Here is a 67,547-nt window from a genome sequence, read left to right on the forward strand (position 1 = left end):
TTGTTGTTGTTTCAGTCTACACGTGGCTCTAAGCTCTGCCATGAACGGGCATTAACGGTCTTAAAAAACATTTAATGCCCATTCTCCCTTCATCCATTTTCCCTCTCCCACTGCCTCCTCATACCAACACCCCTCCATAGACTCATAGAATGCTTTAGTTTGGAAGGAACCTTAAAGATCACCTTGTTCCACCCCCCTGCCCTGGGCAGGGACACCTCCCCCCAGCCCAGGTTGCTCCCAGCCCCGTCCAACCTCGCCTTGAACACCTCCAGGGATGGGGCAGCCACAGCTTCTCCGGGCAACCTGCGCCCAGGCTCACTGCCCTCACAGTCAACAATTTCTTCCCGTTATCTAATCTAAACCTCATCTCTTCCATCTTCTCCCGCATCTCACTGTACACCCTCCTCCACCCTGGCCTCCTCTTTTCCATGCCTGTTTACTCTCCAGCCATCAAAACCTCCATACTCGGTTAACTCTCATTTTCCGCACCCTGTTGGGTTAATGGCAGTCCTCCAGGCTGGCCAAAAATGGTCAGGCTGCTGAGCACACACCTCCCAAACCTTCATCCCTTGCTGGTAGACCCCTCCCAGCAACCCCCCATCCTCCCCAAGAGCCGCAGGGCCCTCAAGCTATGCACAAGGTCTTTAATTAAACACCCATCACGCATCCCTTCTTGAAGCCTTCCTCCAGTCCTACCAACACAGGACATTTCCCCCTTTGCAGGAATTTAAATCCAGGTGTTGAACTTGCAATTTGTCACTGGTAATCCCTCTCTTTTAATTTGCTTGAATTTAGATTAAGGCAATAGCGTTAAAAAAATATTACGGTTCATTTAGTTAAAACCATCTCCGAGCCTTTATTTCCAGGGGGAAATTAATCTTCATCCTTCTATTTCACGAGGCTCAAGAGCACAATAGCGCAGCCGAAAATAGCAGCTCCCACGGAAGAACATTTCCATGTATTAGGCGGAAAGACAGCTGTATTTTTAAACCCCATTTTGACAATCCCATTGGCACATGTTTCTTTAGCAACTTTTTAAAAAAAAAAAAAAACAAAAAACCAACAAACTCTCCAAGGTGATATTAGTCATATTCCCTCACACTCTGTGGCTTATTTTCCTTTATGGAAAGGTCCGACCTTCGGCTGCTGGGCTTTAAAACTACTCGAAACGTGACGTTGCCAGGGTCGGTAAGTCTCAGTTTTGACCTATTCGCATCCAGCTGGAGCTCTCGTGGAAAAGCACATCTCCTTCTATGATGCTTCACTGGTTTTATTCAAAGAAATCACATTTGCCCCCAGAAACCTCCCTGAAGAGCCAAAGAAAGGCCGGAGATATGGAGGAAGCTTTCAGTGAGGACAGCGATCTCCTGAAAGAGCGTAACTCAAAGAATCTTCCCGGGTTGGAAGCACCAAAGATCCACTATTGTAAACAATAATATATTAACGAATATCTAGAAGAGAGAATCTGGGCATTGCCGCCCCGGGGAGGTACCGGAGGCTCCCGCCCCCCCACCTCGGGGACAGCGGTGCTGGGGGAACCGGGGCTGGGTGAGGGCCAGGCCGGCCCCGAAGCCCCAGCGCTGGGAGAAGGGAGGGGGCCCAGGCCCGGCGCCTCACCGTGACAGGGCCGCGGCCCGGCCCCGAGACGCTGCCCCGCCGCCCCGCTCCCCTCAGCCCAGCCCCAGGATCTGACGGACACCAGTGCAAGAAATCGGGCCGGCTTCAGCCACCCCCGCCGCGGCGGAAGCCCCGAACCGCCCCTGCCCCCACCCCCCGGCCCCGCTCACCCGTCGACGCCATTTTCTCGCCTTCCTCCTCCGCGCTCCCAACGTCCGGCCGCCGCCGCCGCCCCGCACTGCGCATGCGCCGCCCGGCCCCGGCGGGCCGTACCACAATGGCGGCGGGGGGGGGAAGGGGGCGGACCGACGGGTGGCCGCGCACCGGCACCTCGCCCCGCTCCGCCCCTCCGCCGGTCCCCGTCCTCCGAGAAGAACCGCAGCCTCCCCGCGCCGAGGCGGTCGCCGCTCGGGAGGGCGGTTCTCCCGCGGCGCGGGGTGATACTGACCCCCCCCGCCGCGCAGCGCGATGGTACGGTCCGAGGCCGTTAGGGACCGTCGCGCAAGAGCCGTTCGGAGCGGGGGGCGGAGCGGGGGGGTGGGGCTTCTGCGGCGTGATGTCATCGCCTGGCGTCATGCCGTGCGCGGGGTCGCTCCTGACGTCACGCGCCAGCAAATGGCGCCGGGGGCTTCACATGACGGCGGTGCTCGAGGGCCGGCGGTGCGCCGCGTGTGGTGCGGCGGCCTGACGTCACGCTGCAGCAAGTGTCAGCGCGAGCTGCGCGTGACGTCACCAGGGTGACGTGTCCCCACGTCACATGCGAGGGGCGCGGCGGGCCAGGCCGGGTGTCCTGCGGGGTCCCCCGCGCTGTGCCTGGCGTTACACGCTGCCCGTGCGGTGTGAGCGTGATGGAGTGACATCACGGGTGACAGCGTGTGTGACGTCACCCCGCCACGCTGCCACCCCGCGTGTGTGCCCCCAGCCGGCGTCACCCCACCCGGCCCGCACCCCGGGGGGCTGCGGAGGGTCCTGCAGTACCTGCGTGGCACGGGGGTGTGTGGGTGTGGGGGTGTGTGTGTGTGTGTGTGTGTGTCCCAGGGGTGGTGTGACATAGATGGGTGTCCCACGGGTGACATGACGTGGGTGGGTGTCCCACGGGTGGCACAGTGTGTGTGGGTGTCCCATGGGTGGCCTGAAATAGGTAGATGTCCCAAGGGTGGTGTGACATGGGCAGGTGTCCCATGGCTGGTGTGACACAGGTGGGTGTCCCATGGCTGGTGTGACGTGGGTGGGTGTCCCACGGGTGGTGTGACATAGGTGGGTGTCCCACGGGTGGCACAGTGTGCGTGGGTGTCCCATGGGTGTCCCAACAAGGGTGGGCATCCCATGGGTGGTGTGGCGCTGGTGGGTGTCCCGTGGGTGATATGGCATGGGTGGGTGTCCCAAGGGTGGTGTGGCACTGGTGGGTGTCCCATTGGTGGGGTAGAGTGGGTGGTGTGGCATATGGGGGTGTCTCATGGGTGACGTGATGTGGGTGGGCATCCTAAGGGTGGTGTGGCACAGGTAGGTGTCCTATGGATTGAGTGACATAAGTGGGTGTCCCATGGGTGTCCCATGGGTGGAACAGTGTGTGTGGGTGTCCCACTGGTGGCATAGAGTGTGTGGGTGTCCCAAGGGTGGTGTGGCATAGATGGGTGTCCCAAGGGTGGTGTGGCACAGGCTGTGTGGTGTCCCTTGGGTGGCAGGACATAGGTGGATGTCCCATGGGTGGCACGGCATGGGCAGGTGTCCCATGGGTGGCACGGCACAGCCACGTGGCCTCTGGGTCCCCTCCAGGTCACCACAGCCCACCTCCCCGTGGCCCCACCCCGGTGGCAACCCCATGGGAGCCCACCACCGTCCCCAGGATGGCCCCGGTCGGGACGCTGAGGGACACCGCAGGACATGGGGTCGGGAGGCGTTTAATGACCTCGAGGGTCCCAAAGCAGTGGGACAAAGCGCGCGGTGCAGTGGGGTCCCCATCCGCTGAGTGGGGGGTCCCCACCGCTGTGCCCCCCCCACCCCCGAGAGCCCCTTTCCCAGCGCCGGGGTGGCTGTGGGGACTTGGGGGGGACCGGTGGTGGGGGGGGGCAATGAAGCACCCCCAGAGCTGCACATAGAGATGGGGGGTAGAAATGGGGGGGGGGGGGGGGGGGGGCAGAGATGGCCCCCCCCAGCGATGGGGGGCAAAGCGGGGGTGGGGGAGGGGGCCGGTGCCGTGCCACCGGCTAGCACCAAGTGCCCTGTGGGGCCACGGGGACATTGGGGGGGGGGAACGGTGACCCCCATATTGCCCCCCCCCCCCACCCCGGGGCGATGCTCCTGCCCGTACCGGCACGGCGGTGGGCGCAGGGGGGTGGTGATGGGTGGGGGTGACATCCCCCCCCCCCCCCCGTTCTCCCACAGGGTCCCTCACTGCTTGCCGGGGGGCCACTGGCGGGGGGCCACGATGCGGTAGGGGGGGTGGCCGCTGCCACGCTTGCCGCGGGGGGGGCGGGTGCCACAGTGCCGGGGGGGGCACTGCCCGAGCCGGGCTCCGGTTCTGCGGGGAGGAAAGGAGAGAAGCATCAGGTGAGGGGTACCAGACCACCCCCCCACCCCAAAAAAAAAAAAAACAAACCACCCAAAACCAGTCACCCCAGCACAGGGTGTTGTGGGTGGGGGTCTGCTGCCCCACAGAAATGGGGTTCGTTGCCCCCCCCACCGGCAGCATCGAGCCCCACGGCTCCGGCTGTCCCCAGGGACCCCCATGGTGGGTGGGGGACTGGGTTGGGGGGGGGGGGGGGGAACACACAAGGGACATGAGCCCCCCCCCCCCCCCCATCCCCCCGGCACCCCTGCCTGGCACCCCCGGCTGGCACCCCGCGAGCCGGGGTCCCCCCTGCAGGAAAGCGCAGCTGGAAAGTGGAGGCGGAAGGGGAGGAAAAGGAGGGGGGGAGGGGGGGAGGAGCACCCGCCAACCCCCCAGCTGGGCACCCTGGCATGGGGGGGGGTCTCCCTTGGGCCAAGGAGGGGGCCAGGGGCTGGCTCCATCCAGGAGGAGCTCCAGGAGCTCCCCAGGTTGAAGGGTTCCTCCAAGGCTTCCCTTCATCCTTGGAGAGCTCCAGGAGCTGCCTTGGTCCAAGGAGGTCCATGGTCTCCTTTGGTCCCAGAAGGGCTCCAGGAGTTCCCTTGGTTCAAGAGCAGCTCCATGGTCTCCCTCCATCCAAGAGGAACTTCATGGTCTTCCTTGGTCCAAGGAGGTCTCCAAGGTTTCCCTTGGCCCAAAAGGGTCTCCATGGTCATCTCTCTGAATGCAAGAGGGTCTCCATGGTCTCCATTGGCCCTGGGGAGGCTGCAGGGGCTTCCTTGGCCCAAGAGGGTCTCTGTGGGTCTCCCTTGGTTTGAGAAGGGCTCCATGGTCTCCCTTGATGCTTGGGGAGTTCTAGGGTTTCCCTTGGCCCAAGAGGGTCTCCATGAGTCTCCCTTGGTTTGAGAAGGGCTCCATGGTCTCCCTTGATACTTGGATAGCTCCATGGTTTCCCTTGGCCCAAGAGGGTCTCCATAATCTCCCTTGGTTTGAGAAGGGCTCCATGGAATCCCTCGGTGCTTGGGGAGCTCTAGGGTTTCCCTTGCAGCATGAGGGTCTCCGTGGTCTCCCTCAGCCCTGGGGGGCTGCAGGGGCTCCCTTGGTTTGAGAAGGGCTCCATGGACTCCCTTGATACTTGGATAGCTCCATGGTTTCCCTTAGCCCAAAAGGGTCTCCATAATCTCCCTTGGTTTGAGAAGGGCTCCATGGTCTCCCTTGATGCTTGGGGAGCTCTAGAGTTTCTCTTGGTCCAAAAGGGTCTCCATGGTTGTCTCTCTCAATCCAAGAGGGGCTCTACAGTCTCCCTTGGTTCGAGAGGAACTCCCTTGGTGTCAGGAGCTTCAGGGTTTCTCTTGATCCAAGAGGGTCTCCATGATCTCCCTTGGTCCTGGGGACCTGCTCCCAGGGCTTCCAGCTCCCTGTGCTCCATGCCCGCTCCCAGGGGAGGCCGCCGCGCGCCCAGCTCATGCGGGGAGGGGAAGAGGGAAGGTGGCACGGTTACCTGGCCAGATGATGGCTTCCAGCAAGGTGACCCTTCTAGCCAGGACCTCCAGCCGGGCCTGCTGCCGCAGGAGGGTTTGGAAGCTACTGGCCTGGGGGAGAGTGAGAGAGCAGAGCAGAGCGCGCGTTCGCCCCGCGGCGGGCATGGCATGGCGTGGGTGGCACGGCGTGGGTGGCAATAGCGCGGCGTGGGTGGCATAGCATGGGTGCAGCCCCGGCGGGGTCGGGGGGGGGGAGGGTTGGTGCCGGTGCGATGGGTGGGGGGTGCCAGATGTCCCAGGAGGGTGCTCCTCCCGGTCTCGGAGGGGTGCCAGGGGGTCCCTCCATCCCCTGGGACAAGGGTCCACGTCCCCAGCAGTGCCCCCATGGGGACACAACTGTCCCCTGCGGGTCCCATGCCAGAGGGGTGCTCCCCTCGCCCACCCCCCCCCAGCGCACCAAATCCCTGTGCGTGTCCCCGGACATGGGGGGGGGACGACGGGACACATGTCCCCAACCTGCCTGGGGGACAAGCCACCAGCTTGTCCCCAAGATGGAGACTGTCACGGGTGTCCCTGCCCGAGGTGGGCACCCTGGGCAGTGCCTGGGGGGTCCGGGGGGGGGTTCCGGGGGTGCCCCCAGCCACGGGGGCAGGTAAGGGGTGCCCCGGTGGCCCTCGCCCTACGAGCGGTCCCCAGTGCTGGCCATGATGCTGCAGTGGGGGTGATGATGTCACGCACGTCTGATGACATCACACTGCAGCTGGGGGGGGGGGGGGGGGCAGCACCTTGCCCCCCCCGTACCTGGACACCCCCCTCCCCCCCTCCATGGCAGAGGGGAGGGGACGTCTCTCCCTGCTGCTCCATGACATCAACGAGCCACCCTGACGTCATGGGGGGCTGGTGACCTGCCGGTGGGCATGGGGAGGGGGGGGGTGTCCCTGTCCCCTCCCGTCGCCCCGGGGTGGCCCCCCCCCCCCTACTCACCGTAGAGCCCAATCATTGTTTCCAAGATTAAAACCCTCTCCGCTAAAATCTTCAGCGCCTCTCGGAGCTGGTGCAAACCCTCCCCCTGGGGAGAAGAGAGGGACGGAGGGGGTGAGGAGGAGGGGGAGAGGGGGGCAGACCCCCACATGGCCCTGGGCCACCTGCCCTGGAGGGGGGGGGACGGACACACAGAGGGGACACATGTACCACCCACCTCCCGGCACCCCCCGACTCACCGCACCGGCAGGGGAAGCAATGGGGGGACCCCATGGGGGTCCCCATCCTGGGGGTGGGATGAGGACGCTGGGGACCCCCAGGCCAGCGTTGGGGTCCTGGGGGTGGGGCGAGGACACTGGGCAGCACTGGGGACCCCCAACCAACGTTGGGGTCCTGGGGGTGGGATGAGGACGCTGGGGACCCCCAGGCCAGCGTTGGGGTCCTGGGGGTGGGGCGAGGACACTGGGCAGCACTGGGGACCCCCATGCTGTCACTGGGGTCCCAGGGACAATACGGGGCACTTGCCACCACCGGAGACCCCCATGCCACCGCTGGGGTGGTGGGGATGAACCATGGGCACCGCTGGGGACCTCCGTGCCACCATTGGTGTCCCAGGGACAAGACATTGAGGGGGATGGGGGGGAGCAGGGGAGGGGGCCCATCACCACCCCCCCGGCACCCGTGGGTGGCCGACCCCCATCGGTAGATGTGTCCCTGGTGCCACCTTCTCTGTCACTCACCCAAGTGCCCTTCTCGCCCGGCTCGCCCCTGGGACCCGGCTGGCCCTGAAACACAGAGAGGAGAGGGCCTGGCAGGGACAGGGGGGGGGACGGAGGGGGGGAACGGGGTGGGGGTGGGGGGGCTGCAGCCCGGGGGGGGTCCCGATCCAGCAACTTACCTGTGCCCCGTCCTGGCCGCGGCTGCCCGGGTGGCCCTGGGGACCCTGTGGGGTGAGGGGGGGGGTGGGAGGAGAGAGACCCCATCAGTACCCAGTTGGGGGGGACGGGGAGGGGGCACGGCTGGACCCTCCACCGTGGGAAATGCTGGCAGACACCCCCCCCACCCCCCCACCCCCCCAGCTGAGACCTGCCCAACTCATGTCACGCCACTGGGGACTCACCCTGTCTCCCTTCGCCCCGGGGGGGCCGGCGGCTCCTGGTGCCCCCGCTCTACCCTGCACAAGGACAAGGTGGGGGCCATCAGCCTGGGGATGGGGGGGGGGGGGGTGTCTGGGAGGGGGGGTGTGGGGGGGTCAGCCCACCCCGTGCCCCCCAATCCCAGTGTTCCCAGTACTTACGTCAGGTCCTGGGGGGCCGGGGGGGCCGATGGGACCTGGGGGGCCGGGGGGACCTACAAGGGGAGGGGGCACAGCTCAGCTCAGGCAGGGTGCTCCGCACTGGGGGGACCCACAAAATGCTCGGGGGGGGGGATAGGGAAGGGGTGGGGGGACACAGGGGACACTCACCCATCGGCCCCACAGGTCCGGGGGGTCCGACGGGACCCACGATGCCACCGGCAGCTTCGATGAAAGTGTTGGAGAGCAGCGGGTCTCCTGGGGGAGGACATGGGTGGTGGGGCAGGGACCAGACCCCCCCACCCCCGGGGGTCCCAGTACCGCCCAATTGGGCAGGATCTATCCACGCCGCCCCCAGCCTGGGCGGTGGTCCCCCAGTTCCCCCCCCCATAGCCCACTCCCCACGGCCAGAACCAGCACCGGGGGCAGGGATGCTCTGCCGTGGTTCCTCCCCCCCCCGGGGAGGTGACACCCCCACCCCCCCCGACCCTCCTTACTGGGTTCAGCTATGCGGGGTATCGCTGGCCCCACTGGGGCGGGAGGGCCCGGGGGGCCGGGGGGACCGGGTAACCCCTTCTCTCCGGGGAGCCCCCTGGCTCCATCCCGGCCGGGTGGTCCTGGGGGGCCGGGGGGACCTGCGGGGAGGAAGAGGAGGGTGAAGATTTGGGGGAGGGAGCATCCCTATTAAATTCCCGATGCCTGGAGATGCTCAGTGCTGGAGCCCTTCCGAACCCCCCCAAATCACTGCACAGACACCCCCCACCCCCCCAATCAATATCTGCCCGCCAGGAGGGGAGGGGGGGGCTCAACTGGGGCCCAGCTGGGACCCCCCCCTCCCCTCCCACCGCGGGTCCCCGTCCCCTGTCCCCCCTCCCCTTACCTGGTGGCCCCGTTGGACCCTTCGCCCCAGGAATGCCCGATGGTCCCCGTCCTCCCGCGTCTCCCTTGGGGCCGGGGGGGCCCCGCCAGCCGGGTGTCCCTGCGGCCGAGCAGCACCCTCAGGGGAGCACCCCCCGGGGACAGACCCTCGGTGGGTGCCCCCCACCCTACCCCAAAGCAAAGCACTGGATGGGGAAAAGGAAGGAGCGGGGGGGAGGGGAATTGGGGGGGGGGGGGGGGGGGGGGGGCAGCTGCCTGACTTACCGTCATCCCCGGGGCTCCCGCGGGCGGTGGGGGACCCCCAAAGCTGCCCGGTGTCCGGTCCCCTCCCCGGGGCGCTGCTTTTGGGTGCTGGGGAGTTGGGGGGTTCGGCCACCGTCAGCCGGGCTACCTAGCGAAGAGATGGGAGGGTTGGGTTCTGCAGTGGGGGGGGGACACCCCATAAAGCGACTCCCCCCCCCCCCTCCCTGGGCTTCTGTGTCCCTGGAGGGGTGGCGTGGTGGTATTTTGGGGGGGGGTCTCACCTGCGCCTCAAGGGTAGCGAGCCGGGCTGTCAGCTCCCCGACGCGGCTGCAGTTCAGGCACCCTGGGTGGGGGGGAAGCAGGGGGCACAGGCGGTTTGGGGGGGGGGGGGGACGGACACACGGACCACTCTTCACCCACGCTGATACAGCGTGTGGTGGCAAGGGAGTGGGGGGGGGGGACACCCACCTGAGAAAGCCGTGGGGCGCAGGGGGGGCCGGCGTGGGGCAGCGCTGGGGCGCCCAGCATCCCGCAGGGCGAGGAAGGTGTGAGCCTCTGCCGAAGGAAGGGGGGGGTGTCAGGAAGGGGGCACCCCCACTGGTGCGTTGCTGCTGGTGGGGGACCCCCCCCCCACCACCCAAAGGGGATGGGGCTGGGAAAGAAGTCGACTGCCCCTCGGCCCAAAATAGGGGCAGTTGGGGGAGGTGCAAGGGGCCCCGCTGCTTCTGCCCCATCCTCGCTGCTGGTGAGCTTCAGAGCCCCAAACCCACCCACGGCCCCAGGACAGATCCCCCCAGTCCCACCCGTGGGCCTGAACCAGACCCCCCCCCAAACCCACCCCTGACCACATGTCGGATCCCCCCCAAACCCACCCCATAACCCCAAGCTAGACACCCCGCAAACCCCTCCATGACCACCCAACAGAATCCCCCCCAACCCACCCCATAACCCTGAGCTAGACCCCCCCAAACCCACCCCTGACCACACACCAGATCCCCCCCAACCCACCCCATAACCCTGAGCTAGATCACCCCAAACCCACCCACATCAGATGTCCCCAACCCACCCCAAACCCCTCAGCCAGACCCCCCCAAACCCACCCATAATCATGTGGCAGATACCCCCCAACCCATCCCATCACCTTGAGCTAGACCCCTCCCAAACCCACCCCATAACCCTCAGCCAGAGCCCCCCAAACCCACCCCTGACCAGATCCCCCCAAACCACCCCATAACCACGAGCTAGACCCCCCAAACCCACCCACATCAGATGCCCCAACCCATCCCATAGCCCTCAGTCAGACCCCCCCAAACCCACCCCTGACCAGATCTCCCCCAAACCACCCCATCACCCCAAGATAGACCCCCAAACCCCCCCATGACCACACACCAGATCCCCCCCAAACTACCCTGTAATCCTGAGCTAGACCCCCACAAGCCACCCCATAACCCTCAGTCAGACCCCCCAAACCCTCCCATGACCATACACCACATCCCCCCCCTCCCCAAAACCTACCCATGGTCCTGAGCCAGACCCCCACAAACCCCCCCATAATCACATGCCAGATGCCCCCCAACCCACCCCATAACCCCGACCTAGACCCCTCCCAAACCACCCCATAACCCTCAGCCAGAGCCCCCCAAACCCACCCCTGACCAGATCCCCCCCAAACCACCCCATAACCCTGAGCTAGACCCCCCCAAACTCCCCCATGACCACACACCGGATCCCTTCAGCCAGACACCCAACCCCCCCCTCCCCCCCAAACCCTCCCCGGTCCTGAACCCCATCCCCCCAAACACCCCCATGGCCCCCACCCAGCTCCCCCCGGCGAGATCCCCCAGCTTGGGGGTGGCTTTGGGGTGGGGGGACGGGACACATTCTTGGAGACACTGCCCACATTGTGGGGTCCCAGCACCTCGTCCCCACCGTGGGAATCTGGGGACAGCAGCTCGGGGCCACCCGGGGTGGCAGGAAAGGGGTGTCTGGAGCAGAGCTGGTGGCATCGTACCCTCCCCCCTCCCTGCTCCCCCCCACGCTGTCACCCCACCCCGGGCACGGCCACCGCCATGCTGCAGGGGACAGCCAGCGCCGCCCTAAGTGGGCCCAGATGTGGGGCAGCTGGCCAAGCACGCACGGAGCAGGAGGAGGAGGAGGAGGAGGAAGACCCCCCCCCCACCCCGCCTCCCTCCCTGCCGCTGCCACCCAGCTGGCTCCGGAGCCCCTCGTGCCAGCCACTGTCCTGCACGCCCTCGGTGCCAACCCGCATGTCCCCAGGGTGTCCCCACCCCTGGGTGCCACCCTCTCGCTCTGCAGCCCCTGATCCCGCCGTGCCCCGCAGGGACGGTGACGGGCTGGGGGACAGCCAGGGTGCCGGGGGAGAGGGAGGGAGGAGGATGCGGGTGACATTGGGGACAAAGACACCCCACCCCCCCCCCCCGGGTAGGGAGGCAGGCTGGGGGCCAGCGGCGGAGGCGGCGGCGCCCGTCCCACCATGCATGGCACAGCCTCACACCCATTCATCCGCCCGCGCGCAGGCAGCTGCCCGTCCGCAGGCAGGCAGGCAGGCAGGCAGCCATCCCCTCGCGGGCACGGCCAGGCAGCCACCCACGTGGGAATGTCCGTCCGTCCGTCCATCCACCCACACCCCGTCTGTCTTTGCAGTTATTCACCCCTGGGCACAGCCGGTCAAGCATCCATCTGCCCACCCAGCCCTGCATCTACCCATCCAGCCCAACGCAGGGCCAGCCACCCGTCTGTCCGTCCGTCTGTCCACCCACCGGAATCCCTCTCCATCTATTCGTCCACCCATCCATCCGCATGCATGGACATCCACCCGCTTATCCACCCGCCCACCAACACGGGAACATCCATCTATCCACTTATCCATCCATCCGTGGACACAGCCATCCATCTGCCCACCCACAGGAACATCCATCCAGCCATCCACCCACCCACCCACCCACCAACACAGGAACATCCATCCATCCATCCATTTATCTATTCATCCATCCATGGACACAGCCATCCGTCCATTTACTCACAGGAACAGCCATCCATTCACTCACCCATCCATTGGCACATCCATCCACCTACCCACCCATCCACAGGAACATCTAGCCACCCACCTACAGGAACATCCATCCATTCATCCATCCATCCATCCACTCAACCATGGAACATCCATCCATCCATCCACCCACCCACAGAAGAACATCTATCCATCCATTCATCCAGCCCTCCATCCATCCACACAGAAGAACATCCATCCATTCATCCATCCACCCATCCATCCACACACCCACCCACAGAGGAACATCCATCCATCCCTTCATCTGTCCATCCATCCACACAGAAGAACATCTGTCCCTCCATCCATCCACACAGAAGAACATCCATCCATCCATCCATCTGTCCCTCCATCCGTCCACACAGAAGAACATCCATCCATCCATCCATCTGTCCCTCCATCCGTCCACACAGAAGAACATCCATCCATCCATCCCTCCATCTGTCCATCCCTCCATCTGTCCATCCCTCCATCTGTCCATCCATCCACCCACCCAGAGGAACATCCCTCCCTCCCTCCCTCCCTCCCTCCATCCCCAGAGGAACATCCATCCGTCCGTCCATCCAGAGGAACATCCCTCCCTCCCTCCATCCCCAGAGGAATATCCATCCCTCCATCCCTTCCTCCCACCCACACGTGGCTCCATCTCTCCATCCAGCCCTTCCCACCCCACCCATCCTTACCAGCGATGCCGATGGCTGGAGACCACAGCCTAGACACAACCCCTGGGTGCCACCGCCCCACCTCCACCATGGAGAGGACTAACAACCCAGCCCTGGGGCAGGATGAGGCCCCCTCCCACGGCCGTGCTGGCTCCTTACCCTCCTCGCAGTTGGCCCCGGCGTGCCCGGGGCAGCACCTCCACTCCAGCGCCGTCAGCGTCTTGTAGGTCACCCTGTAGATGGGCCTGATGATGGTGCGATAGCTGCTGGCGCAGAGCGGGACAACGCTGTCACATCCATCCCGGCTCTGGAACCCCAGGGAGGGGTGGCAGAAGAGCACCCATGGGTGCTAAGAGGGGGGTGGGGAAAGCCGGGTCCCTGCTTCCAGGGGACCTTGGTGGCATCTCTCACCTGCCCCCGCTGCAGGCCAGGGGCCAGCGGCAGCCCTGGAAGACCCGTTGGAGGAAGGTGCCATTCTGGACGTGGCATGACACCGTCCGTGTCACTGTGTAGGAGCACCAGTTGCTGGAAGGCAAACCGCCAGTGCCATCAGCCCTGCCCGGGGCAGGGGGGGGGGGGACACCCTGGGGCTGGCAGAGGTGACAGTGCCACCCGGGATGTCCCTCCCCTTCCCCAAGTCCTAGGGGTTCCCCTCCCCCGCAAATTGCCCTGGGAGATGCTTTTCGGGGTGCTGCCCCCCCCACCACCCCCCCCCAATCCCGGGCGGGGGCTGCCTTGGCACGCCATGGGGTGGGGGGGTGGGGGGAACTGGGGCCCCACATTCCTGCTGCATTCCCGGCTCGGCACGGCGCTGGCGCCGACTTGGCCTGGAGCGGGGCCCAGACACCCCCCCCCCCCCTCCTCCACCCCCCCCCCAACTCCGTGCGCCCCCAGCCCACCCCACACAAAGGCTCCTTTCTTTCGGGTGCCCGCCTGCCCCACGCCGGCTCTGCCCACCCCACCCCCCCCCCCCGCCTCAGTTTCCCCTTGCGGAGGAAGGAGGGGGAGACACCCCCCCCCCCCCCCCAAATGCCACAACGCCGTCCTCCACGGCGGCTCCCAACTCTGAGGTTGTACAATTTGGGTCAAAATCTGAGCGGTTTTGGGACCGCCGCGGCGTTGCGCAGCCCCCGCGAGCAGGGAGGAGGTGGGGGGACGAGCGGGCATCGGTGGGGGGGGGGACGACGACACAGATGGGGACACAATTGTCTGGGAGTTGGGGTGTGTGTGTGTGTGTGTGTGTGTGTGTGTGTCACAGCATGGTGGCACAGGGCCACGAAAGCGCCGAGCTCGCCGGGGGCGGCTGTCTCCACGCCGCGTCGAGGCGGGGAAGAACGGGGGGGGTGGGGGGGGGGGGCAACGACACCTCCGGTCCCCGTCGTCCCCCCCCTTACGCAGGGTGACAGCCTTCCTCCCCCCAACATCATCATCGTCACCCTCCTCGCTTCCCACCCTGGGTGGCCACCATGCTCCTGGGCACGGGCGCTGCGTCGGGGCGAGGACGCGGCGGCGGTGCCAAACGCCGGCGGGGACGGGGATGGGGATGGATGGGGACGGGTCCCGGCCCGTTTCGGCTCCCGCCCGGCGGACGTGGGGGAATGCCCTCCCGGGAAGCGGGGCGAGAACCGGCGGGCATCGGCGTGCGAGCGCTCGCGTGGCCCGGTATGACCCAGCTCACCCGCTGCTGGGCCACCACTCGTGCACCGAGCGGGTCAGGGCTCTGCCGCCGGCGGCGTACACGCACCCGGGGTCGAACCCACAGCGGGGTTGGCTCCGAATCCCACTCCCCCTTCCCAAAACCCGCCTGTTGGCTTCACGCCCCCCGCCTCCGCTTGGGCGTGTGGGACCCCACACCAACCAACTGGATGGGGTGGGATGGAGTGGGGGCTTGCGGGTGCCCCCACGGTGGCAAGTGGGTGCTGGGCTGGGGGGGGGGGATATTCCGGGGATGGGGTGGGTTGGGACACACACACACACACACACACACAGACACACACACACACAGACACGGCGGGGTGGTCCCAAGGCGCCGGGGGCTTCCTGGGTTTGGCCGGGAGGGGAAGGGGAAATGAGGCAGCATCTGCCCGTCGCCTCGTCGACCCGAGCGGAACCGGGAGGTCCCGGCAATCCGGTGCCGGAGACATGGCCAGAGCCAAAGATTTCCTGTAAACAACCCCCCCCCCCCCCCCAGCGCCACCCCGCCTGCCGCTCCGTCGGGACGGGACAGTGGGGACAAGGACCACGGACCCCCAAAATGGGCAGCGGGCTGCCCTGGCTCCCGCCGCCTGCCGGGGACAGGACGCTGAGGCCAGGGCCGGTGACCCCGCACCAGCCCCAGCAGTCCCAGTTTGTCCAGGCAGCCCCAGTAGCTCCAGCAGTCCCAGTATGCCCAGCTAGCCCCAGTAGTCCCAGCACCTTGCTACCCTGGTAGCCCTGATAACCCCAGCAGCGATGCTAGACCCAGAAAGTCCTGCTAGCCCCAGTAACCACCCAGTAAGCACCAGCAACTCTTGCTAGTCCCATTAACACCCAGCCCCAGTACATCCCGCTAGTCCCAGTAAGCCCCTGGTAACCACCAGTCCCAGTAAGTCTAACTAGCCCCAGTAAACCCCCTGATAACTCCCAGCCCTGATATGTCCTGCTGGCCCCAGTAGCCCCCAGGCCCGGAAAGACCAGCTAGCCCCAGCAACCCCTCCAGTAAGCCCCAGCAACCCCTCCAGTAAGCCCCAGCCCCAGTAAGTCCTGCTGGCCCCAGTAGCCCCCAGTAAGCCCCAGCCCGGGCAGCCCCGCAGACTTCCCAGTCCTGGTAGCCTCAGCAGCACGGACCGAGCAGCTCCTGCCCCGCACCCCCCGGTACCCACTGCCCCCCGGTACCCGCACCCCCCGGTACCCGCACCCCCCGGTACCCACTGCCCCCTGGTACCCGCACCCCCCGGTACCCGCACCCCCCGGTACCCGCATCCCCCCGGTACCCGCATCCCCCCGGTACCCGCATCCCCATCTCGCCGGTCCCCCCCGCTCTCCATGCCCGGTTCCCCCCGTTCCCGGACACCCCCCCCGGTACTTGTACTCCATCTCCCCGGTGTTCCACCCCCCCCCCCCCTCCCCCGGTGCCCCCGGTACCTGCGGGCGGCGGGCTGCAGCACGGCCGGGCTCCAGGAGGCGGCGGCGGGCGGCGGCAGCGGCGGCAGGAGCAGGCAGCAGAGGCAGAGGCAGAGCACCAGGGGTGCAGGCAGGAGCAGGCAGCGGCGGCAGGGCCCCGCCATGGGCTCGGTGCTGCCCGGGCACCGCCACCGGCACCGCCACCGGCAGCGAGCGGGGCGGCGGGAGGGGGAGGGGAGGAGGAGGAGGAGGAGGGATGAAGGAGGAGGAGGAGGGATGGAGGAGGAGGAGAGATGGAGGAGGAGGAGGAGGAGGGAACCCCCCCCCCGCCTTCCGCCCCGCCGGCGCGGGGGTCCCGCTGGCGGCACGGACATGGAGGGGGGGGGGCAATATTTGGGGGGGGGACACGACACACGGGCCCGGGGGGGGGGGCTCAGCTCAGGGAGGGGGCACGATGCGGGAGGGGTGGTGGTGGGGTCCCTCTCCGTGGCCCTCTGCGTGGGGTACACACGCGTGTGCCTCTGCGTGCATGGGCACACGCGTGTGTGTGCTGCTGTGTGTGCACGGGGACCCCCCAGTGTGCGTGTCCCTGTGTGTGGGGGGTGCACACGTGTGTGTGCATCCCTGTGCGTGCACATGTGTGTGCGTGGGTGGGTTCACACGTATGTGACCTTCTGAGTGCGCATATGTACACACGTGTGTGTGCATGGGGACACGCAGCTGTGTGGCTCTGTGCATGTGTACACACGTGTGTGTGCGTGGGGTCACACGTATGTGTGCGTGGGTTCACACATATGTGACCTTCTCTGTGTGCATGGGGACACACATCTGTGTGGCTCTGTGTGTGCACGTGTACACGTGCGTGTGTGATAGTTCACACATATGTGACCTTCTGAGTGCGCATGTGCACACACGTGTGTGTGCAAGGGTTCACACGTAGGTGTGCATGGGTTCACACATATGTGACAGTCTCTGTGTGCATGTGTACACATGTGTGTGTGCGTGGGGACACACATATGTGACCTTCTGGGTGCGCATGTGTACACACATGTGTGTGCAAGGGTACACACGTGCGTGTGCATGGCTTCACACATATGTGACCTTCTGTGTGTGCATGTGTACACACACGTGTGTACATGGGGACACACATATGTGACCTGTGTGTGCATGTGTACACATGTGTGTGTGCATGGGGACACACATCTGTGTGGCTCTGTGCATGTGTACACACGTGCGTGTGCATGGCTTCACACATATGTGACCTTCTGTGTGTGCATGTGTACACACACGTGTGTACATGGGGACACACATCTGAGTGGCTCTGTGTGCACGTGTGTGTGCATGGGGACACACGGCTCTGTGGCTCTGTGTGTGCATGTGTACACGTGTGTGTGTGGGTTCACACATATGTGACCTTCTGAGTGTGCATGTGTACATGTGTGTGTGTGCATGGGTTCACACATGTGTGACCTGTGTGTGCATGTGTACACACGTGTGTGTGCATGCGTTCACACATATGTGACCTTCTGCATGTGCATGGGTACACACGTGTGCGTGCATTACTGTGTGTGATTACACACGTGTGTGTGCATGGAGGTGTGCGTGGGGACACAGATGTGTGTGCACCTGCGTGTGCACGGGTCCACACACGTGTGCGCGCGCACATCCGTGTCTCCTCACGCCCACACCCGTGTGCCCATCCGTGTGTGACGTCCTGCAGGTCCGTGCGTGCGTCACTGTGCACACGCAGGTGTGTTTGTGTGTGGGCGTATGTGTATGTACACAACCCGGGGGGGGGTACTCATCCGCCTGTCCCCTTGTCCGTCTGTCTCCGGCTGTTCTTCCCGCTGCCTCTTCCATGCGTGTGTGCGCGTGTGTGGTCCCTGTGTCGGGGCGTGCAAGGAGGCCGTGGGTGTGCATGGCTGTGCGTGGGTGGTCCCTGCTGGGGGTGGGGGGGTGTCCTACAGCGTGTGACTGTCTGGCTGTGTCTGTGTGTCTGGGGACATGCGTGTCCGTCTGTCCCCCCCCCAGCACCCCGGGCCCCCCCCAACCCCTCTCTGTGGGGTGCGGGTGGGGGTCTCAGCACACCCCCCCCACACACTATGGGGGACGCAGCCATCCGGGTGGTCCCCGTCACCTTCATCCGCGTCCCTCCCCACGGAGACAGCGGGTGCCACCACCCTCGGGGGGGGGGAGAGAAGTGGGGAGCTGGCACAGCAGGGGGGGGTGGGGGGGGGTGCACCCCCAAAGCACGCACCCACACTTGGGGGGGGCACCCGTCACCCCGTCTCCCCCGGCTGGCAGCCACCCCCTTTGATGGTTAGAGCATGGGGGAGGTGTCCCCAAACCCCTTCCTGCCCCCCCCCAGGGCCACTGGCGTCCTGTCCCCCGGCGTGTCCTTGTCACCGGGTGCAGGACGTGCTGTTTACCCTCGTGGGTTCTCGGAGGAGCCGAAGGTCACCCACACTCCTCCTCAGACTAAACAAGGCTGGGGGGGGGGGGTCCGGTGGGGGCTCTTGACAGGGGGACAGGTAGGTGTCACAACGGGTGACACATGTCGTGTCCCCCCCTTCCATGCACAGTGGGGACAGGGTGTTCCCAGCCATCCCCAGGCTGTCCCCAGCCCAGAGGTGAGCACATGGGTCCAAGCCTTGTCCCCACCGCTCCCTTGAGTGACCCCCCCACCCGGCCCTGGGGGTCCCCCCACCCGTGCTCACCCCCTGCTTGGTGGCTTCGGTCCCTCCAGGGCTCCTCAGGTGTGTTTCAGCCCAGCTCCAGGTCCCTGTGCCATGTCCCTGTCCCCATCCCAGGTCCCCATGCCATCACCCAGCTCCAGGTCCCTGCCCCAGGTCTGTGTCCCCATATCATGGCCCAGCTCCAGGTCCCCATGTCGTGTCCCCATCCCTGGCTCCATGTCCCCATGCCATGTCCCATCTCCAAGTCCCTGCCCTGCCTCCACATCCCCATGCCACGTCCTGGTCCCTGGCTCCATGTCCCCATCCCATGTCCCCATCCCAGCTACATGTCCCCATCCCATGTACCCTCTCCAGGTCCCTGCCCTGGCTCCAGGTTCCTGTGCCACATCTCTGTCCCAGTTCCATGTCCCTATCCCATGTCCCATCTCCAGGTCCCTATCCCATGTCCCATCTCCAGGTCTCTGCCCTGGCTCCATGTCTCCATGCTAAGTCCCTGTCCCAGCTCCAGGTCTTCATCCCATGTCCCTGCCCTGGCTCCATGTCCCCATGCCACATCCTCACCCCAGCTCCGTGTCCCCATGCCATGTCCCCTCTCCAGGTCTCTGCCCCGGCTCCACATCCCTGTGCCATGTCCCTGTCCCAGCTCCAGGTCCCCATCCCATGTCCCCATCCTTGGCTCCACGTCCCCATGCCACGTCCTCACCCCAGATCCATGTCCCTATGCCATGTCCCCTCTACAGGTCTCTGCCCCAGCTCCATGTCCCTGTGCCATGTCCCTGTCCCAGCTCCATGTCCCCATGCCACGTCCCCATCCCTGGCTCCATTTTCCCACCCCATGTCCCCTCTCCAGGTCCCTGCCCTGACTCCCTGTCCCCGTGCCACATCCCTGTCCCAGCTCCAGGTCACCGAGCAGGGACCAGGGCTCAGGGCTGGTCTTAGATGGGGCTCCTGGGCAGGGGGAGGGCTGGGGGACACCCCCCCCACCCGGTGCCACCCCGGGCTACCAGGACTGGTGGCCGAGGCCACCAGGTGGCACTGCGAGGCCACCGTGGCTATCCCTGCCTGGCCCCCGGCCAGTCCCAGGGCCAGCCCCGGTCCCCGGCGGTCCCACCCGACCAGCCCCGCGGCCCGGGAGTGTCCCCTTCCCGGGGGACGATGCGGCCGGAGCCCGGGAGGAACAACTCCTCTGTCCCCAGATCTGTCCCAAATCTGTCCCTCCACGGGCACGGCCACAGTGGCAACCCCTCTGTCCCCAAATCTGCCCTTTCTGTGGTTACGGACAGAGTAAAAAACCCTCTACCCCAAATCTGTCCCCAAATCTGTTCCTCCACGGGGCATAGCCAGAGTGACAAGCTGCCTGTCCCCAGATCTGTCCCCAAATCTACCTCTCGGCAGGCAGAGCCACAAGTCCCGGGGCTGAGGGGACCGGTGATGGGGACGGACGGGACAGACACCGGGGTGTCCCTGTGGCTCAGGGCCTCCTGCCACCTCCTGTGCCTCAGTTTCCCCATGGGGTTGTGGGAACCACATGTCCTAAGGGGGACAAGGTGTCCCCATGACTAGGCTGGTCACCCCGGGGGGGGGGGACAGCCCCCCTTGGGGACACCCCACTCCACGTGTGTGTGTGTCCCTGTGCCCCAGGGCTGGGCCACCTGTGGGTGCCACTGCCCGGTCCTACGCTGGGGTGCCCAGTGTGGGTGCCCAGTCCCCTGTGCGCATCCCCAGTGTGGGTACCTGGCACCAGTGTGTGTCCCCAGTATGGGTACCCAGTCCCCCTGTGTGTCCCAACTGCATGTCCCCAGTCCCCCATGCGTGTCCCTGCTGTGGTGTGGGTGCCCAGTCCCAGTATGGGCCCCCAGTGGGGATGCCTGGTCCTCTTATGTGTCCCCAGTATGTGTCCCTGGTCCTCTATGCGTGTCCCCAGTGAAGATCCCTGGTCCCCTGGGTGTGTCCCCAGTATGTGAGCCCAGTGTGGATACCCGGCCCTGCTGTGGGTGCCCAGTGCCGGTACAGGTCCCCAGTGCGTGCGCCCAGTCCCCTGCATGTCCCCAGTGCGGATGGCCAGTCCCCCGTGTGTGTTTCTGGTGCAGATGCCCGGTCCCCAGTGCGTGTCCCCAGTATACGTGCCCAGTCCCGGTGCATGTCCCCAGTCCTGGTGTGTGTCCCCAGTGTGTGTCCCCAGTCTCAGTGGGTGTCCCCAGTGCACATCCCCCATCCCTGTGTGTGTCCCCGGGGCAGATGTCCGGTGCTGGTGGGTGTCCCCGGTCCCTGTGCGTGTCCCCGGTGCATATGTGTGCTCCCGGTGGGTGTCCCCAGTCCCTGTGGGTGTCCCCGGGGCAGATGCCCGGTCCCCAGCGTGTGTCCCCAGTCACGGTGGGTGTCCCTGGTGCATATGCATACTGCCGGTGGGTGCCCCCGGTGCGGGTTCCCGGTCCCGGTGCGTGTCCCTGGTTCCGGTGGGTGTCCCCGGTGCATATGCATACTGCCGGTGGGTGCCCCCGGTGCGGGTTCCCGGTCTCTGTGCGTGTCCCCGGTGCAGATGCCCGGTCCCCGGTGCGTGTCCCCGGTGCGGGTGCCCGCGCGGCCGTGCGCGCCGCCGCCGGTGCCCGTGGCTGCCTGGCGCTGGCGGAGCGCTGCCGCCGCCGCCGCCCGGCCCCGCTGTTCCCGGTGCGGCTGCGGGTCCCGCTGCGGCTGCCGGAGGTAACGGCGGCGGCGGGGAAGGAGGGAGGCGGGGGGGGGGGCGATACCGGGCGGCGGCCATGGCGGGGCGGGGGGTACCGGCTCCGGGGGATGGCTGGGGGGGAGGGGGGGGGCACCGTGCACCGGAGATGGGGGGGACACCGTGCAACGGGGGGGTTGCCGTACACCCCGGGGGTGGGGGGGGGGCCGTGCACCGGGGGTGCCGGGGGCTACCGTGCACCGGGGATATCGTGTGCCGGGGGCTGGGGGGCTGTTGTGTACCGGGGGGGGGGGGATACCGTGCACCGGGAGCGGGGCCTGGCCTTTCCACCCCCCCCCCCCCCCAAAAAAAAGCAGCCGGGGCCCAGTGGAGGGGGGGGGTCGGCACCGGGGGTCGCCCCCACAGCGCGGTCTTGGGGGAGGGAGGGGTGGGGGGGTTGGGGTCGGGGTTGGGGTGAGGGTCCCTCCGGCTGCGGCAGTGCTCGGGGTCACGGCGGGTGCTGGGCGAGCGCCGGGGTGCACACGCGTGTGGAGGTGTGAGGGTGCGCGTGTGCACACCTGTGTCGGTGCGTGTGTGTGTGTGTGCATCCCTGGGGGGGGGGGGTTGTTGTTGTTGTTGTGCTGCCGTAGATCCCTATGTCTGTCTGTCCGGCTGTCTCGGTCCCCCTGTCTGTGTCACCGGCTGTGTGTGTGCGTGCCAGCGCGTGTGCCCCTGCGTGCACCTCTGTGTCAGCGTGTCTGTGTGTGCCCGGCCGTGTCCCTGCCTCTGGCTGTGCATCAACCTCCCCCCCCACCCCCAACCCCTTCCCAAGCCCCTCGCCCACCCCCCTGGGGCTGGGGGTCACCGTGGGTGGGTGAGGAGCTGGGGGAGGGGGGCTATGGGGGGCCGGGGCGATCGCCCCGGGATCACCCCCAGCCCGATGCCTGCAGTGCAGATCATAAATCAGCGGCGGCTGGGAGCGGGCTTCGGGGGGCCGCGGGCTCCCTGCCACCCCCACCGCCTGGGCAGGGAGTCACGGAGCTCCTCGGCTTTGCAGGACCCCCACCTGCCCCCTCCGGGGGCCATAAGCAGGGTGGCCTGTCCCCCTCCCCTGTCCCCCTTGTCCCTGCTGTGACGTCGGAGGCCGGCAGCCGGCCGGGGCTGGCAAGCAGCCCACGCTGCCAGGGCTGCGGGCACAGCGGCCTCGCTGCCCGCCACCTCCGCAGGGTGATGGGGACGGTCCCCCCGCTGCCACCCGTGTGACGGTACCCAGGGGTGACCAGTGCCGTGGCCCTGTTTTGCAGGTGACACATCCCCCCCCACCTCATCTGCCACCGGTGACGTGCTGGGCAGCGGGGACAGCTTTGGCGGCACCGAGGACGTAGGCTGAGGACAAGAGGAGGAAGAGGAGGAGGGGGTGTCTTGGGGACAGCACCTTGGTTGTATGTCTTCAGCCGCCACCGGCCACCCTTGAGCCAACACAGCCTTGGAGGTGGGGGGGAGGGTGTCCCAGTGGCTTTTTGGAGCTTGAGCCTTGCCAAGCGCTGCGGGGAGGAGGAGGAAGGGCCGAGGAAGACGTGCCGGGTGATGGATGGCCCCAGCCCGGCGTGGCAGCCCCAGAAGAGCGGGACCGGGCGGCTTGGGGACCTCGGGGACCTGGCTGGCAGCGCCCGCCTCTGCAGAGCCCCGCAGCGTTTGCTCTGTTGAGCTCCGGAGCCCGCAGCCGGTGGGAGCCGGGAGGAGGATTCGGAGGGGTTCCGGGTGAGCCCCGCATCCCTGTGCCGGGGTATGGCACGGGGCTGAGTCGTCGTCCCCCCGGCATGGCGCGGCAGGGCTCGGGGGCCATGCTGGCCTCCGGTGGCCTGGGCTTCCCCCCCCAAAACCTGGCCCGCGTGGTGGTGTGGGAGTGGCTGAACGAGCACGGGCGCTGGCGGCCCTACTCGGCCGCCGTCTGCCACCACATCGAGAACGTGCTGAAGGAGGACGCCCGTGGCAGTGTGGTGCTGGGTCAGGTCGACGTCCAGCTGGCGCCCTACGTCATCGACCTCCAGTCCATGCACCAGTTCCGGCAGGACACAGGTAAGGGGCTGGCATTGAGCTGGGAACATCCATCCACCCATCCATCTGTCCATCCCTCCATCCTTCCATCCATCCGTCCATCAATCCATCCCTCCATCTCTCCATCCTTCCCTCCCTCCCTCCCTCCCTCCATCCTTCCATCTCTCCATCCTTCCATCTGTCCATCCCTCCATCTCCCCATCCTTCCATCCACCCCAGTGTGTATCTGTTTATCTGCCTGTTGTTCCATTCAACCGTCTGTCCAGCTGACCGTTCATCCGTGCATCTGTCTCACTGCTTATCTGTTTGTGTGTCATTCCATCCATCCATCCATCCACCCACCCACCCACCCACCCACCCATCCTTCCTTCTACGCACCCATTCTTCCCTCCATCTTTCCTTCCACCCATCCATCCTTCCATCCATCCATCCATCCATCCATCCATCCATCCATCCATCCACCCACCCCAGTGTGTATCTATTTGTCTGCCTGTTTTTCCATTCATCTGTCTGTCCAGCTGTCCATTTGTACATGCATCTCTCATGCATATCTGTTTGTCTGTCATTCCATCCATCCATCCATCCATCCATCCATCCATCCATCCATCCTCCATCCCTCCCAGTGTCTCTCCTTACTCGTCTGTCACTTCATTCCTGCACCCATCAATCCATCCATCCATCCACCCATCTGCCTGTCCATCTGTCCCTCCATCCCATTGCACACACCCTCCTCTCCGTCCATCTGTCCCTCACGTTCCTCCTCTTGTCCCCTCTCCCTTTTGGGCTTTGTCGTTCCCCCTGTGGACCCCACAAGGCTCCTCATGTCCTTTCCTTTCCCCCTCCCCACTTTCCCCCTCCGCCGTGGACCGCTGCCCTGGAGGGACACCTCCCGAAGTCCCTCCATCCCCCGTGGGGTCCTGTGGTGGATGGTGCACCCCACAGTCACGTTGGCCACCCATCTACCCCACAAAGCTGCTCCATTTGGGAAACGAAGAGGCCCCAGTTTGGGCACTGGGAGCTGCGGTGGGCACTGGGCTGATTGCAGCCATGCAGCGGTGGCGGTCGCTGCCTGCCTGTCTGCCGCCGGCACCGTGCTGCCGCACGCATCCAGGCCACGTGTCCTCGGGGGAAATCAAAGCCGGTCCCGCGCCGGCACCGAGCCCAGACCCCATTAAACGTGTCCCCGTCACGCTGTGACCCATTAAACCAGTGCGTGCCGGTCACCGATGCCACCCTTCCCGGTCACGCTCACGAGCGAGGGTGAACGACCTGGCATGCGGAGGTGGCTCCTGCGATGGGTTGGGGACCGAGATGGGGACCATGCCAGGGACCTGCCACCCTGCCTTGGCCATCGAGCCTGGCTCCAAATTGGTCTCCAGCCCGTCATGGGCTTGGCAAGGGGCAACTTGGCACCCGCAGCCCTGAGTCAACCTGGCTGCGGCCGCCACGGCCACGCTGACTCAGGGCTGCGGGTGCCATTGGGACACCCTGGCTGTCCCCATGCCAGCTCCTGCCAGCTTTGGCCAGGACCCATCCTCTGACAGCAGCCACCTGGCGTCACATCCCATGGCCATGGTGGGGACCACGTGCCCACGGTGTGGCTACAGCTGCGTTTAGGGGGTGGCGTGTCCCTGCCGGGAGCAAAACGTCTCTTCCCCGGGATGTCCCCGGGTGCCGCCGTCCCCGTGCCAGCAGGGCCTGGGGACAGAGTTGCTGAGAGAGGGGCTTTGCTGTCCCCAGAGGCTCGCAGCAGAGGTGGCACTGCAGGGGACACAGCCATCATCCTCAGCATTGTCACCTTTGCGTGTCCCATCCCTGTATCTGCCCCCAGCCATCATCTCTGCCCTCGGATGTGGCTCGGGGGCAGCCGGCTTTGGAGGCCATCAAACGTCTCTGGGGGTCCCGTGGTGCTTGGGGACAGGAGGGTCCCCTGTGCTGAGGGTGCTCCTGGTGCCCGCTATGGCACGGGGACACGGGGAAGGCAGGCAGGAGGCTGGGAGCGAAGGGGGGGGGGGCTTTGCTCGTGCCATGCCTGGGGACGGAGAAACCCGACCCAAAACGGCGACGGTGAGAAACGAGGTGACCCCGTTCCAAGCAGCGGGGACGCATGTCCCCTCCCTGTGGCCCTGGGGACGCTGGCTGGGCCCTGCGGCTCCGGCACAGCTGGCAGAGGGGACAGGAGCTGTGGGGTTGGGGACAGCTGGTGGCCCTCGGGGACTTAGAGGTGCCTGTGCCCGCAGGCACGGGCTGGGGTGTCCTCCCCTCGTCCCCCTCTGCTCTGCGGCAGAGGGATGTGGGATGCGGATGTGAGCGGGAAGCGGGATGTGGATGTGGATGGGCAACGGGATGTGGGAAGTAGATGTGGATGGGCAGCGGGATGCGGGATGTGGATGTAGATGTGAACGGGGTGTGGTTGCGGGATGTGGATGTGGATATGAGAGGGCAGCGGGATGTGGGATGTGGATGTGAGTGGGCAGCGGGATGTGGATGTGAGCAGGCAGTGGGATGCAGGATGTGGATGTCAATGAGCAGCGGGATGTGGGATGTGGATGTAGATATGAGCAGGGTGTGGCTGAGGGATGTGGATGGGCAGTGGGATGCGGGATGCAGATGTGAGCGGGCAGCGGGATGCGGGATATGGATGTAGATGTGAGCGGGGTGCGGTTGCAGGATGTGGATGGGCAGCGGGATATGGGATGTGGATGTGAACGGGCAGTGGGATGCGGGATGTGGATGTGATCAGGCAGCGGGATGCGGGATATGGATGTAGATGTGAGCGGGGTGTGGTTGCGGGATGTGGATGTGAACAGGCAGTGGGATGTGGGATGTGGGATGTGGGATGTGGGATGTGGGATGTGGGATGTGGGATGTGGATGTGAGTGGGCAGCGGGATGCGGGATGTGGATGTAGATGTAAGCGGGGTGTGGTTGCGGGATGTGGATGTGGATGTGAGAGGGCAGTGAGATGTGGGATGTGGATGTGAGCGGGATGCGGGATGCAGGATGTGGATGTGATCAGGCAGCGGGATGCGGGATGTGGATGTGAATGGGCAGCGGGATGCGGGATGTGGATGTGATCAGGCAGCGGGATGCGGGATATGGATGTAGATGTGAGCGGGGTGTGGTTGCGGGATGTGGATGTGAACAGGCAGTGGGATGTGGGATGTGGGATGTGGGATGTGGGATGTGGATGTGAGTGGGCAGCGGGATGCGGGATGTGGATGTAGATGTAAGCGGGGTGTGGCTGCAGGATGTGGATATGAGAGGGCAGCGGGATGCGGGATGTGGATGTGAGCGGGATGCGGGATGCAGCTGCAAGCGGGCAGTGGGACATGGGATGCAGTTGCAAGGACCAGCGGGTGCGGGACATGGATGCAAGCGGGATGCGGGATGCGGGCATGAGTGGGCAGCAGGATGGGGCCATGAACGCCAGGAAGCGGGCGTGGATGTGAACACAAGCGGGATGCAGGGCGGGGATGTGAGTGGGATGTGGAGATTGAGTGGGGAAGGGGCTGTGGACGTGAGCTGGCAGTGGGATTCGGGATGGGGGCAGGAGGAGCGGTTCTCCGCGGGCAGCCGGAGCGGGGCGAGCATCCTCCCTGCCTCCCTCCCGCGGGGCCGCCGGCAGAGCTGCCTCAGCACACGCCGGCAGCTGGGCCCAGGCTCTGCTGCCTGACGCGGCCGATGATTAATGACCCTTATTAGCGTCGTTAATCGGGCTGGGCAAACGATGCTGGCGAGGGGATAGAAAGGCATCGAGCTGCAGGACCACTGCCGGAGCCGCGGCTCGAGGAGGGGGCTGCGATGCCTCCCCCCACCGCAGAGCTTCCGATGCGGCTGTAGCATCCCACTCGGTCGCAAACAAGCAACGAGGGGACGGGATTTGGCCGTGCGCGGGGGACAACGCCTCTCTCCCATGACTGCCAGCACCGGCCGGAGCCGCGGCAGCTGTCAGGAAACCTCTCATGACCGGGAAATGCTCCTCTCCCCCCGGGAATGGCGGGGGGGACCCCGGCCAGGGAGGGTGGAGATGAGCCTGGACCAGAGGGGATGGAAAAAGGTGCTGAGGGCTGAACAGCATCGCCTTTCCCGTGGCGGCTGGGGCCGTGAGCCTGACCGCCGGCAGCCCGGCCGGTGGCCAAGCCGCCACCGCTAATGGAGGGTTGTTGAGCCTCACGAGTCCCCGGGGAGGCGCAGCCCCGCAGACACGCCGATCGATCCCTCCGTCGCGCGCCGCGGCTGCCGCTGCTGCGCGGAGGGGAGGCGGGCGCCTCCTCTTGGGGTTGCGGTGGCCGTCACCCCTCCCGCACCCCGGGAGTGCTTTGCGGAGGGTGAGAGCGGCTTCTCAAGCCCCAGAGCGCCTCTGCATCCCCGTCCCTGCGGGGCGCTGGGGACCGCGCAAGCGCACGCGTGTGCAGGTAGGGCTCCCTCCGCCGGCACCCCGGGGTGCTGGAACCCCGCGGGGGCTCACCCCCTCCCCCCCTCACTGTCTCCCCAGGGACCATGCGCCCCGTACGGAGGAATTTCTACGATCCCTCCTCGGCCCCGGGGAAAGGCATCGTGTGGGAGTGGGAGAACGACAACAACTCTTGGACGCCCTACGACATGGACATCTGCATCACCATCCAGAACGCCTACGAGAAGCAGCACCCCTGGCTGGACCTCTCCTCCCTGGGCTTCTGCTACCTCATCTACTTCAGCAGCATGTCCCAAATGAACCGGCAAACCCAACGCAAGCGCCGGCTCCGGCGTCGCATGGACCTGGCGTATCCCCTCACCATGGGCTCCATCCCCAAATCGCAGTCGTGGCCGGTGGGCGCCAACACGGGGACACCCTGCTCTTGCCCGCAGTGCCTCTTGGTCAACAGCACCCGCGCCGCCTCCAACGCCATCCTGGCGTCCCAACGCCGCAAGCTCTACCCGGGTGCCGTCCGTCAGAGCAGCACCTTCGCCGGGGCGGCTCTGTGGCCGGCGGGGACGGGGACGGCGGCGGTGGCGGGTGGCACGGCCAAAGGCGAGGGGTTGCGGGTTCCCGGCGGGGCGTTTGCCCCCGGTCAGAGTGTGCCCGGCGCGGCACCGCTGCCTGGGCTCAACAACCTCAACCGGCCCGGCACGCAGCGGGGGACCGGACTGGGTGCCCGTGCCACCGTCCCCCCGGGGTAAGCTGGCTGGAGGGGGGCAGCCCGGGGAAGGGGACGGCTGCGGTGTCACCGAGGCCGTGGGGATACCAGGCGAGGTGGGCGCAGGGCTGGGCACACAGAGCCGGGGGAAAGGGCAGATGGAGGTGCCTTGTCCCCTGCTGTCACCTTGCACAAGTAGCCCTGACCCCTTCTGGTGGTGTGTCACCTCACCCTGGGGACACAGTGGCAGGAGGGACACAGCCCCAGCAGCCGGCTCGTCCTGGATGGTCCCCTGGATCCCTGCCCCGGCAGAGGGGCTGTGGTGATTTGTGCAGCGTGCCGTGCCGTGCCGTGCCATGCCGTGCCACGCTGTGCCATGCCGTGCCATGCTGTGCCGTGCCACGCTGTGCCGTGCCGGCTGGAGGAGGTGGAGTGCCTGGTCCCAGGTGACTTGTGTCCTCGCTGGCCAGCACGTATGACCTGGCTCGTGGCCTGATGCCACCAGGCAGGTCTCTGGGGAGGACACGGTCATGGGGACCACACCTGTGTCCCCTACACGGACGGGAATAACTCACCACGGGGATGTGGGTGGGTGAGCAGACCCCCAGTGGGATGTCCCAGTGCCTGTCCCTGTCCCAGCACCCAAACCCCCATGGCCATACCCCTCGGTGGGTCGGCCTGGTGTCCCCTCAGGGTCCTTGGCCCCCGGCTGTCACCAGCCGAGGGACGGGCAGGGCAGCCATGGCCCCGAGCCCAACCTGAGGAGCGGGCTGTGACGGCACGGCTGGCAGCCAGCCGGCATGGGAAAGCCCCAGTTCTGCTCCGTCGGGTGGGAACTGACCCGGATCCTGCCCCGGGGTATTTGGGCAGAGGCCCCCAAGAGGGGAGCGAGCGCCCCAGGCTGCAGCGAGACATCCCAGGGGATGAAGGGAGAGCCGGTCCCATCCCTCCCAGCTCCCTGCCATGGGGGCAGGATCCATCCCTGGGCTGGGGGGTGTGGGGGGCGGCAGGTTTGCTGAGCCCCCCCCCCCGGGCAGGTTTCGGTGCGTTTCCTTCCCCTGCTGACGCTGCTTTCGCTTCCGTCTGCCGGGCGCTGGGCCAAGCAGTCCCTGTCCCCATCACTGTCCCCTGTCACCGTCCCGACAGGCAGGACCCATCCCGTGCAGCCCCATGGACAGGTAGGAGGGGGCCCTCCACCGCTGCCCCAAGCCTTGGCATGGGTAAGGGCAGTTTCGGGAGTGGGAGGAAAAACACCCGCAGCTCCGGCTCGTGTGGGGCTGAGCGCTGCCGAACTCATCACCGCGATGGTTGTGTGCAGGGGGGGGGCTTTGGGGATCGGGAAGGGGGATGACACCGCTGGCGGGGGCTGCCGGCCAGGCTGCCGAGCTGGGGCAGCGGGATGTGGATGTGAGCTGGCAGTGGGATTTGGGATGTGGCCAGGAGCGGGCAGCAGGGGTGAGCGGTTCTCCGTGGGCTGACGGAAGGGGGTGAGGGCAGGAGAGCACTGGTGCACTGTGCAGGGCTGCTCTGCTTTCTTGCTTATCCTCCATCCCAGTGCATGCCCCATTCCTTCCTTCCATCCATCCATCCGTCCATCCATCCCTCCATCCCTCCCTCCCTCCGTCCATCCCTTTCTCCCTCCATCTATCCATCCCTCCCTCCCTCCATCCACCCATCCCTCCCTCCCTCCATCCTTCCATCCCTCCATCTATCCATCCATCCCTCCATCCATCCATCCATCCATCCATCCCTCCATCCATGCATCCATCCATCCCTCCATCCATGCATCCATCCATCCATCCATCCATCCCTCCCTCCCTCCCTGCATCGCTCCATCCCACCATCCATCCCTTCCTTCCTCCCTCCATCTATCCATCCATCCATCCATCCATCCATCCCTCCCTCCCTGCATTGCTCCATCCCACCATCCATCCCTCCCTTCCTCCCTCCATCTATCCATCCATCCATCCATCCCTCCATCCATGCATCCATGCATCCATCCATCCATCCCTCCATCCCTCCCTCCCTGCATCGCTCCATCCCACCATCCATCCCTCCCTTCCTCTCTCCATCTGTCCATCCATCCATCCATCCATCCATCTATCCATCTATCCATCCATCCCTCCATCCATGCATCCATCCATCCATCCCTCCATCCCTCCCTCCCTGCATCGCTCCATCCCTCCCTTCCTCCCTCCCTCCATCTATCCATCCATCCATCCATCCATCCATCCATCTATCCATCCATCCATCCCTCCATCCCTCCCTGCATCCCTCCATCCCTCCACCCACCCACTTGCCCGGCCACACATCTGCCCATCCATCCCTTTCTCCCTCCCTCCCTCCCTCCGTCCACCCCACCCGTGGGCGCAGCTGCGTTCATACCAGTACACACCAGCACACAACCCCCCCCCTCCCACCCAGACCTGCCTGCGCTCCCAGCTGCGCACCCGGCCTTGCACACCTGGGTGCACACCCAGCGCCACGCACGCACGGGTGCGCACCCAGCCGTGGGTGCACACACGGGTGCGCACACACACACGGGAGGTGCCCCGGGTCAGGCAGGGAGGCACAGCGCTGTCACCCCTGGGGGTCTTGGTGCTGGTGGCCCCGGAGGGGTGAGGGTCCCCCTGGGGCATGGCGGCGGTGTCCAGGGTGATGGGTGAGATGGTGAGGTGTAGGGACGGTCCCCACGGGGGATGCGGGACACGGGGCATCGCCATCGGGACATCCCGATGAGGCACCCACCCTGGGGTCAAGGAGGAGGTGATGTCCCCAGCACCGTTGGGTCCCCAGGGATGGGCACGTGGCACTGGGTGACAGCCCCGTGAGACGGGAGGGTGACCCCCCAAGGCTGGCAAGGGGACACCCTGCCCTGCGTGCCACGGGGACACGGAGGGGACAGTGCCAGCCCGGCTGAACCCCTTCCCCTCTCCGCCTCCGTGCAGGGTGCCAGCCCTCCCGGTCAAGAACCTGAACGGCACCGGCCCCGTCCATCCCGCCCTCGCAGGTAAGGGGGGGTCCGGGTGTCACCGCGGGGTGACATCATGGGGCTGAGGGGTGGGAGGGACAGGGAATGGGGTTGGGGCACGGCCAGGTGGTGGGAAGGATGGACGGACATTGGGTGGATGGACAGACAGCACCTCTTCCCCGGCGCAGGGATGACGGGCATCCTCATGTGCGCCGCTGGGCTGCCCGTCTGCCTGACCCGCGCCCCCAAACCCATCCTGCACCCGCCGCCCGTCAGCAAGAGCGACATCAAACCCGTGCCCGGTGTCAACGGCATCTGCAGGAAAACCAAAAAGAAGCATCTCAAAAAGAGTAAGGAGCCGCCAACGTCCCTGCGCGTCCCCAGCCATGCCAGCCCCTGCCGGAGGGGAAACTGAGGCACCGGCGTTGCTGCTGCCCATGGGGGTGGGACCCCCAAGGGGTTTGCCCGAGGGTTTTGGGGTGACACACAGCTCCTCCGTGCCACGTGCTGTCCCTCCTCCCTCCTGGTGTTGTCCCCATCCTGGTGGCAGGGGTGACAGGAGGTTCAGGGCAGCGCCGGCACGCTCTGATGGCATCCTCCCCTCTGCCCGCCGCAGGCAAGACCCCCGAGGACGTGGTGCGCCGCTACATCCAGAAAGTGAAGAACCCCCCGGATGAGGTGAGTGGGCATCCCCGGGCACCACGGCTCGGCCCACGGGCTCACCCCGGGGCCGCTGGAGGCTCGCGGGGCGTGGGAAGGGGACGGGCAACTCCCCGTGGCGGGCAGAGAGCCGGGGATGACCTCCCCATCGCACCCGTCAACCCGTGCCCGGCAGGATTGCACCATCTGCATGGAGCGGTTGGTCACCTCCTCCGGCTACGAGGGCGTCCTCAGCCACAGGGGCATCAAGCCGGAGCTGGTGGGCAAGTTGGGCAAGTGTGGGCACATGTACCACCTCCTCTGTCTCCTGGCCATGTACAACAATGGCAACAAGGTGAGCTGGGACATCCCCCCCCCCCCACATCGGGGACATGGTCCCCGTGGTCACCCGTCCCCGCGGGTGGGTGCCGCGGGGTGGGGGCCATCCCTGACGCCCACCCGGGTGCCCACACAGGACGGCAGCCTGCAGTGCCCCACCTGTAAGGCCATCTATGGGGAGAAGACGGGCACGCAGCCCCCCGGGAAGATGGAGTTTCACCTCATCCCCCACTCCCTCCCGGGTTACACCGACTCCAAAACCATCCGGATCGTCTACGACATCCCCACCGGCATCCAGGTGAGGAACCTGCACCAGCCCCCCTCTGGGATCCCCGCTGGGTTGGGTGTCCCCACCCTGCGCCACCCACTCACCCCGTTGCCCTCCCACCCAAGGGCCCGGAGCACCCCAATCCCGGCAAGAAGTTCACGGCACGCGGCTTCCCTCGGCACTGCTACCTGCCCGACAACGAGAAGGGCAGGAAGGTGAGCGTCCCCCATGGCACTGGGTGGGATGGGATGGGATGAAAAATGAAGGGAAGGGAAAGGAAGGGATGGGATGGGATGGGATGGGATGGGATGGGATGGGATGGGATGGGATGGGATGGGATGGGATGGGATGGGATGGGATGGGATGGGATGGGATGGGAAGAGACGGGGTGGGGTGGGGTGGGATGGGATGGGATGAAAAACGAAGGGAAGGGAAAGGAAGGGATGGGATGGGATGGGAAGGGGATGGGAAGGGAAGGGAAGGGAAGGGAAGGGAAAGGGAAAGGGAAAGGGAAAGGGAAAGGGAAAGGGAAAGGGAAAGGGAAAGGGAAAGGGAAAGGGAAAGGGAAAGGGAAAGGGAAAGGGAAAGGGAAAGGGAAAGGGAAAGGGAAAGGGAAAGGGAAAGGGAAAGGGAAAGGGAAAGGGAAAAGGAAAGGGAAAGGATGGAACTGGATGGGATGGGAAGGGATCAGATGGGATAACATGATAGGATGGGATAACATGATAAAGGTGGGAGAGAATGGGAAGGAATGAGATAGAATGGGATGGGAAGGGATGAAGAGGATGCAGTAGTGCCGGGGTGGGGCTGGAATGTGCCAGAGTGAAGGGTGACACCATGCGGGCACTGTGCTGGGCCTGAATCCTGCACCCCGGGGTGCTGGGGGCCATGCCGGGTGGGAGGAGGGCTGGGGGTGCCGGGTGGGCAAGCAATGGCCGTGCCCACCCACCCACCGCAGGTGCTGAAGCTGCTGATCGTGGCTTGGGACCGGCGGCTCATCTTCACCATCGGCACCTCCAACACCACGGGGGAGTCGGACACGGTGGTGTGGAATGAGATCCACCACAAGACCGAGTTCGGCTCCAACCTGACGGGCCACGGCTATCCCGATCCCAACTACCTGGACAACGTCCTGGCCGAGCTGCTGGCCCAGGGCGTCTCCGAGGCCACCTTGAAGGACTGAGGCAAGGGTGAAGGGCTCCCCACTGCCCTCCTCGTCCCCGTGTCCCTGCCCGTGCCACCGCCGCCCGCGCCGCTTCGCTGCCGCCGCCGCAGCCCTGCCGGCTGGGCTCGTCCCTTCCTCCCTGGGCCACCCGCTGCCACCCGCCACGTGTCTTCGTGTCACCCCCCCGTGTCCCAGTTCGCCCCGGTCCTGTGGCGATAGCATCGTGGGCTGGTGCTTTTCTTTTTCTACCCGTGGCCTCTTTGCGCGTCAGCCGCCTGTGCCACCCGTGCCACCCGTGCCACCCGCCGCTGCCCCACGGAGCCGCGTACAGCCGGTGCTATGTGTACATCTCTGTGTTACAGAATACACCCCGCGCCAGGCCAGTGTCCCCACCGTGTCCCCACTCGGGTCGTGGCACCTCCCGCCCTCCCGGGGTGCTGGGTGGCATCAGTCGTGTGTTGTCCCCCCCCACAGGTGGGTTGCGGGGGGTCCCTGCGGGGATGCTGGGCTGGCAGGGGGAGCTTGGGGCACCCCCGTGGGCAGAGGAGAGGGGGGCACACCCCCCCCCGCACACGGGCACCCCCCGCGGGACACGGGACACGGGTGGGATGAAGCCCCACGGAGAGGGGGAAGGCGAAAGCAGAGGGAGGGGAGGTGGGTGTAGGGGACTACAACTCCCAGCAGGCACCGCGGCGAGGGCAGGCGGGGCTGGGCGCTGTTTGGGCGCAGGGCATGCTGGGAGATGTAGTTCAAGTTGCGGGGGCCGGGGCTGGGGGAGGAATGGGGGGCTCGGGGGGGCTCGGGGCGCCGTCCCGGCGGGCGAAGGCGTCGTGGGCGATGTCCAGGTCCCGCAGCACCGCCTGTAGCCGCCCCCCCACGGGGCCGTCTGCGCCCCCCGCCAGGGTCAGCGCCGCCCCCGGCACCCACTCGTGGCACCCCCCCCCCCCCCAGGAACCCCCCCCGGCACCCCCCCAAGAGGCATCACCCCCCCCCCCCCCTCCCCCCCCTCCCGTTATAGCTCCCGGCACCCATCCCCGGCACCCACCCCCCCAGCAACCCTCCCGACACCCCCCTAGCGGCATCCCACCCCCCCACCCCTCCCCCGCCGTGGGACACCCCCCCCCCCCCCCGGCGCCTATCCCCGGTACCCACCCCCAGCACCCACCCGTGATACCCGCGGCCAGCACCCGCCCGCGGACCACCACGCTCCATCCCACCATGCCCCCCATCAACCCACCACATCCCAGTTTGTCCCACCGCCCCATATCCATCCCCCCCACCCCCCGCTCGGGTCACCCCCCCCACCCCACCCACGGACACGGAGAGGCACTGCCGGGGGGTGCGTGTGCGTGGGGGGGTGTGTGTGGGGGGAATGGGGGGTGTGCGTGGGGATGGGGCGGGGGGGGCGTTTATGGGCGGCTGTGGGTGTATCCGTGGGGGTGTGCGTGGGTGCCTGCGGCTACGTGTGCCGGGGTGTACCCCCGGCTGTGCTGTGGGCACCCGTGGGGGGTGTCAACGGGTGCCGCGTGGGCGTGTGGCCCCGTGGCCCCGTGTCGCGTGTATTTGCTGTCCCCTGGTGGGGGGAACCAGCGCTCTCTGCGGGGACGGCGTGTGCGCCTACGTGCACGCGTGTGCAAGTGCCTGCATGCGTGTGCAAGCGTGTCTCGGCGTGTGCCCGCTGCCCCACGCAGGGGTCACCCCAGGGTGGAGGGTCCCCATCACCCACTCATCCCCTCCCCCGCCATACCCGTACCTGCCTGCCCTGGGCAGGGGGGCTCGGCCACCACGCCGCCCTCGGGACCCTCTGTCCCCGTCACCCTGCGGGAGAGGGACCCTCAGTGCGCTCCCCCCCTGCCCGCCAACACCCAGGGTCCCCTGGGACACCCGCACTGCAGTGCCAGTGTCCCCACCCCACCCCCCCCACCACCCCTGCACCCTCCCAAACCTCACCGCAGCCGGACCCCCGCTTGCCGGAGGTGCCCGTAGAGGGTCTGCGCCGCCGCCGCGGGGTCCAACGGGTCACTCCACTCGCCCACCGCCACGGTGCTGTGGGTCCGGCTGCACCCAGGCGCTGCCAACGACAGCGTGGTGGGGGACCCCCGCACCCCCTACCCAAGGGAAATCCCCCCACCCCCACCCCCCACCCTACGCTGCCCGCCGCCGGCCTTACCGGTGCGGGCAGGCTGCAGGCAGCAGGTCCAGCGGCCGGCGCGGAAGGTGCCCGGGTGGCAGGTGGGCAGCATGGCATCGTTGGCGCTGCTGGCCTGCCGCACCGCCCACAGCCACTGCCACAGCTCCTGGGCGCTCTGCGGGGACAGGGAGGGAGGGTGGCACCCCGACGGCCACCCATGGGCGCCCTGCGCTGGGCATCGCCGGCGGGGAGGAGGAGGAGGAGGAGGAGGAGGAGGGTGGAGGTGGGCATGGGCGATGCTGATGGGGTCCCTGGCAGGGGTGGGCACCGGGATGGTGGTGGGCACCAGGGACAAGTGACAGTTTGATGGCAAAGCTGCTCAGGTAGGACCTGGTGGAGAGATGGCACCACGGGAGGTGGGGTACCCCAGTGACCCCAGTGCACATAGGGCTGGGACCCCAGTGATCCCAGCACAGCCAGGGCTGGTACCCCAGAAATCCCAGAACAGGCGTGACTGGTTACCCCACTGATCCCAGTATCCCAGAGCCAGTACCCCAGTGACACCAGTACAAATATGGCTGCAAACCCCACTGATCCCAGAGCTGGTACTCCAGTAACACGAGTACAGATATTGTTGGAAACCCCACTGATCCCAGTATCCCAGAGCCAATATGCCAGTGACCCCAGTACAGACATGGCTGGATACACCACTGATCCTGGGCTGGTACCCCACTGATCCCAGTATCCCAGAGCTGCTACCCCAGTGACACCAGTACAGGTAAGGATGGAAACTGTACTGATCCCAGTACAGCCAGGGCTGGTACCCCAATTTTCCCAGTGCAGCCAGGGCCCAGATACCCCCTTGACACCAGTACAGCCAGGGCTTCCCAGTGTTCCCAGCACAGCTGATACCTGGGAATAGCTGGATTTGAGACCGGGGCCATTCCTGTTGTCCCCATGGGACCCGGGGCTGCCCCTTGGCTGGGTGATGGGGAGGGGCCTCCTGGGGCAATGGGGTGGGGGGTTCTTGGGGTGCCGGGGGTGGGGGGCACCCACCTTGCACTGGATGTAGGTGGTGTGGAGCTGCCCGGCGCCATCCTGCGCCACGATCTGCATGACGTGTGGGTGCTGGAAGGTGCCCTCGTCCACCCGCTCCACCGCCCTCATGCGCGGCACGGGGATGGAGCAGCGTACCTGGGGAACCCCGAAACACCGCAACTCACTGCACCCCCATCCTTTCCCCGCGTACCCGGCGTGGGGGTCACGGGCAGCACCCACCTGCCACTCGGGGGACTTGGAGTAGGTCAGGGCCTCGGTGCTGAGCCAGAAGTACCTCTTCTTGAAGGCGAAGCGGGGCAGCAGGGTGGGCCCCCCCGCCGTGCGGGTGTGCAGGTACCCCTCCTTTATGGTGGCCGACGGGTGGCAAAGTCCCCGTGGCACCAGCCCCTCACCCTCTGCGGCCGTGGCACAGCCGGGTGGGGAGGCAGCGGCGTCACTCCAAGTGCCACCGCCTTCCCCTAGCCCGAGGATGCTCATCCCGAGGATGCCCATCCCGAGGATGCTCATCCCCGGTAGCGCCCACGGGGCACCGAGCGTGTCCCCCTCCCCGCGGATGCTCCCGGGATGCAGGAGGGACAGCAGGGATGATGCCACCCCTCCATGTTGGGTGCTGCCCCCCGTGGTACCCGCTCACCCTCAGCGCTCTCCACCGCGACCAGGTTGTCCAGGAAGGCTTTGACGCGGGTGACGCTGGGCAGCAGGACGGCGTGCAGCGGGGCCATCCATGGCTCCTTGCCCTGCCCCAGCTGCAGCCCCAGGTTGCCGATGCTCTGTAGCGCCTGCCCCACGTAGGGAAGGGCTCACGCTGCCGTATCCCCCTTGGCATGGGACATCCTCCCCCCCCCCCTTCCCCCCCTGGCTGCTCCCCCAAACCTCAGGGGCATGGGAATTGGGGTGGAAAGTGGGGAAGCGGAGCAGCCTGGGGGGGTGATGGGACCCAACCGATGGCCCAAACCGGTTCCTGTGTTGTGCCCGACGCGTGGCCAGGTGACGGGCAGGGCTGGCCTGGAGCGGCACGGGAAGGAGCCAACCCGTGGCATGTGGCATGGGGGCAGGAATGGCTCTGCCCTCCTTGGGGTCCCCATCATTCCCTGGCGTCACTGTCCCTTCCCACGTTCCCCATCCCTCCCCAGGATTCCCATCCCTCCCCTGGGTCTCAATCCCTCCCCAGTGTCCCCATCCCCCCCGCAGGTTCCCCATCCCTCCCTGAGGTTCCCATCCCTCCCCAAGGTCTCCCTGACTTTCTAGGGTCCCCATCCCGCTCTGGCACCTCCATCCCCTATGGGTCCCCATCTCTCCACAGGGTCCGCATTTGTCCCTGAAGTCTCTGTCCTTTCTGGGGTCCCTCTCTGGAGTCCCCATCCCTCCCTGGACTCCCCATCCCTCCTTGAGACCCGTGTCCCTCCCCAGGGTCCCCATCCCTCCCTAGGGTCCCTGTCCTTCCCCAAGGTCCTCATCTCTTCCCAGGGTCCCCATCCTTTCCCAAGGGTCTCCATCCCCCGCAGAGGTCCCCAACCCTCCTCAGTGTCCCCATCCCTCTCTGGTGTCCCCATCCCTCCCCGGGGTCCCCATCCCTTCCCAAAGGTCCCCGTCCCTCCCAAGGTTCTCATCCCTCCCCAGCATCCCCATCCCTCCCCAAGGGTCCCCATCCTTCCCCAAAGTCCCCGTCCTTCCATAAGGTCTCCATCCCTCCTCAAGGGTCCCCATCCCTCCCAAGGTTCCCATCCCTCCCTCAGCATTCCCATCCCTCCCCAAGGTCCCCACCCTCCTCAAGGGTCCCCATCCTTCCCCAAGGTCCCCATCCTTCCCCCAGGTCCCCGTCCCTCCCCGCCCCCCCCTACCTTGGCGAGCAGCAGGAGTGTACGGCCGGTGCGGGGGTCGGCATGCTGCTCCCGGAGGCTGAAGAGCTTTGGGGTGAGGACAGCAGGGGCGAAGAAGCGGAGAAAAAGAAACCCGCTGATGGAAAAGTACCGCACCTCCTGGCCGGGGACAGGGACAGCTCAGGGCTTGGGGCAGCAGTCCCAGCGACGTGAGGACCCCTGGCCCCGTAGCCCGCCCCACCTCGTGCTGCTCCGAGGGGAACCGCTCCTCCACCCGCCTGCGGAGCTGCTTGAAGGCCACCCTCATGAGGAGGGGACACTTCTCCACCGAGCCCACGATGGCGTCAACGATGTCCCCCAGGTAGCCCTTCAGCAGCTCCAGGCTGCTCTCCCGCACCCGTGCCTCCGACAGGGACCCCTTGAAGGAAATCCTCCTGCAGGGACACCACCAGGTCAGGAAGCGCCCGATGCCCAGGAATTGGCCACCCCGTGTTGGCCAAAAGCCATCGAGGTGACCCATGGGCTCAGCAGCAATGGGTGACCCCTCCCGCAGGGGACACCTGGATGGGGATGGCTCGGGATGTGTCAGGCACTGTGTGTCCCCCAGCCGTCCCCCAGCACTCGCCTGCTACGGCTCAGCTCCATCTTGCCGGGGTCCAGCTCCACGTACTTCTTCTCCTCGAAGATGCGGTTCACCACGGGCTTCAGGACCTCGTGCAGGTAGGGCAGCCCCACCACCTGTAAGGGATGGGAATTCTCCATCTTTGCCCCCAAACTGTCCCCACATGGGACACAACCCGGCTCTATGCCTTGATGCCATCATGGGAGGGCACAGAGGGGACCTGGCTGGTGTCCCCTCCCACGCTCACCTTCATGAACTGCTCCACGGACTTGGAGGCCAGCGAGTTGGAGCGGAAGAGGGTGTTGGGGTCCGCTGGAAGAGCGCAGAGGCCATGGCGAGGTGGCCATGGGGTGATGCCCCAGCCATCCCTGGTGTGCCCAACCCCGGGGACACGTGGCACCTTTCCTGCCTCCCTCTTGGTGGCCCCACTCTTCTCCCCATGAGGGTTTGGGGGGACCCTGGCAACCCAGTTTCCTGGCTGGGAGGGTGGTGCAGGTGGTGCCCCCTGGCCCTGGCACTTACTGGTCCTGGCCAGCTCACGGGCGGTGAGATAGTCCAGGAGGGGCACGGCCAGCCCCTGCCCCAAGAAGATCTTCACCAGCTTGGTGGCCACGTCCTGCCGGCTCTCCCCTGAGGTCACCTCCTCCAGGATGGCCAGGGCCGTGCCAGCGGGGGGCTGTGGGGACGGTAAAGGTGGGCACAGTGAGGCCCCCACACCGGGGTGGTCCTTGGCCACCCCCGAGGGTCCCCCCACCCCACAGCACCCACCTGGCCCGGGCAGAGGATGGGCTCGGTGAGGAGCTGGATGAGGGGCTGGTAGTAGGTGTGGGGCAGGACCATGTCCTCCACCAGCCGCACCGCCAGCCGCAGGGCGCCCAGCTGTCCCCTGCAATGACACAGGGAGGGGGCTCGGCCGCATCCTGCACCCACCACCCTCCATCACCCCAGCTCCTTCCTGGCTGGAATGGGGGGGGGGGGGGGGGACACCCTGCACAGCCCCCCTTGGGGACCTGCTCATGCAGGGTGCTCACCCGTGGTCCTCGGTGGCGCTGGGGAAGGGCAGGAGCTGGAACCAGCCCTTGGTGGGCTCTGTGCAGATAGTGTCCAGGGGGAATTCGACCTGGGGAGGCCGGAGGCAGGGTCTGAGTCGCACCCCAGTGTCCCCCATCAGTGGGGACACCTCCTCACACAGCCCAGGACACGCAGCGGGGCTGGAGGTGGCACTGCCCCCGCGGGGCACATCCCCGTGGTCACCTGGACCACCTGCGTGGGGAGGCAATGGGGCTGCGGAGGTCCCCCCGGCACCCTGCCCCGTGCCAGTGCGCCCCGAGGTCCTCACCCGTCCCAAGAAGTCATTCTTGCCCACCATGTCCCAGTCCCACACCTCCACGCTCAGCACGGCTTCCCCCAGGTCACCCTCCGCCAGTTCGAACTCCAGCACCTCGTCCCAGTGCGGGAAACGGGTTTTCTTAATCACCTGCTGGTGGAGGGGGGGGCACAGACACACAGGGACCTGTGGCTGCAGGGGACGAGTTGCCCGAGCTTCTGGGTCCCAGCACCCAGCACCCCGACTCACGGCCGTCTCCGATGTGTGCCCGCAGCACGACACCCGGGCGAAGGGGTCCGAGGTGCCCGAGGGGTCCCGGGGGGCCAGGTCCCTGTGGGGAGGTGGGGGTCAGCGGGGGTGCAGCGGGCAGGGGTCCCATCCGCGCCAGCATGGTCCCCGCACCCCCATGTCCCCCCTTTCCCCCCAGCTCGCCTGGGCACACCGGGCACCCATGGGGCAGCCGGTGGGTGCCGGGGGGGACGGTGGCGAGAGCGGGTCCCCATTCCCCAACGCTCCTGCCCCAAATCCCTTCCTCCATCAGTCCCTGAGGGCCAAATGGCACAGCGGGGTGGGGTGGGGGGGGGGGGGCGGGGGGCTCTGCTGTCCCTCCTGGCTGTCCCCATGGCCATCCCGTTGCCTTGGTACCCGCTTCGGTTGCCATGGCAGCGGGATGCTGCTTGCTCCGCTGCCAGCAGCCCGCCGTCTGGCAGGCGCGCATGTGGGCACACGCACACACACACACACACACACGCACGCACACATGCACACGCACACACACACACGCACACGGGGCAGCCCGGGCCATGCCTCAGTTTCCCCCTCCCAATTTTGAAAGCAAAGGGGAGAAATGTGGCACGGAAACTAACTGGTCCGATGGGGACCGTCCCCCGGGTACCCCACATGGCCCTCTGGGCCACCCCACACTGCCCCTTGTCCCCTTGTCCCCGAGCAGCGTTGGCAGTGTCCGAGGCAGCTGAGACCCCGTAGCGTCGTCACATATGTGTTGGCATCATCCATGTCCCCAAACAGGACGCAGCGAGGGCCTTTCCCGGTGCCGAGAGGGGAGGACGAGCCCCGCGCCCCCGCCGTCCCCATCCCCTCCCCTCCTCCCGCTGCCCAGACCCCACTGGCCAAAAATAAGACCCCGGGGGGGCTGGTCGCACCCCCATCGTGCCCCACCAGTTGTCGTGTGTGTGTCGCCCCCCCTACCTGGCCTCGATGAGGTGACAGCGCAGCACCCGCGGGTGGCCCTGCTGGGGGACCCCCAGCTCCAGGTGGATCTCACCCTGCACCTCCTCGTCGGGGTCCACGGGCGCCAGGCTGAGCCAGCTATCCACGCCTGCCGGGGGGGGGACACACGGGGTGGGCGCCCCACGGTGCCAGGATGGACCCCACTGCCACCATCCACCCTCCCCAGTTCCCCACCTGCCCCCCCCCCCCCCGCTGTGCCCCCCACTCACCCCGCGGCTCAGCCGAAATCTGCTGGCGGCTGAGCGAGACCTTGCCGATAACGTCGTCCTGCCTGCGAGGGCAGAGACACGGTGGGCACTGAGGACACCGATGGGGACATGCCACCCCTGGAGGGGGAGGGGGGAGCTCCACAGTGCCCACCCGTGTCCCTTTTGTCCCCCCTTACCCGATGGTGTCTTCATCCAGCACGTAGACGGCGAGGCCGTGGAAGCCGCGGGGCAGGCGCAGGGTGTACTCCTCACCCCAAAAAGGATTCAGGTTCTTCCACACCGTGGCCGTCCTTGCGGGTGAGGGCAGAGGTGGCTGCACCCCCCGAGGGACAGCTCCCGTGTCCCCACGTGTCCCCTCCCCGGGGTGGCACGGTGTCCCCGTGTCCCCCCCTCCCACCCCACCCCATACCTGGCCACCACCTCGTTGTCCACCTTGACCACGCAGTAGGGATCGCTGGAGCCGGACCTGGGCAGGGGACGGAGGTGCGTGGGGTCAGCCCCCCACTTGGGGGTCCCACCCGCCCTCGGGGGCTGCTGCTGGGGGGGGGGGGGGAGGAGGGCCGGATCCCACCCTCACGTCAAACCCCACCAGCGAAGCACCAGCCCCGGAGGGTGAGATGAGTTGCCCGGTCTCAGCCTGGACCCACGGGGGGCTGACACTGGGATGGGGACAACAATTTTTCCCGGTGTACCTTGAGCAGGGAGACCCCACTGCGGGTCGCCCCGAGCCATCGCTCTGCATCCCCGTGCCCCCCACCCGTGGGTGCTGGTGTCTTGCCAGCGGCACAGGTACAGGCAAGCCTGAGTTTCTGCCGCAACCCGCTGTTTCAGGGTGACACCGGCCTGGCCCAGGGCCCGTCCTGGGCTTAACCCCTTCCGCGGGGGAGGACGGGACGGAGGGGACAAGGGACAGATCCAGGACTCTTCCCCCTGGTCCCCTGCAAAGCCCCTTCCCCGCTTATTTATGGCAGCCGGACCAGCACCGAGGGATGTCAGCTCGGGGCGGCGTTCCCCGGAGCGATGCTGGAGCCCCGAATCCCCAGCTGCTGGAGTCAGGGGATGACGGGAGGCGCTTCAGCAAGGAGCCAGCCCCCGAGTGGGACGAGGGAGGTGACCCCAGCCTCCATCCCAGCCGGGGGCCGGGCCATGGCTGCGAGCTCGGCACCGCTTTGCCATGACCGTGGGGGATTTCGGGGGTATCTTGGCCCCCCCCCCAGCAGAGCAAAGCCCACGGCCCCGGTGGTGTGGCAGAGCCAGGCAGGGAAACCTCGGCAGCGTGCGGTGGGGTTGGCAGCTCCCGACCCCCTCGAGACCCCCCTCCAGGACCAGGTCACCCCGAGCCCCTCTGCAGCCTCAGGATGGCCCCAAGCCGATTTTGGGGCGCTGGGAGCGGCACTGGGCACCTTGGCCCTTATGCTGGTGGGTCCGGATCACCCCAATGTGGCCAGACACCCCCCTCCCCCCCCGGAGTGGGGCACCCAGCATGGCACCACGGCCCCCGCCGGGTGGGGAAACTGAGGCAGGGAGGTCCTGCTGGCCATCACCATCCCCGGCTGCCGGGCCCTGGGAGCGGCCGGCAGTGCCAGGCTGGCACATCCGGAGGAGCCCCGGCGCTGCCAGCTCCGTCGAGGCATATCCGTGGGGCAGGAGCAGGTCGGGGGGGGGGGGTGTCTCCCTGCTCTCCCCTCCCCACTCAGCCTCCCCCTCGGTGTGGTTGCCCAGCAGGTAGGTGGGGTGCAGGGGGCTGTGCCTCCCCCCTCCACCCCCAGTGGTCCCCACAGCCATGGGGGGGACATGTTGTGCTCACCCTACTGGGGGGGAGCAAGGGGATGCCCAAGGGGTTGGGGGGCTCATACAGCTCTGGTGGTGGTGGGGGAACCCCAGACCCCCCCTTTGGTGCAATGGCTCAAGCTAGGACCCCCAAAACCACAGGGAGAGCGGAGCACCCAGGGAGAGCAGAGCACCCAACACCCTCCCCATCTCCCGGGGGGGGGGGGCAGGAGAAATTGGGGGGGCTAGAGGAAATTGGGGGGGAAGGGGCTGAGAGCCCCCCCCCCCCCAAGCCACTCACACGTCCTTGGCGGGCAGATCCTTCGCTTCCACCACCCGGCAGTGCAGGGAGGTGGTTTTGGCCATGCCGGCGAACTTCGGGGCCAGGCGATTAGGAGTCCATGGTGGTGGTGGGGGGGCTCCGAGCCACCCCCTCCTCGGCCATCACCGGCGGGGCTACCACCCACCGGCCTCCTCCTCCTCCTCCTCCTCCTCCTCCTCGCCCGCTTCTCGCCGTTGTCTTCTTCCTTTTTCCTCTTCTCGGTTGTTTTTTTCTCGCCGCTTCGCTCCCCACCTGCGCCCGAGCCCCAGCGAGCGAGAGCAAGCGAGCCGGAGCGCGCGGGCACGCGGCGGCGGGCGAGCTCGGGTGGGCTGGCCGCGTGCCCACCGGCCCAGCGGGCGAGTGGCACCCTGCCAGGCACCCACAGGTTGCCACTCACCGGGAACTCGCCGTGGGGTTTCCCCCCCCCCCCCCCCTCTTAGCCCACCCACCTCACCGGGTACCGGTGAGCACCGGCGGTGGGTAAAGCCTCCTCCGTGTTGTAGAGATGGGGAAACTGAGGCACAGGGTGCCCCTGGGGGGGGGGGGGGGGAGGACGAGGATGCACACACCATCTGTGATGGCACAGCTGAGTGGCACAAGGGACTGTCCCCAGGATGGGGGGGGGGGGCTCTGCCTGTACCCCAAAGTGGCGGTGGGTGCCACGGGGAGCCTGGTGGGAGTGTCACCATCGGGGGGGGGGGGCTGCTGGCACAGTGGTGTCTGAGACCCCCATGGGACCTTGTCCCTTGTCATCATCTCCCCCCCCCCCATGGGTGCCCCCTGCCCTTGTGGGGGACAGACTGGGGGGGACTCCAGATTCCCCACATCCCCACGCACCCCAGCTTCTCTGCATTGGGGGGGGGGTGGTGGGATGGAGGGGGACGAGAACTGGGGAGGAGGTCCCCGCTGTCCCCGCTGCCCTGGTGGTGTGTGCCCACCCCCCTCCCCCAGCCATATTGGGGGGCACTGGGGGGGCCAGAGGGATGGCGGAGTCGGGGGTGCGGGGGTGGGCTGGCCAGATGTCTCCTGCAGTGACTCACAGTAGGTACTGCCAGGGCGGGCGTCACCCGTGGGTGCGGGGTCCGGGGGGGGTGCCGCTACCGGGGGGGGGTTGGCAGCGTGTGGGGGCTGTGGCCCCGGGGTGACACCGCTGGGGGGGTGTCACCATGTGGGTTCTGGGTCCCTGGGGGGTGACACTGCTGGGGTTGGTGTCACCGCGTGGGTGCCGGGTCCTTGGGGTGACACTGCGGGGGTTGGTGTCACCATGGGGTTGCTGGGTCCTTGTGGTGACACTGCTGGGGGGGTGTCACTGTGTGGGTGCTGGGTCCTTGGGGGGGGGTGTGTGTGTCACCATGTGGGTGCTGGGTCCCTGGGTTGTCACTGCCAAGGGGGTGTCACTGTATGGGTGCTGGGTCCTTGGGGGGGTCACTGCCCGGGGGGGGGGGCACCATGTGGGTACTGGGTCCCTGGGGGGGGGGCACTGCCAAGGGGGTGTCACCCTGTGGGTCCTGGTTCCCTGGGTTGTCACTGACGGGGATGTCACCATATGGGTGCTGGGTCCTTGGGGGGGGGGAGGGTGTCACTGCTGGGGGGGTGTCACCGTATGGGTGTTGGGTCCTTGGGGGGGTGGTGTCACTGTCAGGGGGTGTCACTGCTGGTGGGGTGTCACCGTATGGGTGCTGGGTCCTTGGGGGGGGGGTGTCACTGTCAGGGGGTGTCACTGCTGGGGGGGTGTCACCGTATGGGTGTTGGGTCCTTGGGGGGGGGGGGTGTCACTGTCAGGGGGTGTCACTGCTGGGGGGGTGTCACCGTATGGGTGTTGGGTCCTTGGGGGGGTGGTGTCACTGCTGGGGGGGTGTCACCGTATGGGTGTTGGGTCCTTGGGGGGGTGGTGTCACTGCTGGGGGGGTGTCACCGTATGGGTGTTGGGTCCTTGGGGGGGTGGTGTCACTGCTGGGGGGGTGTCACCGTATGGGTGTTGGGTCCTTGGGGGGGTGGTGTCACTGCTGGGGGGGTGTCACCGTATGGGTGTTGGGTCCTTGGGGGGGTGGTGTCACTGCTGGGGGGTGTCACCGTATGGGTGTTGGGTCCTTGGGGGGAGGGGGTGTCACTGTCAAGGGGTGTCACTGCTGGGGGGGTGTCACCGTATGGGTGTTGGGTCCTTGGGGGGGGGGTGTCACTGCTGGGGGGGTGTCACCCTGTGGGCACTGGGTCCCTGGAGGGTGTCACTGCCGGGGGGTGTCACTGCTGGGGGGGTGTCACCGTATGGGTGTTGGGTCCTTGGGGGGGGGTGTCACTGTCAGGGGGTGTCACCCTGTGGGCACTGGGTCCCTGGAGGGTGTCACTGCCGGGGGGTGTCACTGCCGGGGGGTGTCACCGTGCGGCCGCTGGCTCCCCGGTGCCCCCCAGCCCCCGAGGAGGGGGTGGGGTGGGGGCCCAGCCCGGGGGCCATCCCCGTCCCCAGCGGGGCGGCTGTGGCGGCGCCTGCTCGCTTTGTTTGCCGTCCGACCTGTTCCCCGGCTCCCTCGTCCCCGCGGCCCTCCCAGGGACAGCCCAGGGGGCCCGGGGCGGGGGTGGGGGGAGCCATGGCGGGGGTCCCTCCCCTCTGCCCCCCGCTGCCGCCGCCTCCCGGGGAGGAGGAGGAGGAGGTGGAGGCGGAGGCGGAGGAGGCGGAGGCGGTAGCGGGGCTCCCCTCACCGCGCCGCCGCCGCCGCCGCCCTGGGCCTGGGCCTGGGCCCGGCGGGGCCTTCCCGCGGTCGGGCGGGGGCGGCGGGGCCGGGCCGGGCGGCGGAACCGCCATGAAGCCGAGCGGAGGTGAGGCGGAGCGGGGAGCGGCGGCGGTGGTGGAGGGGGGGGGGGGGGGACGACGACCCTCCCTCCCTCATCCCCGGGACCCCTCTCACCCCCCGGGGGAGGAGCGGGGGTAGGCCCAGACCGTGCGTGCGTGTGTGTGTGTGTGTGTGTGTATGGGGGGGGTGTAACATGGCCGTCCCGCCGCCCAGAGGAGCCGGTGCTGCTGGCGGAGCTGAAGCCGGGCCGTCCCCAGCGCTACGACTGGAAATCCAGCTGCGAGACGTGGAGCGTGGCCTTCTCCCCCGACGGCGCCTGGTTCGCCTGGTCGCAGGGGCACTGCGTGGTCAAGCTCATCCCCTGGCCCCTGGAGGAGGCCGAGCTGTGAGTGGGGCTGGGGGGTGTCCTCTGAGGGGGGGGGGGGTGTGTTCCAGGCTGGCCTTGAGGGGGTGGGTGAAGGCACAATCCTTCTCCTTTCTCCCCAGCGGCTGCAAAAGCTCGGAGCGCAAGAGCCGGGGCGGCAAAGCGGAGGCCAGGAGCCGAGGGGTGGCCAAGGAGAAGACGCTGGAGTGCGGCCAGATCGTGTGGGGCCTGGCCTTCAGCGCCTGGCCGGCGGCAGAAGCCGGGGAGACGGACCCGGCCTGCGCCGTGGGGCTTCCCTGCCTGATCCTGGCCACCGGGCTCAACGACGGCCACATCAAGGTCTGGGAGGTGCAGACAGGTGAGCCGCCCTCGCCGACAGCGGGAGCCATCCTGGCTTCAGGCTGGTGTCTCTCCCCTTGCTCCCCCTTGGAAGGAGATCCTGTCTTCATCCTTCCCCAAATACTTCCCGGGGGTGAGCGGGGAATACTTCCCTTGCCGTGTCCCAACCTGCGCGTGAGGGGCGGTGCCTCGTTCCCCATGGCGGGACAGCACTCAGCATGTCCCCTCTCCGTAGGACACCTCCTCTTCAGCCTCTTGGGGCACCAGGATGTGGTCAGAGACCTGAGCTTTGCTCCCAACGGAAGCCTCATCCTCGTGTCGGCCTCACGGGACAAGACCTTGCGTGTCTGGGACCTGAGCAGAGATGGTAGGAGCGCGTGGGGACATCCCTGGTGCTAGGTCACCCCCGGCTGAGGCTCTGCTGTGGGAAAGAGGAGGGGAGAAACCCACCTGGGTAGGGGTGAGGGTCTTTGGGGACAGTGTTCAAGGAAGAAGGGGAGAGTCCTGCGACACGGAGCAGAGCCATCCACTTCCAAGTGGGGCCTGGGAAGTGCAGGAGTGGAATGAAAGTAGACAGAGCTTGGGTTCTGCCAAAGGGAATTCCCCAGCCCCTCTTGGGAAAGGTGTGGGGAGAGCAGGGGCAGGGCCCAGCGCTGCCTCTCGTGCTCCCCTCTCGTGACTCGTGTGTCTGTTGTCCCCAGGGCGGCAGGTCCAGGTGCTGTCAGGCCACGTGCAGTGGGTCTACTGCTGCTCCATCTCCCCAGACTGCAGCATGCTCTGCTCCGTGGCCGGAGAGAAGTCGGTGAGTCCTGCTGGGTGGGAGCCATCCTGTGTCCCGCTGAATCCAGTGCTCCCCTCAGCCCTCTGTGTCCCCTCCCCGATGCGAGAAGCCCCCATGTGAGAAGGTGCCAGGCCAGAGCCACCTTCGCTCCTTGGCCATCCCAGCTCTGCATGGAGGAGCTGGGACCTGTCACCAGAGCCCATAATTCTTAAACCCTGAGATGCTTCTCCTCCTCTCCCGCCACGAGGATGCTCCCAGTCTCAGCTCCTGCCCATGTTCCCGCAGGCGCTGCTGTGGAGCATGCGATCCTACACCCTCATCCGCAGGCTGGAGGGGCACCAGAGCAGTGTGGTGTCGTGCGACTTCTCGCCGGACTCGGCGCTCCTCGTCACCGCCTCCTACGACGCCTGCGTCATCATGTGGGACCCCTACACCGGGGAGCAGCTGAGGACGCTGCGGTACGGGGCCGGAAGGCCGGTGGGGGACCGTGGAAGGTGGACAGAGCAATGCCATAGGGGATTGTTGGGTTTGAGGGAGGCCTTCCTTTCTAGCTGGGCATGGCAAGCACCTCTCCCCTGTCTCCAGCGGCTCAAAGGGGGCTCTAGCTTGCTGGGTTTGGCCCCTCTGCCAGTTCTGGAGGACTGGGATGTGGCTCATGGCAGCCTGGGGCTGACGCTGGGCTTGTTCTCCCCACTTGCAGCCACGTCCCCTTGCACTCAGCGCTGGATTACAGCGGCGAAGTCCACACCAGCTCCCTGCGCTCCGTCTGCTTCTCCCCTGAGGGCCTCTACCTGGCCACGGTGGCAGATGACAGGTGAGTGAACACCCCCCTCGGTGACCTCCAGTGGGGAAGAGGGTCCCAGGAGGACACCACCAAAACAAACCAGGAGCTCAGGACGTGCCAGTTGGGGAGCAGACCTCATGTGCCAGTTCCCCACCAGTGCCCGGCGTTAAGGGGAAAGGGCAGGCTGCCTGGGCCGCTGCGGCTTGGCCGTGGCAAGGGCTAGCAAGGTCAGGGCCCTGTCGCCCCTCTGAGCGATGAGCCCGTGTCCTCCTCCGTGCCGTGCCACCCTCGCTGTGCCCCTCAGCGCAGTCACTAGCTCTGTCTGCATCCAGCTCAGCTCGACGGGGGACAGTGCCTCCCGCCTTGCTGCCGTGTTGTGACACTCCTGGGATGCTCTAAGCCCATGGGAAGAAAATCCTACTGCAGAGTTTGCATGCATTCAGGTGAACCCAGAGGCTTTCTTTTAGCTGCAGGCGCTGCCTGGATGTGGGCCTGGCATCGTGTCCCCTCCTTTTCTCCTTAGGCTCTTGAGGATCTGGGCGTTGGAGCTGCGGTCTCCGGTCGCGTTTGCTCCCATGACCAACGGCCTGTGCTGCATGTACTTTCCACACGGCGGTTTCATCGCCACAGGGTGCGTATGCGGGAGAGGGGAGCGGAGAAGCACAGGTTGCTTTTTTCTCCTGCAGCTCTGGGTCTGCTCAGCAAATTCTGGGCTTCCCTGGATGTGCAGGCTGGTTTCCTGGGCTGGGGAATGCGTGGTTGCTACAAACCTGGGATATTTGGGGGTTAATTGAGCTTTGTGGAGTTTCTCTGCCCTTGTGCTGATGGCTCATTTGGATCCCGTTGCAGGACCAGAGATGGCCACGTCCAATTCTGGACTGCTCCAAGGGTCCTCTCGTCACTAAAGCACTTGTGTCGCAAAGCTCTGCGCACCTTCCTCACGACGTACCAGGTCCTCGCGCTCCCCATTCCCAGGAAGCTGAAGGAATTCCTCACTTACCGGACCTTTTAAGGCAGAACGGAAAGTGGAGGCACAGAGGTGAAAGCCCTCTGCCCAACAGCGGGGCTCAGCCTGGGTCAGAGGAGGCACCGCAGCACCGACGTCTCGCTGATCTGTGAGCCGTGGGGCAGGAGGATTGCTACCCCCTTTGTTTTGGGGCCGTGTCTCTGAATGCAGAGGGATTTTTTTGGTGTAATAATACTAGAACCCAGCAAAAACGCATGCAGAGGGCAAGGGGCACGAGCTGCGGTGGCCCCGCAGGGGACACCAGTCCCTCTGTCCCCCTGCTATCTGCCAGTTTTGGGTCAGGTGCTTTTGCTTCCAAGTGCAATGTTGTGGGTTGAAGGTTTCGCAGCCGCGGGCTGAGCGAGGCTTTTGTCGTTAGTACAAATACGGGGCCGCAACTGTCCCCGACAAAACCGACCCTCACTGGGACTGGCTGGTGCTGCAGCTTAGTTCCCGGAGGGATGCGGGCTCTGCCGCTCTCCTGCTCTGGGCATGAGCCGGACAAATCCGAGCAGGTCTCTGTGGACTAGACGACAGCGATGACAGAATTAAAAAAAAAACATTATTCCTCATGCCTTTCCTCTTGGCTCGTAGAGGTGACCTGGGGATACCCGGCAGGGCATGCCCAGGGCTTCCAGCCCTCCTGCCACGGCGGTCAGGGCGCCAGCGAGTGCTCACGCGGCTCTGAAGCGCCGCAGAGCAGTAAACGCTCAGCGGTGGGTGCTGGGGAGGATGAGTCCACCATAAAGGTGGGATGGGGCTTCACGCATCCCCCGGTTCCCATTCCTGCCTTGCTTCACTGGAGCAGCCCCATGAAGCAGTCTCGTGTGCTCGTCTCCTTCCAGCTTAGCTGGCGTCTGGAGTGCTTTGAGTCCCCTGCGTGCTGGAGGCTGTGACCCCAGCTGATGGAGAAGATGGGGAGTGTCTCCTCTAAACCGCTCCCAGGGATATTTTCTCTTGCGAGCAGCTGAATGCAGAAAGTTGGTGTTTCCCTAACCCCGACGGGTGTCACCCACAACCGTGTTCCCTCTCTTGTAACGGGGATGTCGCTGCAAGAAACCGCTTGATGGGGTGGCACAAGCCACGGTCGTACTGCTCGGCGTGCAAGCACCCCACGGCAGCTCTGTCCTGCAAGGACGGGAGGTTTTGCAGGCAGGTGACAGCAGCTTGACTTTGGCCTGTGTGGCTGTGACAGGGACAGGGGCTGAACCTCCACCACCTCCCTCCGGTCCTTGCAGTACAGGAGAAAAAAGAAAAGACACGTGCAACCTGCCGGGCTTTAGAGGCATCTGTATTTCTCGGTGAAGCTTAGAAATGATGCTGCCCAACTCTCGCGCTCCGCCTCCGGGCTCAAGGCTTCGAAAAAGGAAAGGGAAAGTTGGAAGGAGCAGCTCCGGGCATGGGGCTGAGGATCCTGTCCGGCTTCTGCGAGAGCTGGCGACGCAAGGAAGGATCCACCCAGCGGGACTCAGGCTTCGGCCACGATCAGGTCCCTGGTGACTTGGAAAGCCGCGATGAGGGAGCTCAGCTGAATCTTTTCACTGGTCCCAGCAGCTAGGCGGTACCTGGAGCAGGGGGCAAGGGCAGGTTTGGGTGTTTACACCAGCATCCGCGTCCTCACAAAGCGACACCCTTGGCAGGGATGGAGCAAGCCAAGCGCAGCGCCGGCGGGTTTATGCAGCAAGAACGGATGCTCAGGGGCTGCGGGTGTCTGCCAGTGGTGCCCCTCGGCCACCAGGACCCGGCACAGCGCGGTAACGGTGACCGCCACGGGGTGGGCATGCTGGCAGCCCCCCAGCTGGGGTGTTTTGGGGCAAGGGGCGAGCAGACACTTACTCGATGTCTGCCATTTTGATCAGCAGCTGGATACGGACCGAGGGTGGGAAATCGACTGCGGAGAGAAGGAGACGGCATGCGTCAGCATGGGCTGGGAGGGGGGGACACGGTTGTCCCTCGTAGGGTCATCCAGGAGCCAGCCCCACGAGCCCCTACCTCTGTGCACAAACAGATGGATCTCGGTGAGGATGTCCTGCAGGGCCAAACCCTTCAGCGTCTTCAGCTCCGTGATTTCTGAGATGAGAGGGAGTGAAGGGCTTTCTTCCAGGCCTTTTCCTGCGAGATCCCACTCCTCATCCCCGCGACAACCCCGAGGACCCTCCCCAGCGAGCAGCACCCACCCCAGCCGGAGCAGGAGGTCAGAGGATGGGAAGCTCTGGCGAAGCAGAGGGTTTTTAGCAGCGGGGATTAAACCCAACGGCCAACAGAGGGGAAAGGATACTGCGGTAGGCGGTGGAAAAGTCCTGGTTCAGCATCCAGTCGAGGATGTTGGCGATGTCAGACTTGAGGGGGTGTCCCGTGCAGGTGTAGACGTTCTCCTCTGTCACCTTCCCGAAGGCCATGGTGGTGCTCTGAGGAAGAGGAGGGTGGAGGAAGGATGAGGAGCTCGTCCCTTCTTCCACCGACCCCTCCAGGGCAGCTGCCTGCGTGGGGCCGACACGAGGGGAGAGCGGCCGTGGCCACGGTCCGTACCTGCAAGATATTGAGGGCTCTGCGCATGTCACCGCTCGAGAGGGTCACCAGAGCCTTCATCCCATCCTCAGTCACATCCACCCTGGAAAACAAGACCCAGGGCTGCAGACGGAGCAAGCGCTGCCGGAGGGAAATACAACCGTGGGAAACCCAAGCCCGCTGCTCCTCCTTGCGTAGGGGAACCGGGGAAAAAGGGAGTGCGGAGGATGCTGTGGAGAACCCCTGTCTCACGTTGCTCCCCCTGGCTCACCCCTCCTCCTGTATGACGTGCTGCAGCCGCGGCACCATCAGCTCCGGGGTGAGGGGGCCGAAGCGGAACCGCGTGCAGCGGGACTGCAAAGCGGGGATGATCTTGGAGAGGTAGTTGCAGATGAGGCAAAAGCGGGTGTTTTCCGTAAACTTCTCGATCACTGCAAAGAGGAGGGAGGGGAGGCTGGTCCTGGTCGATCTCCTCCTACAGGCACCCACCCCACACCGGGCTGGAAAAGGGTGCCAGTGGTGGTGGTCCCCAGCGCCCCTCACCTCGCCTCAGGGCGTTCTGAGCATCCTGCGTCATGGCGTCAGCTTCATCCAGGATGACAAGCTTGAAGCCTTTCCTTAAAAAGGGAGAAGAAAAAGGGGTGGCTGCTGGCTTGGTGCTGGAAAAAGGGGGACTGGGCGGGGGTACCTATTCCCAGTCTGACCCCCGGGAATGCTCCCAGGGAGCCCCGCTTTCTGCTCCGGACCAGCATCTTCCTCACTCATCCTTATAACCCTCATCCTCCCCGCTTGTGGGGACACCTTCCCGTCTGCTCCGGCACGCTTCCCACCCCAGGAACCCCCTCCCGAGCCAAAGGCCGGGGCAGGGGCTGTGTGGGAGAAGGGGGGGATGATGAAGGGATGGGGAGCTTTGGGAAGCGCAGACCCACCACTTACTTAAAGATGGTCCTGGTGCTGGCGAAGCTCAAGATGGGCCCTCGGACGATGTCGATACCCCGGTCATCGGAGGCGTTGAGCTGGAAGGAGATGCCATAGAGCCATATTTGTGCTCGAAGATGCCCCCAGGGGTGGGGGGAACCCCCCCATAACCCCCTCCCCACCATCCCATCCTCACCTCCAGCACCATGGAACCAAACTCCCGCTCCCGGTAGAGCTGCTTGGCGCAGGCGAGGATGGTCGAGGTCTTACCAGTACCGGGAGGTCCATAGAGGAGAAGATGGGGGAGTCGATCTTCGCTGATGAACCGCTGCACTGGAGAAGGGATAACAGATTTGGGGGATGCCCGGTATACCCTGGTAGTATTTGGGGGAGGGGGGGGGATGGTGGTTACTTACTGGGGCGGGGAAGTTTGATTACGGGGGGGGGGGTGTTGATTACAGGGGGGGGATGCGTGTGATTACCGGGGGGGTTGTAATTACCGGGGGGAGTGTATTTACCGGAGGGGCTGTTACTTACCGGTGCTGAGGATATCCCGGTGAGACACCAGCTCCGACAGCGCCTGCGGTCGGTACTTCTCCACCCTGCACCGGGAAGAGGGGGAAGGGGGGGGGGGGATGTCAGTCCGGGGCAGCATCCCCCGTTCCCCCCACCATCACCTCCCGGTCCCGGTCCCGGTCGTACCACGGCAGGTTCCCGCCGCCCGCCCGCGCCATTCTCCGCCGCCTCGCGAGAGCACCGGGACGGGACGGGGCGGAGCGGGGGGGGGGGGGCGGCCCTACGGCCGGAGGAGGACCGGGGGCGGTGGTTAAAGCATAACAAGGCGGTGCTTGTGCTATGTGGGGGGGGGGGGGGAGGTACCGGGAATTGCTAAAGTGAAGTTTTGGGCATAACGTTGGGGAGAGCGCGGCACTGGGAATTAGGAAAGTGAAGTTTTGGGGATGGTTTGGGGGAAAGCGTGGCACTGGGATGAGCTAATGCAGGGCTGTGGACGTGCTTTTGGGGGGAGCTGGGGGGGCTGCGAGTTGCTAAAGTAAGATTGTGGGCATGGTTTTGGGGGGAGTGCGGCACTGGGGATTGCGAAAGTGAAGTTTTGGGGATGGTTTTGGGGAGAGCGCGGCGCTGGGGTGCGCTAATGCAGGGCTGTGGATGTGGTTTTGGGAGTTGGGAAAGGGAGGGGGTGGGCATGGGGATGGGGAGAGAACGGTGCTGGGGTTGGCCGGAGGAAGGGGATGGGTGTATTTTTGGGGTGAGCGCGGTGCTGGGAGTTGGGAAAGTGAAAGCTTGGGGATCCTTTTTGGGGAGAGCGCGGTGCTGGGGTGTACTAATGCAGGGCTGTGGACGTGCTTTTGGGGGGAGCGGGGTGCTGGGAGTTGCTAAATTGCAGTTTTGGGGATGGTTTGGGGGAGAGCGTGGCACAGGGATGTGCTAATGCGGGGATGTGGATGTGCGTTTGGGGAGAGCGGGGTGCTGGCACTCAGCATAGCAAGGTGGTGCTGGGCTCCTGGGGAGAGCGCGGCACCGGGAATTGCTAAATTGAAGTTTTGGAGATGCTTTTGGGGAGAGTGTGGCAGTGGGGTGTGCTAAAGGAGGGCTGTGGGCGTGCTTTTGGGGGGAGCGGGGTGCTGGGAGTTGCGAAATAAATGGGGTGGGCATGGGGATGGGGAGAGAACGGTGCCGGGGTTTGCCGAAGGAAGGCGATATATGTGATTCTGGGGAGAGTGCGGTACCGGGAATTACTAAAGTGAAGTTTTGGGGATGCTTTTGGGGAGAGTGCGGCAGTGGGGTGTGCTAAAGCAGGGCTGTGGATGTGCTTTTGGGGGGAGTGTGAGGCTGGGAGTAGCAAAAGGGAGGGGGTGGGCATGGAGATGGGGAGAGAACGGTGCCGGGGTTCGCCGAAGGAAGGGGATGGGTGTGATTTTGGGGAGAGCGCGGCGCCAGGAGTTGGAAAAGTGACGTTTTGGGGATGGTTTTGGAGAGAATGCGCCACTGGGGTGTGTTAATGCAGGGCCGTGGACGTGCTTTGGGGGGACCGGGGTGCCGCGAGTTACTAAATTAAGATTGTGGGCATTGTTTTGGGGGGACCGCAGCACTGGGAATTGCTAAAGTGAAGTTTTGGAGATGCTTTTGGGGAGAGCACAGCACTGGGGTGCGCTAATGCAGGGTTGCGGATGTGTTTTTGGGGGGAGGGGGGTGCTGGGAATTGCTAAAGTGAAGTTTTGGGGATGCTTTTGGGGAAAGCGTGGCACTGGGATGTGCTAAATCAGGGTTGTGGATGTGCTTTTGGGGGGAGCGGGGTGCTGGGAGTTGGGAAAGGAAGGGGATAGGGATGGGGATGGGGAGAGAACAGGGCTGGGGCTCACCGAAGTAAGGTGACGGCTGTGATTTTGGGGAGAGCATGGTACCAGGGATTGCGAAAGCGAAGTTGTGAGCATAATCTTGGGGAGAGAGCGGTGCTGGGAATTGCTAAAGTGAAGTTTGGGGATGCTTCTGGGGAGAGCGCAGCACTGGGAAGGGATGAAGGAAAGTCGTGGAGATGCTTTTGGAGAGGGCACGGTGCCGATACTCCCCAAACGAAGGTCATGCCTGTGGTTTTGAGGGGAGAGCCCGGCAGTGGGAATTGCTAAAGCAGCGTTGTGACCGTGCTTTTGGGGTGACCCTGCCCTCGGAAAGCCCTCGGGGTGAGGGGGACACCTGAAGGCTGGGGCCAAGGGTGGCAGCGCCGGGGGCTGCCCCGGAGCTGGAGGAGAGGAGACCTGCGGGGAGAATGACACCTTTATCCCCGTCCCTGCCGCTTCCCAGTGCCCGAGAGCAGCCCCGAGATCTGCGGGTTTCTTTTTTTTTGTGGTTGTCTAAGTAGAAAAATTGGCTCCGTCTTCTGCCCCTGGTGCTGCCAAAACGTTTGGCTGAGTAACGGGGTGTCTCTGCCTGGGGACCACTGGTTCCAGCTATTCTCGGCGGGGGACTGGATGCAGCCCCTTCTCGCCAGGGTCACCCTCAAAGGAGAAGCATCCAAGCAATTTCAAGTTGGATTTTGGGAAATGGCCGGAACCTCCTTAGAGAAGGGGCTTAGAAGGGACAAATGATGCTTGGGGATTCTCGGGTGCCGCTCCGGTTTACGCGCCACCCATAAAGGAAAGCAGGGCGGCAGCGAGAGGTTCCGGCTCGGGGAAGCGCAGGCGGGGAGATGACGGGAAGCGATCCGTCGGGAAGTAGAGGTGATGGGGAGCATATCGGAGGGGCGAAAAAAAGGTCATGGGGAAATCCTGTCACTGGCAAGCAAAAGAAAAATATCAAGAGGTCCAGGTCGAATCCTATTGAAACCCCAAAAGCTGCCAGAAGGCAGCTGCTTTCCTAATTTCCCCCCCCCCATTTTTTTTTTTTTCAGTCTATTTCCCTCCTCCCAGCCCCCTAAGGGAAAGCAGGAGCTGGAAGCTGAGCTCAGCACACCTCAGCTCTTCCACTGGGCGCGTGACGGCCGTGACAGATGGCCCTTCCGATGGCAGGGCGAGGAGCCGCGAGGTCCTTCCCCGGCACCTGGGAACCGTCTGGGAGGTGCGACCCACAGCCCTGACGGCTTCGGGCTTCTCCCCTACACAGCGGGGCCGGAGCTGCTGTCCCCTCCTCGCATCCGTCTTCACCCGCGACAGGCTCTTGTCCTTCCAAATTGATTTTTCCAGGGGTTTCTTCCCCCCCCCCCCCCCCCCGCCCCGTGCCCCATCATTAATAAATCTTGAGCTTTAAAGATTATTAATTTTTTTAATTGGTTGATGTTTAACATTGTTCAAATTGGTGGGTGCATCCCCCCCGCAATCATTCTGCGTCGTTAGGGCCGGGCTGGATTATTAAGCAGCGTCTGAGCTGCCCGTCTTGGCTTATTCACCCATTACAGCTCTTGGGAAGGGGACTGGAGGGTCACGTCCCACTTGGGAAACAGCCCCATAAGCTTATAGCACCGTCCATGGGTGCGTCAACCGCCCTGAGGCATCGCGCGCGTCCCTTCGGAAGAGGACGAGGGAATTTGAGGTAGCTGGTGGTCGAGATGGTGGCAGAGATGGTGGCAGTGGCAGAGATGGTGGTGGCAGAGATGATGGCAGAGATGGTGGCAGTGGCAGAGATGGTGGTGGCAGAGATGATGGCAGCGATAGCAGAGGTGATGATGGCAGCAGAGATGGCAGCGGTGGCAGAGATGATGGCAGCAGTGGCAGAGGTGATGGTGGTGGCAGTGATGATGGCGGCAGAGATGGCGGTGGTGGTAGAGATGTTGGGAGTAGTGGCAGAGATGATGGCAGCGGTGGCAGAGATGATGGTGGCAGAGATGATGGCAGCGGTGGCAGAGATGGCGGTGGCAGAGATGATGGCAGCGGTGGCAGAGATGATGGCAGCAATGGCAGAGATGGCGGTGGCAGAGATGATGGTGACAGAGATGGCGGCGGTGGCAGAGATGGCTGTGGCAGAGATGATCGCAGCGATGACAGAGATGGTGGTGGCAGAGATGATCGCAGCGATGACAGAGATGGTGGTGGCAGAGATGATGGCGGCAGAGATGGCAGTGGCAGAGATGATGGCAGCAGTGGCAGAGATGGTGGTAGCAGAGATGATGGGGGTGGTGGTAGAGATGGCGGTGGTGGCAGAGATGATGGCAGAAGAGGTGGCGGCGGCAGGGAAGGTGGCGGTGGCAGAGATGGTGGCGGTGGCAGAGATGGTGGCGGTGGCAGAGACGACGATGGTGGCAGAGATGATGGTGGTGGCAGAGATGCTCTTTCACAGGGAAGAAAAGCGGTGGCTCCTGGAGAGGTGAAGTCTGAAGGATGGACCTGTCCATCACGGAGGCAGAGATGCTGTTCGCCATAATAACAACAACAACAACAACAACAACAATAATAATAATGATAGTAACAAAGATCTAAACCCATGGCCATCAGAAAGACCCCATCCGTACCTGCGGAGCGACACCCAATCTGTCAGGTGTACCGAGACAACCCCAAATTCAAGGGATCAGCAAGAAGGCGGGGCAGCGATTTAGCACTCATGGCCGATGGCCGACGGCCCGTTAAAGCCTCATGGGGCAATTTTACGGGGGATTTGGTTGGAAAAGCCTTGTGTGATGCCGCGGGGGCTCTCCAGCCAGTGGGGTTCCCCCGGGCGGGTTGGGTTGGGGTTTCCCCCGGGGGGGTGAGGAGCCGGCTGTGCCGAGGGGGATGCCCACTCCCTTCCCGGCTGGATGCTGTGCCCCGGTGGAACGTCCTCCTCGTTAGGCGCCGCGTAAAATGAACCTGATTTCGAGAGCCTCTTGGTAGCTCTGAGCTCACGATGGTGCCAAAACCAACTTGTGTTTCGGGAACGAAGCCGTTAACGCTGCTGAGGAACAGCGCGGGCAGGGAGCCCGTGTAGGAAAGCCGAACGCTGATAACGAAGGAAATTAATAATTCGAGCTGTCCACGGCTGTAGAACAGAAAACCACGGGGTTTCTTATCGATCTCGGGCCCGTTCCCGCCACCCGTGACGTGCATCTGCCCTTTGCACCGTGGGCCAGCCCCGCTCCCACCGCCTGCGTCGGCCACCCGACGGCAGAAGGGGGTTTTTGGGGGAGCGCGAGGTCGGGCCTGCGCCCCAAATCACTGCAGGAGGGCTGCTGCTGCCGGGGTGGGGGTGGGGTGGGGTGGGGTGGATTGGATTGGGTGGGTTTTTTCCCCAGCAGAGTCTCCCTACTTGCATTTTATTTTATTTTACTTCTATTTTTAGTTTTACTTTTAGTTTTACTTTAGTTTTAGTTTTAGTTTTACTTTGTTTAACTTTATTTTACCTTTACCTTTTACCTTTACCTTTACCTTTACCTTTACCTTTACCTTTACCTTTACCTTTACCTTTACCTTTACCTTTACCTTTACCTTTACCTTTACCTTTACCTTTACTTTGCCTTTGCCTTTGCCTTTACCTTTACCTTTACCTTTACCTTTACCTTTACCTTTACTTTGCCTTTACCTTTACTTTGCCTTTGCCTTTGCCTTTACCTTTACCTTTACCTTTACCTTTACTTTGCCTTTACCTTTACTTTGCCTTTACCTTTACTTTGCCTTTACCTTTACTTTACCTTTACCTTTGCCTTTACCTTTACTTTACCTTTACCTTTACCTTTACCTTTACCTTTGCCTTTACCTTTACCTTTGCCTTTACCTTTACCTTTTACCTTTACTTTGCCTTTGCCTTTACCTTTACTTTGCCTTTGCCTTTACCTTTACCTTTTACCTTTACTTTGCCTTTACCTTTGCCTTTACCTTTATTTTACCTTTACCTTTATTTTACTTTATTTTACCTTTACCTTTTACCTTTACTTTGCCTTTACCTTTACCTTTACCTTTACCTTTACCTTTACCTTTACCTTTACCTTTACCTTTACTTTGCCTTTACCTTTACTTTGTCTTTACCTTTACCTTTACCTTTACTTTGCCTTTACCTTTACTTTGCCTTTGCCTTTACCTTTGCCTTTACCTTTGCCTTTACCTTTGCCTTTACCTTTATTTTACCTTTACCTTTATTTTACTTTATTTTACCTTTACCTTTTACCTTTACTTTGCCTTTACCTTTACCTTTACCTTTACCTTTACCTTTACCTTTACCTTTACCTTTACCTTTACCTTTACCTTTACCTTTGCCTTTGCCTTTACCTTTACTTTGCCTTTACCTTTACTTTACCTTTGCCTTTGCCTTTACTTTGCCTTTACCTTTACCTTTACCTTTACCTTTACCTTTACCTTTACCTTTACCTTTACTTTGCCTTTGCCTTTACTTTGCCTTTACCTTTACTTTACCTTTGCCTTTGCCTTTACTTTGCCTTTACCTTTACCTTTACCTTTACCTTTACCTTTACTTTGCCTTTGCCTTTACCTTTTACCTTTACTTTTTACTTTTACCTTTTACCTTTATTTTTACCTTTTACTTTTACTTTACTTTATTTGGTGTACTTATTTTGAGGGCAGATACTGGGCTTGTGGGGCGTTTTTGGGGCCTGGAATCTGTTGGAACGGAGAGGAGGGGGAGGCACAGCGCGGGCAAAGGGCGCCGAAGGGGGCTCCGCTGCCCCCCAGGACCCCCGTTTCGAGGTGGGGCGCTCAGCACCCTCCCTCCGACGGGTCCCATCCTGTCCTTCCCACCCTCCAATGGGGTCTGGGGACAGCGGGCGCAGAAGCAGCTGAGCTGCGACCTTGCGTGTTTTGGGGGGAACAAAAAAAATCATCTGATGTTCTAAACGCGCTGAGCACAGAGAGGGGCTGCGCTCTCGGCGCCGCCTCGCTCGCGAAAGACTTGATTAACCGCAGAAGCCATCGGGAGAGAACATTTCCAGCATGGTGGATGGTTTGTTGTTTTTTGTTTTGGTTTTTTTTTTTTTTTCCCTGTGCTCCAGTTAATGACAGGAATGGCATCGCATTTCCAGCACGGGTGAGAGGGAAATATCTGGCGATCACTCCCTTCCCCAAGTGCCTGCTGCTTCTCCCCTTCTTCTTCCTCCCCTTCTTCTTCCTCCCCTTCTTCTTCCTCCCCTTCTTCTTCCTCCCCTTCTTCTTCCTCCCCTTCTTCTTCCTCCCCTTCTTCTTCCTCCCCTTCTTCTTCCTCCCCTTCTTCTTCCTCCCCTTCTTCTTTCTCCCCTCCTCTGATAGCCTGGCATCCCCTTTCAAATTATAATATATTATATTGTATTATATTATATTATATTGTATGGCTGGATGGTTGCACGCAAGGAGTTGTGGTCAACGGCTCGCTGTCCAATTGGAGTCCAAGTGGTGTTCCTCAGGGGTCGGTACTGGGACCAGTGCTGTTCAACATCTTTATTGGCGACATGGACAGTGGGATGGAGTGCACCCTCAGCAGGTTTGCCAATGACACCAAGCTGTGTGCGAGGTGGACACGCTGGAGGGGAGGGATGCCATCCAGAGGGACCTGGACAGGCTGGAGAGGTGGGCCCGTGCCAACCTCCTGAAGTTCAACACGGCCAAGTGCAAGGTCCTACATCTGGGTCGGGGCAATCCCAAGCACAACTCCAGGCTGGGTGGGGAATGGCTGGAGAGCAGCTCTGAGGAGAGGGACCTGGGGGTGCTGATTGACGAGAAGCTCAACGTGAGCCAGCAATGTGCGATCGCAGCCCAGAAGGCCAACCGTATCCTGGGCTGCATCAGAAGAAATGTGGCCAGCAGGTCAAGGGAGGTGATTCTGCCCCTCCACTCCACTCTCGTGAGACCCCACCTGGAATATTCCATCAAGCTCTGGAGCCCCCAACGTCAGAAGGACATGGACCTGTTGGAACGGGTCCAGAGGAGGCCCCGGAGATTCTGGGAGGGCTGGAGCCCCTCTGCTGGGAGGAGAGGCTGGGAGAGGTGGGGGGGTTCAGCCTGGAGAAGAGAAGGCTCCGGGGAGACCTCAGAGCCCCTTCCAGTGCCTAAAGGGGCTCCAGGAGAGCTGGGGAGGGACTCTTGATCATGGAGGGGAGCCATAGGACGAGGGGGAATGGTTTTAAACTGAAAGAGGGGAGATTTGGATGAAATATGAGGAAGAAATTCTCTCCTGTGAGGGTGGTGAGCCCCTGGTGCAGGTTGCCCTGAGAAGCTGTGGCTGCCCCATCCCTGGAGGTGTTCAAGGCCAGGTTGGACGGGGCTTGGAGCAACCTGGGCTGGTGGGAGGTGTCCCTGCCCAGGGCAGAGGGGTGGAACGAGATGGTCTTCAATGTCCCTTCCAACCCAAACCATTCTGTGATTCTATAACTGCTGAGCTTGTTGGCCAGGCTTGGCCATTCTTGACTGCCTCCAGGAATCTTTTTTTATATATATATGAATTCTCTATAAAATAGAGATAAAATTATATGTATAATTTATTTGAAATTATATATATAATTACATATATTTATACATATATTAAAAAGACACATAAAATGCTTTATATACCTACAGAAAGCTCCTGTAAAGCTCCTCGAGCACGGCAGCCGGCAGAGGGAAAGGCTCTTCTCCAAGGGAGAGGCTCCAGCGTGGGGGGGGGGGTGTCAGTGTGTGCTGCCTGCGCCCCCTTTCCTCTGCCACTCCCTGAGCCTGGTGCTGAACCCCAAAATACCTCCGTGTGCTAGCGGGAAGTGGGGTTCATCCCCTGCATGTGGGGTTCACGCATCTCTAGGGGCTCTGACCGCTGGGAAATGGAGATCCAGGGGCACGCATGGGGCTGGGGGGGGGGGGTAGGGGGGAGCAGGGGAGCTTTTTTGGCTTCTATACGGCACCCTGGTGTCCTATACGGCACCCCTTGGGGTCCGTCGGGTGAGGCAGGATTTGGCCTGGCCCTGAGCAGCAGCATCCTCCCGCTGCCCCTCCTGCCTCCCAGCGATGTGAATCCTTCACCCCCCCCTCCTGCCTTCCGCACTGCCCCGTTGCACCCCAATACGGCTTCCTTAGGCCTTTGGGGGTGCACATCCCCCATGCCCCCCCCCCCCCCCCCCCGGCTGCACCCCCAGTGACGCAGGGCACAGCCTGGCCCCCATTGCAGCTGCACCCTCAAAGCAGTAGGATCCCCCATTGCAGCAGGTTCCCCCCCCCTCCCCGTTACACCAGAGTACCCCTATTGCAGCAAGGACCCCATTGCCCCAGCCCCCCAGTTGACCCAGGGTCCCCCCACTTCGCCCTCCCCCTCCCATTGCCCCACAGTCCATTGCCCCAGTCTCCCCATTACACCTCACCCCCATTGCCTCAGCCCCCCAATAGACCCAGGGTCCCCCATTGCCCCGCCCCCCCCCCCAATTGCATTAGGGTCCCCCATTGCCCCGGGGTCCCCCATTGCTCCAGCCCCCGTCATCGCCCCCGGATCAACCTCTCCCCACTGCCCCAGTCCCCCCCACTGCCCCAATCCTCCCCACTGCCCCAGCCCCCCTCATTACCCCAGCCCCCCCCATTGCCCCAGTCCCCCCATCACCCTGCCCCCCCCATTGCCCCAGCCTCCCCATTACCCTAAGCCACCCATTGCCCCAGCCCCCTCCCACTACCCCAGTCCTCCCATCACCCCAGTCACCCCCATCACCCCAATGCCCCCTTGCCCCAGCCCACCCCATTGCCCCAGTCCCCCCATCACCCCCCCATTGCCTCAGCCTCCCCATTACCCTAAGCCACCCATCACCCCAGCCCCCTCCATTGCCCCAGTCCCCCTCCATTGCCCCAGCCCCCCCATCGCCCCAGTCCCCCCCCCATTGCCCCAGTCCTCCCCACTACCCCAGTCCCCCCATCACCCCAGCCCCCCCCATTGCCCCAGTCCTCCCCACTACCCCAGTCCCCCCATCGCCCCAGTCCCCCCCCATTGCCCCAGTCCTCCCCACTACCCCAGTCCCCCCATCACCCCAGCCCCCCCCATTGCCCCAGTCCTCCCCACTACCCCAGTCCCCCCATCACCCCAGCCCCCCCCATCGCCCCAGTCCCCCCCCCCATTGCCCCAGTCCTCCCCACTACCCCAGTCCCCCCCATCACCCCAGCCCCCCCATTGCCCCAGCTTCCCCATTACCCTAAGCCACCCATTGCCCCAGTCCCCCCCCATTGCCCCAGCCCCCCCACTACTCCAGTCCCCCATTGCCCCAGCCCCCCCCACTACCCCAGTCCCCCCATCACCCCAGCACCGCCCCCCATCACCCCGGCCCCCCCGTTGCCCCACACACCTCCCCCGGCAGCATCCCCCCTCCCCCGGGGCTCCCCCCGCCGCACCGTGCCCGGACCGGTGCCAGATGGATGGGGATGACGGTGATGTTACCGGGGGGGTTGTTATTGTTGTTCTTGGGGGTGTGTGTGTGTGTGTGTGTGTGTGTGTATATACCGCGCGGAGCGGCGCGCAGCGAGCGCGGCCCCGCGGTACCGGCAGCGCGCCGCCCCCGCCGCGCCCGGGGAAAGGGGGGGGGGGGGGGAAGGGGGGGGCGGAGGAGCGGGGGGGGGGGGGATGGTGGTGGCTGGGGGGGGGGGGGGAAGGCGGCGGCGGCGCCGCGCTGACGGCTCGGTGGGCACCGCCGGGGCCGCGATGGTGCGGGCCGCGGCGGAGAGGGGCTGAGCGGTGCGGAGGGGTGGGGGGGGGGCGGGCAGGGAGGGGAGGGGAGGGGAGGGGAGGGGAGGGGGGGGGGAGAGGCGGCGGAGGGTGGAGGGGAGGAGAAGGCGAAGGAAAAGGGGGGGGGAGGGTGGGGGGGCGCGGCGAGCGATGGATGAGGACAACATGACGAGGAGCGAGGAGCAGCAGCAGCTGAGTCTGCAGAAGGCGCTGCAGCAGTGCGAGCTGGTCCAGAACATGATCGACATCAGCATCTCCAACCTGGAGGGGCTCCGCACCAAGTGCGCCGCCTCCAACGACCTCACGCAGAAAGAGATCCGCACCCTGGAGGTAGGGGCCCACCGACTCCCCCCTTACCCTTCCCCCCCCCCCCATATTCAAGCCTTCCCCCCCCCGCCCCCCCCCGGGCCGCGCCGGGCTCCCCCGCGGCGCTGCGGTGCGCCCCAGTGAGGCTGCGCGCTCTGCAGGTGGCCCCGAGGTGGGTCCGGCATCACCGAATCCTCCTGTCGGTATTGCTCGGAGAGGCCCTGTATCCCCCCCCCGGTATCCCCCCGACCCGGCCCCGCGGCCCACAGCATCCTCCCGGCTCGGCCGCATCCCTCCCACCGGGCTGCATCCCCCTGGCCTGGCTGCATCTCCCCGGTCCAACCGCATCCATCCAACTGGGCCACATCTTCCCACCGGCCTGCATCCCCCCTGGCCCAGCTGTATCCCTCCCACCGGGCTGCATTGCATCCCTTCCACCGGGCTGCATCCCCCCTGGCCTGGCTGCATCCCTCCCACCGGGCTGCATCCCCCTGGCCCATCACATCCCTCCCACTGGGCTGCATCTTTCTCACTGGGCTGCACCCCCCCTGGTCTGGCTGCATCCCCCTGGTCCAACCGCATCCCTCCCACCAGGCTGCATCCCCCTGGCCTTGGCCACATCCCTCCCACCGGGCTGCATCCCTCCAGCCTGGCTGCATCCCACCTGGCCTGGCTGCATCCCCCTGGTCCAGCTGCATCCCTCCCACCAGGCTGCAACCCCCTGGCCTGGCCGAATCCCTTCCACTGGGCCACATCTTCCCACCGGGCCGCATCCCCCCTGGCCTGGCTACGTTCCCCTGGTCCAGCAACATCCCTTCCACCAGGCTGCATCCTTCCATCCCTCTGGCCTGGCTGCATCCCTCCAGCCTGGCTGCATCCCTCCCACTGGGTTGCATCCCCCCTGGCCTGGCTGCATCCCCCTGGTCCAGCAACATCCCTCCAGCCTGGCTGCCTCCTTCCCACCAGGCTGCATCCCGCTGGCCCATCCACATCCCCCTGGTCTAGCTGCATCCCCCCGGTCCAGTCGCATCCCTCCCACCAGGCTGCATCCCCCCCTGCCGCATCCCTTCCCCTGGGTTCCTACCTCCCCACCAGGCACCATCCCCTCCAGCCCACCTTGCATCCCTCCCACCAGGCAGCGTCTCCCCGGCCTGGCTGCATCCTTCCCCTCACCGTGTTCCTACCTCCCGAGCAGGATGCAGCCCCTTGCCTCCGATTCCTCCGTAAACCCCCCAGCCTTCCCCGGCAGCAGGGAGAGCCCCACTGGGAAGGGGCGGCTTCACCAGTCATGGCCTCGATGCTGCCGGGGGCGAAGGCGGCGGGGCCGTGCCAAGGACAGCACCAGACGGATTTATTTATGTTCCATAGACGGGAAAAATATGTATAAGTAAAAACCGCCGAACGGGGCCCTATCCATAGGAAGGGATTCCCCTTGGAGCATGCCGGGTCCTGGCTAGGGATGGATTTGGGGTTCAGTAGGAGGTTGGCAGGCCGGGATGGGCAGGGAAGGTGCTGGGATGCTCCGGGGGTGAGCGGGACCTCGCAGCCGGCGGCAGAGCGGGGGGAAAGGTGGCTGTGATGGTGCTGTCACCCTGGGGAGACACCGACGGGACCGTGGCGGTGCCGTCACCCTGGGGAGACACCGACGGGGCCGTGGCAGCGTGGAGGTGGCTGACGCAAAGCCGGGGCTGTGGGTGGGGAATTTTGGAGCCCTGACCCCGCTCAGGCCTTTCGGTTGGTGCTGGCTGCTCTCACCGAGAACCCAAACGTGGTGGCACAGCGGTTCCTGTGCTCAGCTCTGGACTGTGACCGATACATCCCATCCTGCCGCTCTCGCTCCTGAAGGTCCCCAGCATCACGGGAACGCGCTGGGCATCGCCGTGTGCTGCTGCTCTACGGCTCGTGGTGGGTCACCCCGGGGTTGGGGTGCAGCTCCCCGCTCTGCATCCCAGGCACCGACTTGCGCCGCATTCCCGCGCCCATCCTGCCGTCCCCTCTCCTTGATCCGAGCCCTGTCCCATCCCAGCTCTCCGCGCGAGGGGCTGCGGGCTCAGCACGGAGCTGTTGGGCCACGCGTGGCCCCGGAGCAACCTCAGAAGAAGGACAGGGAGGTGGGGATGAAATAGCAGCGGTTTTGGGATGTGCGGGAGGTTTTGTGGGGAACACTTAGGCTCAACCCCCCTCCCCCAGGAGAGCCAATGCCTGGAGGTGCAGGACTCCAGAAGTTTATCCCACATGGAGTGACGGCCTCGTTAGGGTCAGCACGGCTGATGAGTTGCTGCCTCCCTCCCACGGATGGGACCAAGGGGAGCCGAGGAGCGTGGAGAAGCCATCCCGGTGGGATGCTCCTTGCCGGCATCCCGTGATGGTGCGTGGGCGAAGC

General features: G+C 64.8%; 7 protein-coding genes across 9 annotated transcripts in view; 3 read left to right on the plus strand and 4 right to left on the minus strand.

The window, feature by feature from the left end:
- The window catches only part of EWSR1 (EWS RNA binding protein 1), a gene marked incomplete at its 5' end in the record, with an annotated part of 24,636 nt that extends 22,773 nt beyond the window's left edge, over positions 1-1,863 (minus strand). For all 3 annotated transcript variants that reach the window (XM_082491888.1, XM_082491887.1, XM_082491889.1), the window contains one exon: positions 1,788-1,863. In XM_082491888.1, the coding sequence (XP_082348014.1) occupies positions 1,788-1,863 (76 nt within the window). The remainder of the gene's footprint in view (positions 1-1,787) is intronic.
- A 2,085-nt stretch (positions 1,864-3,948) lies between these two features.
- EMID1 (EMI domain containing 1) lies at positions 3,949-16,041 on the minus strand (the record flags this gene model as incomplete). Its single annotated transcript, XM_082491907.1, is given in 16 exon segments — positions 3,949-4,088; positions 4,091-4,138; positions 5,667-5,757; positions 7,368-7,412; positions 7,526-7,570; positions 7,748-7,801; positions 7,925-7,977; positions 8,093-8,179; positions 8,419-8,556; positions 8,802-8,918; positions 9,065-9,191; positions 9,325-9,386; positions 9,512-9,598; positions 12,935-13,041; positions 13,187-13,300; positions 15,899-16,041. Coding segments are annotated over 16 exon segments (1,398 nt in total). The 3' UTR covers positions 3,949-4,008.
- A 7,011-nt stretch (positions 16,042-23,052) lies between these two features.
- On the plus strand, positions 23,053-33,806 carry DTX1 (deltex E3 ubiquitin ligase 1; the record flags this gene model as incomplete). The annotated part of the gene is made up of 9 exons (XM_082491738.1): positions 23,053-23,311; positions 27,788-28,448; positions 31,358-31,419; positions 31,569-31,730; positions 31,997-32,058; positions 32,216-32,374; positions 32,495-32,656; positions 32,752-32,841; positions 33,582-33,806. 9 exons carry the CDS (start codon positions 23,053-23,055, stop codon positions 33,804-33,806), a joined length of 1,842 nt encoding a protein of 613 aa, XP_082347864.1.
- Positions 33,807-34,537: 731 nt separating this feature from the next.
- On the minus strand, positions 34,538-44,343 carry RASAL1 (RAS protein activator like 1; the record flags this gene model as incomplete). The annotated part of the gene is given in 22 exon segments (XM_082491908.1): positions 34,538-34,674; positions 35,542-35,606; positions 35,750-35,859; positions 35,959-36,102; positions 36,104-36,142; positions 36,976-37,113; positions 37,198-37,371; positions 37,605-37,757; positions 38,820-38,957; positions 39,040-39,232; positions 39,424-39,536; positions 39,668-39,732; positions 39,943-40,096; positions 40,189-40,306; positions 40,452-40,540; positions 40,760-40,897; positions 40,997-41,078; positions 41,957-42,086; positions 42,208-42,269; positions 42,384-42,497; positions 42,617-42,673; positions 44,279-44,343. Coding segments are annotated over 22 exon segments (2,478 nt in total).
- A 2,698-nt stretch (positions 44,344-47,041) lies between these two features.
- WSB2 (WD repeat and SOCS box containing 2) lies at positions 47,042-50,697 on the plus strand. The gene is made up of 9 exons (XM_082491528.1): positions 47,042-47,113; positions 47,302-47,473; positions 47,575-47,810; positions 48,027-48,158; positions 48,493-48,593; positions 48,858-49,030; positions 49,273-49,386; positions 49,880-49,987; positions 50,206-50,697. Exons 1-9 carry the CDS (start codon positions 47,098-47,100, stop codon positions 50,366-50,368), a joined length of 1,215 nt encoding a protein of 404 aa, XP_082347654.1. The 5' UTR covers positions 47,042-47,097; the 3' UTR covers positions 50,369-50,697.
- Positions 50,698-51,640: 943 nt separating this feature from the next.
- On the minus strand, positions 51,641-54,522 carry RFC5 (replication factor C subunit 5; the record flags this gene model as incomplete). The annotated part of the gene is made up of 11 exons (XM_082491529.1): positions 51,641-51,927; positions 52,199-52,253; positions 52,355-52,432; positions 52,641-52,770; positions 52,892-52,973; positions 53,142-53,301; positions 53,414-53,487; positions 53,807-53,886; positions 53,985-54,121; positions 54,326-54,390; positions 54,491-54,522. 11 exons carry the CDS (start codon positions 54,520-54,522, stop codon positions 51,831-51,833), a joined length of 990 nt encoding a protein of 329 aa, XP_082347655.1. The 3' UTR covers positions 51,641-51,830.
- A 10,486-nt stretch (positions 54,523-65,008) lies between these two features.
- The window catches only part of KSR2 (kinase suppressor of ras 2), a gene marked incomplete at both ends in the record, with an annotated part of 85,858 nt that continues 83,319 nt past the window's right edge, over positions 65,009-67,547 (plus strand). The window contains 2 exon segments of the mRNA XM_082491527.1: positions 65,009-65,215; positions 65,218-65,325. Of these exon segments, the coding sequence (XP_082347653.1) occupies positions 65,009-65,215; positions 65,218-65,325 (315 nt within the window).

This window comes from Vanellus vanellus (genome assembly GCF_965231255.1).
Source record: "Vanellus vanellus genome assembly, chromosome: 16".
NCBI classification, from domain to species: Eukaryota; Metazoa; Chordata; class Aves; order Charadriiformes; family Charadriidae; genus Vanellus; species Vanellus vanellus.

What these genes read in the sequence shown, in the direction of transcription:
- WSB2 (XM_082491528.1), top strand. An exon ending in GCCACGGTGGCAGATGACAG is followed by an intron (nt 49,387 to 49,879) that starts GTGAGTGAACAC and finishes TTTTCTCCTTAG; the next exon opens with GCTCTTGAGGATCTGGGCGT. An exon ending in GGCGGTTTCATCGCCACAGG is followed by an intron (nt 49,988 to 50,205) that starts GTGCGTATGCGG and finishes ATCCCGTTGCAG; the next exon opens with GACCAGAGATGGCCACGTCC.